The sequence below is a fragment of the Anabrus simplex genome, chromosome 4 (genome assembly GCF_040414725.1).
Source record: "Anabrus simplex isolate iqAnaSimp1 chromosome 4, ASM4041472v1, whole genome shotgun sequence".
Lineage (NCBI taxonomy): Eukaryota > Metazoa > Arthropoda > Insecta > Orthoptera > Tettigoniidae > Anabrus > Anabrus simplex.
Genome location: NC_090268.1, coordinates 61227800 through 61288747, shown reverse-complemented (window position 1 = coordinate 61288747; position 60948 = coordinate 61227800). Strand labels below are relative to the sequence as shown.

The window sequence follows — 60948 nt, the reverse complement described above, 5'->3', positions numbered from 1 at the left end:
GCTGCATGTCCTCGGGAGTTAGTTAAAGCTGTAGTTTCCCGTTGCCTTCAGCCGTGTAACAGTATCAACACAGCTAAGCTAAGTATTATTACAAGGCCATATCAGTCAATCATCTAGACTGCCACCCTTGCAACTTCCGAAAGGCTGCTACCCCCTTTCGATGAACCATTCCTTAGTCTGGTCTCTCAACAGATACCCATCCGATATAGTTGCACCTGCGGCTCGGCTATCTGCTTCATTCGGACATGCAAGCCTCCCCACCGCGGCAAGGTCACATGGTTCGCAGGTGTTATAATTATCTAATTACTTCATAGGCCTACTATGTATTTTTTTGTTGTGTGGTATTAAACATGTTCAGTAAATCCTATTCGTATAGGCCTAAATACTCATGAACTGTTCATATGTTGTTCTTTTGTTTAATATGGACCATGCCTTTGTAAAAAAATTCCCATTATTTTAGCTATACCTTGAGAATTTGCAATACATTTGAACTTAATAGAATTTTATATTATCCTAGGCTATTTGATTGCATAATTCTGAATCTTTAAGCTACTGAGATTTAAAAAATGTTCTGGGCTGTTGAGTGCATAGAGTAGATCAAGGGGAGATGCCTATCGGGGCAAGATGCTAATAGCTTCGTAGTTCTGTTGAGTACGACCAGATCGCAACAACAACTTGTCTCACGCTTGTTGGCCTGAGGTGGCCATTGGGTCTAATGTGTATAACGCTGTGTGAACTGTCTTCCCGCTCAGTTATCAAGAAATTCAAGGTAAGGACTTAAGGCGATGCCTTGTTAAAAACGCACAGTTGTTTCAGAATGCTTATCAGCATATATAATAAGTAGGATATGCAAATATTATTATGTGTTGGGCACGGTGAATACTTTGCAGTGTAGTTTGTTAAATTCACTTGCTCCAAAGCTGCTCTAATGTGCATGTTGCGGAAAGTGGCATCTCACCCCGACCCTCGGTAGAGATGCCACTTTTTCTTCGGGGTAAGATACCGAATTTGATTCTTTAGATATAACATTTTATTTTCACAGGAACATATATCAGGACATCAAACAGGGGTCAGTGGTCCAAAGAGAGCCTACAAATGGCCATGGAACAAGTCCGGATCAGAGGGATGAATTGTTTTAGAGCTTCCTATGAACATGGAATCCCATACAGAAAAGACGTAAAGTCTCAAGAGCACAGTTCCCAATCTTCCTCACGAAGGCGTGGAAAAAGGCTGCACTCCCATACACTGCTCAGTCTGGATTTGAAGCGTGTGGTTTGTACCCATGCAACCCGGAAAGAATTCCAGAGGAGGCCTTTCAACTATCCAATTTGGTTTCGACAAATGCTGACAGGAATGAAAGATTATTCAGATAGCAGAGGATGTGCTCATCCCTCAGAGAAAGACAACAACAGACTTAAAAATCTAGTGGAATCAGCAATTCCAAATGAAACAACACCAGGAACATCCTTTGAAGCAATTTCTCCTTTACCTATCTTGGATCCATTACCTAAGCGCAGAAAGAACTCAGCTTCAGTTCTCACAGAACAACATCGAACAGAAGATGCAAGAGCTCGACGAGAGAAAAGTAAGACCAAGAAATCCACTAGGAGTTAATCTGTTAGGCTAAGCAGGTCAGAGAATGACAGCGACTTTGTGCTGAGTGTGCCCTCAATTACTATGACAGAAATGGACCACAGGTAGACTGAATTTGGTGCATCTGTACAGATTCAGAAAACATGTGCAATAATTGTGCTAAAGAACTCTGATACAAGAGTCATACATACAGTTGATTTCATGTGGTTACAATATAATTTTGTGTGTTTATTTTTTTATAATCATAATAAATATGCTTTACGAATTGTATTTAGATGATTTGTCCCCTGAATGGCATAAAACTAGTAGTCAAAACTCATCCAGATGTAATTGCCATCTTAACCCGATGCTCAGGGTGAGATGGCTAAATACATGTCTTTATAAATAAATGTTTAAAACATAAAATGATTGGCATCACTATGCGGTCTATATACAGAAAACACTCAGCAAAATATATTTGTATTATGTCTAACTCGAACTCTCAATTTTCATGGAAAGTTTTGACCTCAAAACACTAAGTTGGGCATCCTCCTCCAATCTACTCTATCATTACTACTAGGATGCTTTTTTATTGCATCAAACTGCCATTGCTGATCTGGCCAATATGGTGAAGTGTGCAAAACTCTGCTTCAGCAAGCAAATACATTGCAGTACACAACAACATCTCCATCCTGCATTGTGGCCAACCACTGAAAGTGAAATCCTCATCAGTTATGAAAGAAAACCTATGACCCAGTTACCTCCTAGGCCCAGATACTGCAACTGACCTTAATAATTTTAAAATCATTATGGACATCATCGGTACTCCTCCTTCCTCTTCTAGATTGATGTAGATTTGACTACATTAAAACTGATACTGCAATATTTCTCTACCTTTTGCCATGTGCCTCAACAAATTTTTAGTATAAATGTTCTTATTTCAAACAAAGCAACAACCTTTCCTATAAGGATGGAGATTTTATTGAAGTTGTTTTAACATATGCAGTGAACTGGTCTGCAACTTTTAGCAAAATTCTTGCCAATGACATAGAAAAATTCAAGCACAGTGTGGTGTGGTATGGTATGATGACGATGATGATGAATATGGTGACTGTAATACCACTGAGGTCATTTCAGGGAGAGATATGATGGAGTTGAAAAATTGTAAGGTTATTTTCCATGATAATTTATTCCAACATTAACACTGGTTAGTCACTGCTGTGTGAAATTTCAAAATTAGAACCTGGAAGTTTCTTGCACATAATGACTTGTTTTTATTATCCAAATGTAGACATATTTACAAAATGTAAAAATTTTCAATATACATTGTTGCATATCACTCAAGAATACTTCATTGAATCACCATTACTTACATCCTCTATTTGTGTATTTCCATCTCTCTGATTTTCAGCTGAGAGCCTTTTAAATGGTGAGTACCTTCATGTAAAAATAGTGCAGGTTTGCAATGTTATGCTCTAAGATTTCATTTGGGATAATTGCAGGGTTTTTACCTTTTTTTGAGGAATACAATTCTTATATAAGTTTTCTTCTTTTTTGATATTTTATTTAAGAAACACATATTGACTCTTCCTATGCATGCTATTAAAACTACAATTCTTTCATTTACAAGAGTGCACCGCAGAGCTTCTCTTGAGCATATGCTGTTGCATACTTTCAGTGGTTTATATTGCTTGATCATGCTCATTTATGTTGGTTTTTTTTTTTTTTTTTTCACAAGCCCCTAAAGTATGTACAAATAGAATCTGTTAGCACTACAAAATGTTATTTCTCACATTTTCAGTTTTGATAGTGTAGGTCTAAATAGGAACAGCTCATAAGAACATGCGCTAATTTTATTTATAACACATTTTATGCTCAAAATATTCTTATGGACTACCATCAAGTGATATTACTTCATTTTTATAATTAACTAAATTCACAAGGCTTGTATTCCGTATACCAGTCACATGAGTCATTTTGAGAGTCCAGGCCCAATCTGTTGCAACTGTAGCTTTGTTAGGAAATTCCACATTCAATTGTGATTCTTCCTGTGTCCACTGAAATAAATTAAAAAACGTTATTTTTAGTATAGGGTGATAATTTGATACTATTTACTATTGAAAATAATACCACCATAAGACTTACCGTGAGAGGCCCTGTTACTCCGAGCATGGTTATCTTGGACTTCTCTGAGAGTACTGGAACTTCAAGAGATAATACTCCTGAAGATGGCCAGTCCAATACAATAGCATAAACAAAAGAGTCTGATGAATAATTTCCTTTCATTGTATACCTGCAACAGAAACAATTATCAGGTAACTTACTGTACATATTGAACATTTAGTCTGATGCAAACAAGCATAGAATTATATTTGTTATACTCGGGGACAAAACATGACCTCGCCTCACACCACTACTTCAGCCTGGTGTCTATTAGTGGCTTATAGGATTTACTTCATCTACTGCAGCCGGAGTTGCAAAATCGTCTACTGCACTCGACACGAAGAAAGCCTGTCACTGAAGAGAGTGTGGAAGAAATTGGTTTGGCAACCTCTCCACAGCAAACAAGGATGACTTAGAACCCATTAACTGAGCAGGGTTCAGGGTGTAATTGACAGCTGGCTTCTAGCTCGCTTCCAGGAAGTGAGGCCATCATGTTTTGTCCCCAAGTATAAAACTGAGCATGCAGTTAGGGTCACGCAGTTTGCATTCAGGAGATAGTGAGTTCGAACCCCACTGTCGGCAGTGCTGAAGATGGTTTTCCATGGTTTCCCATTTTCACACCAGGCTGTACCTTAACTAAGGCCACACTTGTTTCTTTCCCATTCCTATCACATCATCGCCATAAGACCTGCAATATATCTGCATAACTTTCCACACAGTCTTCTAGCCAATAGTCTAAGTAATATTTTGGCTGCATGGATATCAGGCTAATGGTCCTGTAATCTTTGCATTTCTTGGAATTCTTCTCCTTTGGAATTGGTATCATGATTGTTGAGAGAAAGTCTTCTGGCCGTTCACCTTTGTTGTACACTGACTTAACAAATGTCATGGGATAGTCACCTAATAGCATGTGGGGCCTCCTCTGGCCCTGCGAACTGCAGTGAGACACCGTGGAAGTGAGTCGACAAGTCCCTGGTAGTCCTCTGGACGCAGTTGTCACCAAATCGTTTGCAGAGCGGCCGCCAATGCTGGTCTGTTCGTGGATGCAGGATCCATGGCACGGAACCTGAGTTCCAGGACATCCCAGATATGCTCGATAGGGTTCATATCGGGGCTCCTGGGTGGCCATGGCAGTCGTTGAACCTCTACTGCATGTTCCTGGAACCATTCCCGGGTGACGTGGGAGTGATGTGGCGGCGCATTATCATCTTGAAACACCACAGAACCGTCTGGGCGCTGGAAGGCCAAAAATGGGTGGAGATGGTCTCCGAGCAACTCAACATACCGTGTACCATTCAAAGTCTCTTCGAGAACAACTAGGGGGCCCATTCCATACCAGGAAAATCCACCCCAGACCATAACAGAGACACCAGCGCCCTGGACCACACCTTCGAGGCAGACGGGATCCATCACTTCATATGGTCTGCACCATACACGGTGCCTCCCATCGGCATGGTGCAGCTGAAATCGTGATTCATCCGACCATATCACGTTACGCCATTGTTCCAGTGTCCATCTCTTGTGACTGGTGACAAATGTTCGTCGTTGTGCCTGATGATGTTGGGTTAACAGTGGCACCCGTGTGCGGCGCCGGCTCCCATACCCCATTGAACCCATGTTCCTACGGATTGTCCACTGGGAGACGTGTCTAGCATGGCCTGTGTTGAATTGAGCCATGATTTGTTGCACGGTTGCCCATCTGTCACTATTGACAATCCGTCTCAGATGTTGCCGGTCACGGTCATCGAGGGTGGCTGGACGGCCGGTCGTTCGTCTGTTGTGGACGGTGACACCCGCATTCAACCATTCACGATACACCCTGGACACGGTTGATCGTGTGAAGCCGAATTCCCGCACCACTTCCAAAATCGCACTTCCCATCCGTTGGGCAGCGACCATCATACCCCGTTCGAACGGTGTCAGCTCACGACGACGTTCCATGTTACACCCGTCACATGCACACCCACTGCTCACAAGGTCTCCTATACAACTGCCGCTGGCACAGGGGGCGTGTGGTGCGCAGACAACACACCTGCGCATCAGTGCTCCGCTATCCCATTACATTTGCTCAGTCAGTGTATATATCATTACTAGGGCTTGGAAGTTGAGGAAAAGTCCTTTATCCCTCAAGGGTCCGAAGACAAGGCCCACTGTAGGCCAGAAAATGGTGGGTTTTATTTCTCTTTTTTTTTTGTGTTGCCTTTTTTGGTGTTTCTTGGCTTATAGCTCCTCTTTAGTTGTTTTTAGGTCTTAACAGCTTTTTTTAAAATTTTTTATTGCAACTTCAGCTTCTTTTGACTAAATATGTACTGCCCATTCTCAATTTGAATCATCATTAGTTCATTCATCACCTCTTAAACATATTTTCTCTAGTAAGAGGTAATGCTTGAAAATACTAGGGGTATCAAATTATCTACAAGATAAGCGAAATACCGAAGGGGAAAATTTTGATGCGAGTTCCTTTAAGAGGAAGATCTCACTTGCTTCAAGTATAAACCCTTAACAATCGTTGATGATGTGGAGAGACGTTTCTCCATGTTTTGCAATGTGCTGTCTGAAAACCGATGATCCTTTACACCTAAGAACCTGGTAATAACTATTGTGATATTCTGCAAAGCCAACTGAAGTAAGGTTTATGAATTCCAATTTCTGTAACCCTAGTGTGGTTAAGCCAAATATGATTGCTGTTATACTAATTTCAATTTCTTTCTCCAGGATGTCCATTGCAAGTTTTCTGGATTAATTCTAGGTGGAAAAAGCATTTCATTATATATTCTGCAAGTACTTTTTTTTTTACAAACATGAAATTATTTTTTCTTAACACCTTAACATTGCAATTATTTACAAAATTGTGATTCTTCTTTTACCTATATTTAATTGTCAAAATGGACTATTTGTTGAAAAACAGTGACAGTGGTAACATTGAATGTAAATTTTGCAAACTTAACAATGAAATATAAGCTGCTAAAAAGTTCCTGTTTTAAAATCCCGAGCATACTCGTGATATTTTTATAAATATTCCACTCACCAAACTCCTTTTGTCATGGTGTCATTCTGTGCTGCCCAAGGCTTAGTTTGATAAATTGCTTCTCCATTTACCTCCAACCATTTACCTATATCTCTCAAGCGTTCTTCAAATATGATAGGGATCATTCCATCTTTTGTCGGACCAATGTTCATCAAGAAGTTTCCTGGTAGTACATGTAAGAAAGTAATTTATATTAGTTATGAGGGGTTATTGAATTGTATCAAGAATATCAAAGAGCAGAATTTCTCTACTTCATTAAATACAAATGAGATCATAACAAATACAAATGAGGTCATAACTTTCTACCTGAGTTAGGCCATATACTGAGAGATCTGATCACTCTGATCTGATCTGATAATTAGTGTTCAGGTAAAAAATTAACAGACAGTGTAAGGTTTTCATTAAAGAAGCATTAGATGATATTAATCTTCATTTGGAGAATTCCCCACTAAAATTCTTTGATCATTCTTCATAACAAACAGGCATTTCTTATGGCTCTGTGCAAAGAGCTACTATATTGTTAAAGTTTAAATCATACAAAATAACTGTGGCACAGGTTCTTCAACCAGGTGATCCAGTATGTAGGCACATATTTTGTGAATGGAGTCTGAATATTTAATATTTAATATTTTTTTTGGAGAAGGCCTGGTTTCTCCTTCATGATTATCCATTACTGGAGTACCACCAAACCTGACATTGTTAAAGTACCACCCCTCTTTGATGAAGAAATTGGGATATAGTGCACCATGAGCAGCAAAGAAATTATAGGGTGTATGTTTCTAAAATATATTTACAGGGTGATTCAGCTAAAGTTGTCCACCTCAAATATCTTCTGATCCATTAATGATATGGACATTATTTTGTTTTCAAATTCTTAAATTGTATTAAGGGGCTCGTAATATACTGTCCTGTTCTTCTCGATCATGTATGTAATTACGGAGAAACTGGTAGCACCTTTGTTTCTTAAATTAATTTCACCCAATAGAACAATGGAGAATCGAGCGACAAATTTTCAGTGATGTGCTTACTTTGAAAATCCGACAAGTACTGTTGGAGATATTACAGGGTTTCAAATATGCAGGCATTAGACAGAAAGCGATGCACCGCTCACTGTGAAGTCCAGTATATTGTCCTCCTGCATGACTCACATTCTGTTGATAAATACACATACAGAACGTATTCCATACATAGCATAGCATATTGTGATGGTATGTGCATTGTCAAAATGTTTGATGGTCAGCCACACATACACTGAAGTTATTACAATTTCACTGTGTTATCTGGTCTTTTTCTGCTTCAACGGCAATGACACAAAAGCTTTGTAACTCCAAAATGCTATAGGCCTACATCTCACTTTTTTTCCTCCAGCACCCCTCAAGATAATGGCGAGTCAAGCACAAACACTACGCGCCCGGTATCTAGGCGAGTGACGCATCTCTATCTGCCTACTGCCTGCATATTTGAAACCCCTATAATATCTCCAAATGTACTCATCAGATTTGCAAAATAAGCACATTGCTGAATTTGATGCTCAATTCTTGATTGTCCAATTGTGTAAAATTAGTATATTCCAATTTTTAAAAAAGAACAAAGTTTCTACCAGTTTCTCAGTAATTGTGTATGAGAGCAAGAAGAAAAGGACAGTATTTTATGAGCCCCTTCATACAATTTAAGGATTTGGAAGCAGAATATCTATATTTTTAATGGGTCGGAAGGTATTTGAGGTGGACAACTAAGCTGAATCACCCTGTATATAGAAGAGATAATTCAATCACATCTGTAAACTCAATTTTGCTCCCCTCCATTTTTATTTTTTAAAAAATTTTTAGAATTAACCTACAGGGTGTATGATATTGTAGTTTTTCAACAAGACTGCCACAGCTCATATAACAAATATCTAAATGAGAGAAACTGAAAGATTGTTTCAGAATGGCAGAGTTATTAGTATGGATTTGTGCCCGTTTTGGTCTCTGTGACCTAGAACCCTGCAATTTTTTATGTCTGGAGTAAATTTTAAAAAAATACTATATAGGCCTACAAGACAAACCGACGTATCCTGGAAAATTTTGAAAGAATATCTGCCTTAAAATTATTGTCTACATTACTCAATGTGAACTAATGGATAGTTTTTAAAAAAGTGCTGAAAATCTCTGCTCTATAAAGTTGTTAAATAGAATCTTTTGAAATAGTTAAGAAAACTGCTGTATGGTTGCATCAGTGCCACTCTACAGTACCCACAGATGGTAACCAACAGCACTCAGTTCATCGTTGGTTGGATCTACACTACCGCTCATTAATTTCAATACACCCTGGTATTTCAGATTTACAACACAAATCAAACGTTATTTCTCACAAAAGATAATTATATTAATGTACACATATTTAATACAATCACAATCATTATATTTTACTTTCATCAAAGTATCCTCCTTTGGATTTAATGACTGCCTCACAAACTCGAGGCTTGCGGTCAATCAGTTTTTGTAGGTATCGTGAATCTATATGAGTCCACACATCCTTAACAATATTCCAGAGATGTTCCTTGCTGGATATATTAACTTCCCTGATATGCCTGTCCACTTCATCCCAGACCATTTCAATGGGATTACAATCGGGACTTTGTGACGGCCATGTCATATCTTCCAGTACTTTCTGTTTTTCCTTTGATGCAATGTAGTTCCTACAGTATGCCGACCAATGTTTTGGGTCAGTATCCTGTTGTAAGGTGAACCCTTTCCCTATTAAGCGCAATCCACTTGGTATTGCATGATACTGAAGTATGCAGTGGTACTGCTTCTGATCCATACATCCTTCTATTTTCACAATGTTGCCAACTCTATCTCCAGCAAAACATCCCCAAAACATAATAGAACCTCCACCGTGTTTAACTGTAGGTAGAACACACTGCTGGGCTACCCTTTCCCCTACAATTCAGCAAACAAATATTCTCCTTCTGGTTCCAAAAATCTCGAACTTCAATTCATCGGTGAATAACACCTTCGTTCACTCTTCCGATGTCCAATTACGATGTTTCCTAGCCCATTCAAGTCTCTTCTGTTTATTTATGGGCCTTAGAAGGGGTTTTCTTGCTGTGACACAGCCTTTCAAGCCGGCTTCAATCAATCTCCTTTTTACCGTTGCAACAGATATTGTTGTCGTGTTCATTTCTACCAATTCTGCACAAATTTGGGGCGTTGTTTTGAATCTATTTCTTTTACTGGTAATTCTAATATATTTACCATCACTTTTAGTTGTTTTATGGGGTCGTCCTGGTCATGGTATGTCCTTATTGCTACCTGCTGTCTTCTGGTGGTGAAGGGTGTATTGCACTCCCCCTATAGACACACTACACTGTTTCGCAATTTGGCGAATAGATAAATCTGCTTGGCTAAGTGCTACAATTGCAGCACGTTTTTCTATGGATATCTTTTTTTTTTTTTGCTAGGGGCTTTACGTCGCACCGACACAGATAGGTCTTATGGCGATGATGGGATAGGAAAGGCCTAGGAGTTGGAAGGAAGCGGCCGTGGCCTTAATTAAGGTACAGCCCCAGCATTTGCCTGGTGTGAAAATGGGAAACCACGGAAAACCATTTTCAGGGCTGCCGATAGTGGGATTCGAACCTACTATCTCCCGGATGCAAGCTCACAGCTGCGCGCCTCTACGCGCACAGCCAACTTGCCCGGTCTATGGATATCTCCACTCGTGGAGCCATACTAGCGATGTGCACACTTCAACTGCCATGAAGGAACTGACATGCAGGAACCACATGTTATGTATCGTAGCAATGCTTGCCGTCCGCTGCAGATATCACATCACTACAGAGAACAACACAGGCGCATCAAATGCGGCGTCTGTTGGCAAATAGGTAAACAATCATATCCGATAGGTTCATAACGTTTATGTACACAACATTGTTTGTTGGATACTATTGTATCTCGATGACCATAAACAAAAATCATGACATGTGTACAACTGTTGTACTATTCCTTTGCTTCCTCAACCATAGCCACGGTATTAGACCTTATCTACAGAGAACCAGATGTTATATATTTGGTGTATTGAAATTAATGAGCGGTAGTGTATCTGTATATCATGTAAAGAGAGGTGATAATGCATTGTTCGTGGTCATAGCATAATAACCATATTTTACGGACAATAAGATGATACAGAGTACTGTATAAGATGCACCTTAAATTTCCAACAATTTTTTGAAAAATTACATATTACACATTTATTACAAAGCCTGACTGAAAACAAAAGGTTTTATTATTAGTTTATACAACCAAACTGACCTTTAAAATGCCAGAAAAATCATCATCTGAACTTTCTCCTTCTTCTCTTAGCCACCATCAATGTCTTCCTTCTTCTCCTCTTCTTCATATACAGGTGGTGCAAAGGTATCTTTATACTTGGCAAAATTCACTTATTTTTTATTTTAATTTATGTTTAATCATACATTTCTAAATTGATAATACTGTCAGAAAGAATAAAAGGAAACAAGAAGTGAGGTAAAATCATTTGATTTATTGAATTTCAAAGTATAAAGTTACTTTTGCGCCACCCTGCATATGATGGTCTTTGCTGCCATCGAGAGAGTTATTTATGCTCCAGTTCTTGAAAGATTTAACAATAATGTTATCACTCACTCTAGACCATGATTGTTTTACCCACTGACACGCTTGTTTGATTATAGGCCATTTTAAAGTATCCTTCAGCATGAATTTGTGCTGGATTTCATCCATCATCCACCTGCTCCAGTCCTCTCTCTTATACCCTATAAAGGTTTAGTTTATTGAGATATCACGAGACTGCAATTGCAAAGTAAGTCCTTAAGTCCTCTCAGAATAACAAAAAGCTCTGTTATTCCCTACCTCAATTTCTTTTTCAAGGAAACTTTTAAATGACTACTGTAAACTGGGGTGAATCCAATCATAAATTGGGAAAATTAAAATAATATTCCATTCTCTGCAGTTAGACTGCAATGTAAATTTGAAATTTTTACTATTTAACTTTGATGATATTAGATCCACAAATTAATATATATTTTGTTCATTTTTTCACATATTTTTGAAGCTCTCTGTCAGCTGTCCTGGGAATGGTTTTCTGTGGTTTCCCATTTTCACTTCCACGCAAATGAAAAGCCAGTTCCTATTCACAGGCTACAGCCGATTCCTTCCACCTCCTTCATTTCATCTTCATTAGCTCTTCATCTGAGGATGACATTGAGTCATTTAGTCACGTCGGCTCCTTTATTCCAGGAATTAGATGTCACGCATTTTGTTATTGCTCATGAGCCAAAATTGTACTGCTGACTGAACCTTGCCCCCTTACCATGGACAGATGCAGTGAACCTGATGAGTCCAATGTCTTGAGCTTTTTCCAGAGCTTAGGTTCTAAGATCATTGTCATGAACATTGTGCCTAAACCAGATCTGTTATCCAGAATTTTTCAGCCACATCATCAATTATGTGAAGTTTCAAGCACGACTCTTTCTCTCCTTTCTTTACCAGGTGAAGTAGATATCGTAGATGAGGTATGTTTTGCATGATTCAATAGTGTTTATGAACTGTGAAGATCAGTCATTTCATTTTCCCTAATCCTGAAACACAACGATCACCCTTGCTGTGTCTATTGGAATATCAGCCCACTTCTTCCTCATCTATGGAATTAGCAGAAAATTGGACTGACTTCCCTCTCTTCGTCAGGTTCTGCATGGGTCCTTGGATTCCCATCAATTTCATCTTCTGCATATTCACATCCTTCAATGTAGTCTATTGTATGTTCATTACAATTATTATGTCCATCTGTTATCATGAATTCTGATGCCTTTCTCTCATGTGCTGTAATTTTTGTGGATTTTCTTTTGTAAGTTTATTTATAATGACTAACAATATGTTCACAATATTTGCAGGATTCATAGTACATGAATCTGTTAGTGAAAGTTATCTGTCTTGCTATGTAATCAGTCACAGAACAGACAGAATGACTGTACAGCTGCCCTAGTTGATTTATCAGGATCAGAGAACATACTGGTTGTGAAACTCATGTATAACATCTACAGTATACGGTACAGATACAATTAGATGTCACTCCGGCAGCATGACAATGATCTCCTTGGAAGATGCCTATTACGACTAAAATGAACATGCAGTAATTATATTCTGAAATAACTCCCAATGAAATGTTTAAATGACTAAAGGGACTCCAGTAATTGTGATATGTGTTAGATGTGGTCCCTCATGAGTGGAATTTCAAATGTTTGTAACTGATGATGGCACTTATATTTTGCATAAGCCATAAGATTTGGTGTAATTTTAAAATCTACCTTTTATTAAAAACAGGAAGTTCAGAAATTTGAGAGAAAAGAAAATCTCACAATACGAGGCCTACCTGCCATTCCCTTCTGGTGTCACAAAGGTACAATGCTTATTAGTACCTACAGTAACAATTATGTAAATCATTTGGCATGAAAGCTGCCACTATCATTAGCACCTGAAATTTAAAAAATGTGAGTAGTGTCATTATACTACTAATGAGGACTTTAACCTTGGAAGATAAGTGGGAACATTAGCTATGAGGATATCAACAGTGAGTTGTTTGCAAGAACAGTACCATTGTTTTTTTTCTGTTTGCATTACAGTGTGGCACTTAGTAATTGAATAGGGCTTCACAATTTCAACACAAGAGTGGCTAAAAATTGTTTAATTTCTTTCCCACATATGGAAGGATTGTGCAATAGTTTTATGTCATTAGAGAGCAAATGATATGAAAGTTATCTCAGCATATGCAGATGATGTGATGATATGGGAAGAAAATGAACAAAAATTGGAAGAACAACTAAATACCTGGCAGAGGGCAATTGAAGAAACAGGCATGGAATTAAGTTTAACGAAAAGTGAGGTGATGAAAATCAGTAGAGAAAAGAGAAAAATGAAGGATGTTAGGTGTAACAGAAAAGTTCTTAAAGAAGTAGGTGCTTTTAAATACCTAGGAAGTAAGCTACCTGGGAAATGAAACATCAAGGAAGAAATTTTGGAGAGGATAGGTCATTGCTCAAAATTTTATTACTGTGTATCAGACATAATTAGAAATTGAATATTACTTACCAAAGCAAAAATCATTATATATGAATCATATTATTTGTCAATATTGACCTATGGATCTGAATCCTGGACTTGGACTAAAAAAGATCTGAGTAGATTACAAGCAACAGAGATGTGCTTTCTGTAAGGGATCTTGGGTAAAACGAGGAGGAATAAGGAAATAATATGAAATATGCTACATATCAACCCTCTAAAAGAAACTATGGAGAGAAATAGGCTGAAATGGTTTGGCCATGTCAAAAGCATGGGATAAGAAAGATTACCAAGAAGAGCTCTGGAATATACAGAATCTGAAAGAAGACCAATTGGAAGACCAGGTGGAGGATGACATAAATCGGAGACGACTATAATGGGAGACAGTGATGAATGATAGACTGTGGCAAAAAAGAGAAGATTGGAAAAGGGTCTGTGAATGACCTGCATAAGAAGAAACATTTCAGGAAGAAGAAGGAGAAGAAGAAGAAGAAGAAGAAGAAGAAGAAGAAGAAGAAGAAGAAGAAGAAGAAGAAGAGAGCAAATTAGGAATTTATTCAAGAATGGATATTCCCTACGGTGCTGATTTCCATGAGTAAGTCTTTTTTACTCTCATGTGACATAATAGTTTATATAACTTAATATTTATTTTTATGAACCTCTACTCGATGTGTTTGCCACTGCAAGAATGGGGTTCTGTTGTTATCAATGGCAATAATTCTGGTTAAAGTAGAGAATAAATAAACTGAAACATTTAAGTGTGTTTGTTGATGAATGAGATTAGTAGATTAAAATTTTGAAATTGAATGATATACAGTAAGAGTCGCATTAATCCGAACTAATTGGGACCTGTTCAGATAACGAAATTTTTGGATACGCGGAAAATATTTTTCTAATAATAATGTTATTGAATATTGAATTTTCACGACCGCATTGTAATCAAAACAGACTTTCAACCTATTAGGTCGTGTTACATACATTTAGTACATGTTGAAGAGATGTTAAGTACAGAACAAAAATGGCCAACCAGACACCAGTGGGATCCGAACCCACAACCTCCCGATTTCGTGTCGGTTGCTCTACCAATTGAGCTATGGTGGCCTAGGCTATCTTTGTTCTGTTGGAAAGGATCTAAGCTACAGGTCTGCCACTACTGCCATCACACTGTAGAGTGCGCTTAAATTGCCCGTTGAGAGCCAAGTCAATGAATATTGAATTTTCATGACCACATTGTAATCGAAACAGACTTTCAACCTATTAGGTTGTGTTACGTACATTTAGTACGTGTTGAAGAGATGTTAAGTACAGAACAAAAATGGCCAACCAGACACCAGTGGGATCTGAACCCACAACCTTCCGATTGTGCGTCGGTTGCTCTACCAATTGAGCTATGGTGGCCTAGGCTATCTTTGTTCTGTTGGAAAGGATCTAAGCTACAGGTCTGCCACTACTGCCATCACACTGTAGAGTGCGCTTAAATTGCCCGTTGAGAGCCAAGTCAATGAATATTGAATTTTCATGACCACATTGTAATCGAAACAGACTTTCAACCTATTAGGTTGTGTTACGTACATTTAGTACGTGTTGAAGAGATGTTAAGTACAGAACAAAAATGGCCAACCAGACACCAGTGGGATCTGAACCCACAACCTCCCGATTGTGCGTCAGTTGCTCTACCAATTGAGCTATGGTGGCCTAGGCTATCTTTGTTCTGTTGGAAAGGATCTAAGCTACAGGTCTGCCACTACTGCCATCACACTGTAGAGTGCGCTTAAATTGCCCGTTGAGAGCCAAGTCAATGAATATTGAATTTTCATGACCACATTGTAATCGAAACAGACTTTCAACCTATTAGGTTGTGTTACGTACATTTAGTACGTGTTGAAGAGATGTTAAGTACAGAACAAAAATGGCCAACCAGACACCAGTGGGATCTGAACCCACAACCTCCCGATTGTGCGTCGGTTGCTCTACCAATTGAGCTATGGTGGCCTAGGCTATCTTTGTTCTGTTGGAAAGGATCTAAGCTACAGGTCTGCCACTACTGCCATCACTCTGTAGAGTGCGCTTAAGTTGCCCGTTGAGGGCCAAGTCAATGAATATTGAATTTTCACGACCGCATTGTACGTGTGGCTATTTCTTTTTTTTTTTTTTTGCTAGGGGCTTTACGTCGCACCGACACAGATAGGTCTTATGGCGACGATGGGATAGGAAAGGCCTAGGAGTTGGAAGGAAGCGGCCGTGGCCTTAATTAAGGTACAGCCCCAGCATTTGCCTGGTGTGAAAATGGGAAACCACGGAAAACCATCTTCAGGGCTGCCGATAGTGGGATTCGAACCTACTATCTCCCGGATGCAAGCTCACAGCCGCGCGCCTCTACGCGTGGCTATTTCTAGCCGGGTGCAGCCCGTGTAAGACAGACCCTCCGATGAGGGTGGGCGGCATCTGCCATGTGTAGGTAATGGTGTGTTATTGTGGTGGAGGACAGTGTTATGTGTGATGATTTTACACATGCACTATATATTCTTTACCCGAAAACAAAAAAATATGGCATGATTTATGCATTTATTTTCCAGAAAAAACATTTTAAAGTGTAATGTATAAAATATTATTTTTCAATGTATTTTTCTCTAAAGGTACACTTTTCCTCAGAATGTGACCCAAAGAGAGCAATAAAACTTCATACATATTACTGTATTTATAGACATAGATTTACATACGAGGTGAGATATTATATTAATTTTACTAACAACTTGGTCATAAAAAATATGTAAGTTGAACCACCATATTTTGAATTTTTTAAGTAGTATTTAATTTCTTTATGATCAACATTTTACTTATTTTCAAGCACCTCTTATATAGCTACTATCCCTGTGGATACCCTCAACGCAGGGCCTTCTGACCCCAACTTAGCAGGTTTGACCCTGGCTCAGTCCGGTGGTATTTGAAGGGGTTTAAATACATCAGCCTCATGTCAGTAGATTTACTGGCACATAAAAGAACTCCTGCGGGACTAAATTCCGGCACCTCGTCATCTCCGAAAACCATAAAAGTAGTTAGTGGGACATAAAGCAAGTAACATTATTACTGATACCCTCAACAAATATTACTTCAATTGTAAAATCCAAGTGTTCTGTGTTTAATAGGATGGGAATAAGGTGGTATCATAAAAACATGTGATGTCGTGCTTAGTTCTATTCCCAACTCTACCATGTGTCCTTTGTCCTTAAAATCAAACACAGGTATTCCTTCAAGTGCTCCTGAAGAACATCTTTTCAGTAAATGCAAAGATTTACTCCCCCAAACCGGTCAAAGCTCAGCGATGGGAATTTTAAGAACCAGTTATTTTATTTGAAAGGTTACAAGACATTAACTAAATTAGAATGATGGGAAAAGATCATTTTGAAAGTTCCAAGCTATTGTGTTTCCTCTCACCTAGTGATGATAGCCACTTAATGTGACACTCCGGAGATAAAAATCGATATTTTGGTCATTTTGGTGAATTTTTTAATGACTGAAATTGAAAGGATTGAGTTTCATTTTTCTTGTCACAAAGTTATTCTGCTGAATTCAAACAATTTATCACTGTAATAATGTTTTGTTTGCCAATTGTAATTTTACATTTAAATACCATTTTTCTCCCATAATATTCTGCCAAATGTAACAAAATTTGTTTGGTATATGTATCTCAGCTATATTAAGAAACCTGCATATGGAATTTTTGATTCCAGAATTTTTTTCAAGTAGTAGGGATTTTTAAGTCCAAAATTTTAGAACGTAAAAATTACACAAATTTTAGTACAATATATTCCCTTATATAAATTATGTACAGAAAAATTGATATGTAGTGCTTTTAAAACAAGTATTATCTACCTAATTACAAATTTATATTAACATGTTACTTAAATTTCATGAAAAAATGGAATTAAATATTTCAAAAGAAAAATTTATTTTGGAAAAAATATTAATTGTATGTATAGAAAAAAAATATTCATGATATCTCTACTTTTATGTAGATGGCATTCCCATGAAGTTTTGTGAAAACCCATGCATTAGGCAAAAATATCCTTTTATCTATGGAGTGTCGCCCTAATGTTTGTTGGGAACTTGAGTACTGTTTCAGTTTCATGATAATAAGAAAATGAATGTGGTTCTCAAAACAAGTATGACAGATTAATTAATATTGATTAAATACATTTTTATTAGCATAGACAAGGTGGACACATAACATCACGAGTGATTTGTCATGTTGTGCCTATTAGATAAAAGTCAATATGGACCAAAACAAACCATAATGGTTAAAATAATAAATTTGAGGTAAAATTTGTTCATCACCATTATTATTGAAAAATTGAGAGATTTTTGAGTGGTGAGCTGGTACACAAGTATGAATTTCATTTATGATTTTGACAGCACAAATACCACTAGTCTGACATGGTTAGAAGTAGAGACAGCAATATCTAAGCTGAAAAACAACACATCAACTGGATCAGATGAATTAAGTGTTGAAATGATCAAAGCACTAGGAGAGGTAAGACAACAGTGAATGTACAGGGTACTAAATAGAATCTGGAAAGAGAATGTAATACCCAATGACTGGAAGCAAGGAGTCATCATCCCATTGTTGAAAAAAGGTGATAGAAGGAAATGTACCAACTACAGAGGTATAACTCTGCTGTCACATGGCCTCAAAATCTACGAATCCATCCTTGAGAGCAGGATTAGAAAATATGTTGAACCTACACTTGAGGAGGAACAACATGGATTTAGACCTCATAGATCAACTATAGACCTCATTTTTGCCACCAGAATGCTCTATGTGAAGTATTGGGAGAAAGGTAAAACACTTATAACTGTTTTCCTGGACATCGAGAAAGCATATGACCATGTACAACGCAGGCATATATGGGAATGTTTGAGACATAAGAAAGTGCATGATGACATCATAGCAAGAGTACAATGATTATATGATGAAACCAAGTGTTGTGTCCAGGTCCAGGATGGAAAGTCAGGTTGGTTCGAAACAAAGAGTGGAGTCCAGCAAGGAAGTTGTCTTTCACCACTTCTCTTCATAATCATAATGGATGAAGTTTTAAAAGAGGTTTAGAGAAAGGATCCAACAACTAATGCCCTGGTTTTTGCTGATGATGTAATGGTATGGGGTGAGACAGAAGCAGAAGTACAAACTAGACTAGATCTCTGGCATGAAGCTTTTACAACCTTAGGTCTCAAAAATCAGCAAAACGAAGAATTGGAGATGAGGAGATGGATATTGTAGATAACTTCCAGTATTTAGGTAGTTTTCTGTCATCAGACAATAGCATACATCAAGAGATTAGTAACAGAATACAGATAGCTTCCAAATTCTATCACGCTGTACGTCAAATACTTTGGGATGAAACATTTCCATTAGTTTCCAAGATCAGCTTGTATAAAATATATCTAGTACCTATATTGACGTATGGACTGGAAGCAGCAACACTTACTGGACCAACAAAGAGTCGTCTTCAGGCAACAGAAATGAAGTTCCTCCATTCTTGTTTACAAAAACAAAAATGGATAAAATAAGGAATGTGGATATCCGACAACAGCTTGGATTGGAAAGAAGCTTGCTGGAGACTCTAGAAGTGAAGAGATTGCAATGGTATGGTCACATGAAAAGAATGAACCCTCACAGGACTCCTCGAACATACTTTGACCACAATGTTCCTTGGGAAAGACAGATGATGAAGGACCTTGAAATTAGAGATGTGAACTGGTGTCACATATATGAGCAGCATCTGTGGATGGAGAGAACAAACTGGAGGAGGCTTGTACACAACCGCACCCGGCTTGCCGGAGCGAAGAAATTATGATGATGATGATATTCTTATGCTTAAATTATCAATACGGACAATGAAGCTGATAGATTATGGTGAGCTGGTGTTTGTAATAAATTCAGTCATTCATAATGCATAAACAAAAAGCAATGACCTTTGGATTGCCTTCTTTTTATTCTGTGTGGAGGTCTGAAGCATGATTTTCAACCAAGAGAATGTTGCATGAACATTTGCAATACAAGGTGCTGCATTAACAACTAAATCAGGGGGCAACTGCCACGTCACAGCTTTGGACAGATGTTGTGATGCCTGCCGCAGATAATAGCAAGTGTATCAGCATACGGAGAAGTGATCACACTTCCTCTTCTATACGCTATGGTCATACAAGTGCACTTACCTCCACAGCTGATAGTCATTGCCAACTTCTCCACTAGCTCGTCAGTCGTTAGATAATCAGAAAGCTTAGCATTTCGTCTGTAGCCCCAGGAAAGCTTATCAATTGTCATACAGCTTTCCCATTTATGTGGTTGAAGAACACCTGCAATATATTATTGAAGTGGCATGAATCGAGTCACATCACGTATAATTGGCATTCCCATTATGATATTCTTGTGATAGATTGAACAGTGAACAGTTTAAGAATACTGTAAAAATCTACAAAGGGTTAGGTTTACTCTATCATAAACAATTATCAAAGCAAGTCTAAAACAAATTAGCTACACTTTATAACTTCAGAGACTTAGTGATGCAGGCACTATGAGGGTCATAAAAGGATGTGTTGAAGTGGGAACATCTGCAAGAAAAATAGGTTGTGTAATATGGAATGTCATTTGTTCAATAAAACAATGCATATTTTTAATACTTATGAATCTGTACATTAGAACTTTGCATCCATTTTTATTCAATAGAAATGAAATTCAATGCATAAATGTTCATGAATATTCAATATGGTAAAACACTAGAAACTCAAGTCCATTTAAAAGCAAATTAATGCTAGAACAATAACTTGAGCTCTCTTGATTGCTGTCCAGATTTGTTTATTACATTGTCAATTAATTCAGAGTTCTCTCTCACTTTCTCCTTTATTTATAATATTCTCACTTAATTATAATTATAATATTGTAATTTTATAAAGTGAATTCATTCATGCAGGTATATAAGACCAACTTAAAAATTCACATTCTGGCACTACCTTTCAAACAGTTTGTGCTTAGTTTCATCTTCAATTTCTAGAAAGTTAAAGTAATAAACATTACTACCAATAAATTCCCATTTCAAAAATGTTATTTCAGTGTGCAGTTTTCTAAGTAAATGTTACATCACTATGAAATGGTTTCCACATAAAAAGTGAAGATCCTGTGGCCATGATCATGATGCCAACTGTCCCATAAAATTGCAAGATTGTTTATAGTTAGTTAACAATGAGCTAAGTTCAGTAAAACTCCTTCAAAATGACCAAGGGAGAAAAAGAACCTGCATTTGGTCATTCAGAGAGTTAGTTTTCTTAAAATATTAGCAATACTGGTGGTACACCCACTTATTTCTCAGTGGCCATTGTGTACCACTGGTGTTTCAACTTTCTTACCAATTTCTATATCTGCCTTCTCAGCAGATTAAGGGGGAATTCAGTTTCTGTTAGATAGCTCCAGAAGGAGTTCTTGTGTATGATGTGACTATCAGTCACACCTGAAGAGCAATAATGTAGGATGTTTAACATAAAATAATTCCCAAAATCATCAGTAATGGGGAGGAAACTTGATGAGTATACACATTCAATCATTACTGATCTGCATTTAGGGCAGTCACCCAGGTGGCAGATTCCCTATCTGTCGTTTACCTAGACTTTTCTTAAATGATAGCAAAGAAATTGGAAATATATTGAACATTTGCCCTGGTAAGCAATTCCAATCCCCAACTCCCCTTCCTATAAAGGAAAATTTGCCCCAATTTGTCCTCTTGAATTATAGTTTTATCTTCATATTGTGATCTACATTACTTTTAAACATGCCACTCAAACTTATTCGTCTACTAATGTCATTCTATGCCATCTCTCCACTGACAGCTTGGAACACACCACTTAGTGGAGCAGTTCATCTCCTTTCTTCCATGTCTTCCCAGCCCAAACTTTGCAACATTTTTGTAACACTACTCTTTTGTCGGAAATCACCCAGAACAAATCAAGCTGCTATTCCTTGGATTTTTTTTCCAGTTCTTGAATCATGTAATCCTGGTGAGGATCCCATACATTGGAACCATACTCTAGTTGGGGTCTTACCAGAGACTTATATGCCCTCTCCTTTACATCATTACTACAACCCCTAAATACCCTCGTAACCATGTGCAGAGATCTGTACCTTTATTTACAATCCCATTTATGTGATTACCCCAATGAAGATCTTTCCTTATATTAACACCTAGAAACTTTCACCCCATCAATGCAGTAATTAAAACTGACAGGACTTTTCCTATTTGTGAAACTCACATCCTGGCTTTTAACCCCCTACTTATCATCATACCATTGCCTGCTGTCCATCTCACAACAATGTCAAAGTCTTTTTGCAGTTGCTCACAATCTTGTAACTTATTTATTACTCTATACAGAATAGCATTATCAGCAAAAGCCTTATCTCTGGTTCTACTTCTTTACCCATATCATTTATATATAATAAACATGAAGGTCCAATAATACTGCCTTCTACTCTATTCTTACAAACTGCAATGATGATTACCAGACCTATTAATGTTCCTAAGGGAAACTGGACTAAACTGGACTATCTTTCGAGGTAGTATTGGTGGGGGGCAAATATTAATTTATAGATAAATTAGGGATTACCAGGCGAGTTGGCCATGCGGTTAGGGGCGTGCAGCTGTGAGCTTGCATCCGGGAGATAGTGGTTTCGAATCCCACTGTCGGCAGCCCTGAAGATGGTTTTCTGTTGTTTCCCATTTTCACACCAGGTAAATGCTGGGGCTGTACCTTAATTAAGGCCACAGCCGCTCCCTTCCCATTCCTAGGTCTTTCCTATCCCATCGTCGCCATAAAACCTATCTGTGTCGGTGCAACGTAAAGCAAATAGCAAAAAAAATTAGGGATTGGAATAATTTATCAAGGGAAATGTTTAATAAATTTCCAAGTTCTTTGAAATCCTCTAAGAAAGGACTAGGTGAACAAATGATAGGGAGTCTGCCACCTGGGTGACAGCCCTAAATGAAGATCAATGATAATTGACTGATTGATGGAAAATGTTTTCCACTGACAGACTAAAAATTTAAATACATTTTTTTTTTTTTTTTTTTTTTTTTTTTGCTAGGGGGCTTTACGTCACACCGATACAAAATTCTAACCTGAGACAAGGTTACTTGGATAAACTCTTAACAGTCTATTCTTTTAAAAGACTCCATCAATTCACCCCATGTTAGCAAAATGGCAGAGTAATAAATGGACACAGTAGCAGCAATTGGGAATTAGATGTGGGGGGGGGGGAGGGGGTTAAAAATGTACAGACAACAAAAAGTATCTGGGTTTGTGGGATATAGCAGTCACAGAGGGGAAGTTATATACAATAAAACTGAAAAAAGTTTTTTGATGCTCCTGAGCAAGCGGGTGAATCATATCTCAGTGTCCATGACCTTGGCAAAAATACAGTATATACCCCTGTTACCCTTCCTCACAGCACATGTAAAGTCTCCACTACTAGCTGTGGCCCTATACAAATCGGTTAGCTGGGACAAACAACATTTTGTGCATAATTCTGTTAAAAATATCATTAATAATTAAAGAAAATAAAGGAAAAAATTAGCAGATAAGACAACAGGGCTTGTACAAATTATTTTTTTAATAATTTCTAGTTTCAGCTGGCTAAAATGGAATAAAAATGTAATGTTTTCTCCACAAGGGGGGGGGGGGGGGGGGCGAGGAAGGAGGGGCTGCCCTAATCACCGCTACTGAATGGACAATAACATGAATAATAAGTGACTGTATGTAACTCTACTAGAGAGAAACCTGCTTCTATATACAATAACGAGAAAAGAAAACACTGACGACTTTGCTCCATAGACTTTTTCTTTCTTTCTAACCTATTTTAGTGAGAGTATGGGTTTAGAATGATCAGTATTACCTGGATTAAAGCGATCTTTACAGGTGTAGAAGTCACCATGTTTACAAGGAATGCCTGGTCCCCAGCGATCATTTACTACAACTGTATCTTTAACAGGGCTCTGATTGTACAGCCAGGCTAGAAACTCTTTAGAAGCCCAGTAAGTGTCACTTCCTTCCCAATCACCATCAGACCATATGACTTCTGGAAGATAGTTGTTAACCTGAAAGTATATTAGATGTGATTTTTTAAATTTCTTTTGAAATACACTAAGTGATTCTTTCAGAGTTTATAAATAAACCAAAATAAACAAGAAGAATACTCATACATTTTTAGACTTGTTCACTCCACATTATCCTAGCATTGAAAGCTGGATTAGAATAAGATCTTGTAGTTCACACTTCAGTAATCTGTGCATAATAATTCTATTACAATACCTTATCTTTGTACGGAGTGTAAAAATATGATTGCCCTTCGGACACAGGAACGTTATAGAGAAAGTCTTATAAATATATTGAAGTAGGAGCCACTCCTCTATCTTCCAGTTTTTGTAATAGTAACATACATGAAGACATAAATAATGCAATTGATGCTACAAGTTCTAATTTATGCTATTTTCAACTGTTAACTCCTTGCGCTTGTAAGTTGGATATATTCTGACATCTCAATCTTCAGTTATGTTCATATGTCAGAACTCTTCCAACATGTTTATTCTAAGAATAGCATGCATTAATGGCAGCATCTAAGCTTTCAGCAATTCTTGGGCTATATCACGTCTATAGAGTAGGTAGATCATGGTTTTTCAAATAAATTTTTCCTATCAAAATAAGGAACCACTGATGAGAAAGCCACACTTCCATCTAGCAGCCCACTCAGAAGATTACAATGGACTGTAGTGACTAGGGGAGACCACAGCTGGCGGGTTACAGATTTCGTTCAAATTTTTGGAGATTAATCTACTTAAAAAATAAACAGATACCTGTCTGAGGGTTTGTGTCATTGGCCCTCATTTACTGTCGACAATTTTTTAGTGAGTATGTGTAACATCGTTGGTCTAGCGGTCAGGGTCTCTGATTGTCATGTGTCTGTATCAGTTTCGAGGCATGCCTGCATCTATTTTTACTTTAACTCTGTCTTTTATCCATTTTTACTTTGCCCATAAGAACTAGGAAATATGCAGATTAAATATTAGCTGTATCATCTTGCCACTGATTCTTGTTTTCTCATTATTGCCCAAAAAATGTATGGAATATGGAGGAAACTTACAATTTTTTTTTTTTTTTTTTGCTAGTTGCTTTACGTCGCACCGACTCAGATAGGTCTTATGGCGACGATGGGAAAAGAAATGGCTAGGAGTGGGAAGGAATCGGCCGTGGCCTTACTTAAGGTACAGCCCCAGCATTTGCCTGGTGTGAAAATGGGAAACCACGGAAAACCATCTTCAGGGCTGCCGATAGTGAGGTTCGAACCTACTATCTCCCGAATACTGGACACTTGTACTGGACACTGGCCGCAATTAAGTGACTGCAGCTATCGAGCTCGGTAACTTACAAATTAACCTACAACAATAGTAAATGTGTTTGATATGACATATCTTTTATTTAATCTATCCATTTTATTAGTCTGCATGAACAAAAAAAAAAAAAAAAAAAGAAGGAAAAATAAGGGAAAAGTATAAATTGAAGTACAGGCATGTTTGGACTCGAGACGCTTGTGAGAAAGTCAGGAATGCTGACCGCTAGACCATTGCCACAGGCACTCATGTGTAAATTATCAACAGCTATGATGGCTGTTAAATTTTAAGGACCATTTTCTCATAAAAAAATGACCAATAGTACACACCTTCAGATAAATATCTCTTTCTTTTTCTTTTTGATGTAAATCAACTACCCAAGTTTGAACAAAATCAATGACCCATTGTAAGAAAAGATAAAGGAAGATGAAAGAGAAGAGCTATTTAGCCTTAACTTTTTCCGGTCTAACTGCGAGCATAGCTCGCAGCGGCCGAAATTACGTTCAGGACACGCTGCGGGTATAGCCCGTAGTAAGGTTTGACAATTCGCTAAAAATCGAGAACGAGCTATGCACGCATTCTGGTGGTTACATCGTGTTTCCTAATGTATTAGTTACGAGAGCATTTAAGCAGATGGCAGTATTATATGTCTAAGTCAGAGAATTTACGATATATTTGAACAGCATGCATCAGTAGATGTTGTCACTCAGTGAGCTCTAAGAAATAGCTTCTGGCGGCAAACATGTGCTTGACGAAAGTGATATTTTCGATATTTTATGATATATTATTTTATGCGCAAATGAACATATTATTCACATATGAATTCGAAACAACTTCTTGCATTTCATTGTGATTGGAGTTCGTTTAACGGCCTAGCTCATGTTCCCGCGTATTTCATATTTGCGTGAATACGTAAGATTGTCTAGATATTCGTAAAGTTGTCTGTTTAGAAGACTGTATTTTCTCTTTCTCAGAAGTCTTTTGTGGTAAATGGACCAATATTTTTACATTTGAGTAACTTTTAACAAAATTTATCAATTAAAATAAAATTTCGTAAGAGCACCCATTTTCATTATTGTAATTATTCCTATAATTATTATTATTGAAAAATTATTATTTTTATATCGTATTTATTATCGTTGTTGTTTTGTAATTGCAATGCACATTTTATATTAGCGAAATAGGGTAAATATTACTGTATTTCAGAAAAATGTACTTGCTTCGCTATCCGTCAAACCTTTCCTCCATCCACAAAACATGGTATAATATATAAACAATTTTAAAATCTCAAGTGATAGTTGACATGATACAAAGAGCGCTTTTGAAAATTAGATGCTCAAACAAGCACAAAGAAAAAAGAATCATGTCAATATCTCCTACAGCTACAGAGATATAATATTTTAAAAATCCTTAAAAATGCCCAATCCAGAACGTTTGTTAGGGATATTAAGGCCCAGACTGGAATGGGTTAAGAATAGATAGCAATACACCCATAATTTCCCAGTAAAGGATATACAAATAAAGTTATGGAACCAGACAATTCTGTAATAATACATAATGTAATGGTTATAGCATCTGTCATGCCAATTTGCGATGGGCTGATGATGTCACTGTTTTGGCCCACCCGCTTACTCTTCGACCGCACCAATCCAGATTGTTCTGGAATGACTGGCACAGATATATAAGACAGCAGTTGTTTTTGCTATTTGCTTTACATTGCACTGACGCAGATAGGTCTTATGGTGACGATAAGGCAGAAGTGATTTGCCGAAGAAGGAGTTGGTGCAGTTCAATCATGAGCTCAGTCAGTGAGTGACTTGTCAGTGCTGTGAAGTGTGTGAACTGCCATGACTGCCGGACCAGCTTGCTACAACGTGGACTGACAGCGAAGGAGAGTCCGTGCACCTGTGCAGCGTGGGACCTTTGTGTGAATGTAAAACTGTGTAGGGGCACGCGAACTGTGTAGTGTGCAGCCACTTTTGAAATACAGTGTACACTGCCCTAGGGTGCAAGTGTGTGTGATGTGTCCCTTTGTGACATAACTGTTTAGCTTGTAAGAATAATCTGTAGTGTTAGAACAAGTGAGAAACTAAGAAAGAGAGAGAGCATGAACTGTGTAAGTGTATGTTATGAGCGAAAGTTATGTGCTCAGTAGTCTTGTGTAGTGTAGTTTATCTTACTATCCTGCCAACTCGTCACTGAATTGGTGGCTCTGTTTCTAGAGAACAGAACTCAGAGAATTAGAGTACGTGAAGCTTTATCTGTCCCTGTAATAATTAAGAGGGGAATTACTCAAGGCAGTATTATTGGACCTTTATGTTTTCTTATATGTATCAATGATATGTGTAAAGAAGTGGAATCAGAGATAAGGCTTTTTGCAGGTGATGTTATTCTGTACAGAGTAATAAATAAGTTACAAGATTGTGAGCAACTGCAAAATGACATTGATAATGTTGTGAGATGGACAGTAGGCAATGGTATGCTGATAAACGGGGATAAAAGTCAGGTTGTGAGTTTCACAAATACGAAAAGCCCTCTCAGTTTTAATTACTGCGTTGATGGGGTGAAAGTTCCTTTTGGGGATCAATGTAAATACCTAGGTATTAATATAAGGAAAGATCTCCATTGGGGTAATCACATAAATATGATTGTAAATAAAGGGTACAGATCTCTGCACATGGTTATGAGGGTATTTAGGGGTTGTAGTAAGGATGCAAAGGAGAGAGCATATCTGTCTCTGGTGAAACCCCAACTAGAGTATGGTTCCAGTGTATGGGACCCTCACCAGGATTACTTGATTCAGGAATTGGAAAAAATCCAAGGAAATCCGACTGACCGACCGACCGATCTTACTGTATCAATAGACGTGACCTTGGGCTGTATTCTTTCTCCAACGTTTTTCCTACTTGTGTTGGATAGTGTGCTCAGGAGAGTGTATCGAGGTCGGAAAAGGGGGATCCAGTGGGGCTTGCAAGATAGGTTAGAAGATCTTGTTTTTGCAGATGACATCTGCCTACTGGCTCAAAGGTTCAGAGATATGGAAGAGAAGATTAAGCGGTTGAAGGAGGCGGCAGAGGATGCTGTACTTAAAATAAATATTAATAAGACCGAGGAGATGAGGGTCTATTCCAAGATTGATGATAAATTGTCTATAGATGATAAAGAGGTAGAACAAGTAGACTCCTTCATATAGCTTGGGAGTATGGTTACTACGACTGGAGGAGCAGAAGAAGACATTAAGAGTCGTATCAGGAAAGCGACTCTTTACAGCGATGAAACGTGGAAAGTTACCCAGAAGACGACTAAACAACTGCAAGTCTTTGTGAATTGCTGTCTAAGACGTATCATCAACAGAAGATGGCCGGATGTTATTTCAAATGAAGATCTATGGGAAGAAACTAACCAGCAGCCAATTTAAATGCAGGTAAGGGAGAGAAAATGGTGTTGGATAGGACATACTTTAAGGAAGCCCGCTGGAGCCTTTGAAAAGACAGCGCTCGACTAGAGCCCGCAAGGCGCTAGAAAGCGCGGACATCCGAAGAAGCCCTGGAAAAAGACGATCAAAGAGGAATGTCTAACAGTGGGAAAAACTTGGAATGAAGTGAAGAGGTTAGCCAACAATAGGAACAGATGGAAGTGTTTCACGGAAGTCCTATGCTCCAGGAGGATCAACAGGAAATAAGTCAAAGTAAGTCAACTTTCTCATCACTTTCACTGTCTTCTTCCTCCATATCTGAATCTTCTGGGTGAATTTCAACTTCACCATCACTTTTTGTATCTTCTTCATCATAAAATTCTCTTCCATATCTTTGTTCTTCTCTTCAAACAGAAGTTTTTGGATTTATTCAATATATTGTGAGTCGAGAGGATTTCCATGATCACGTATACCTCACCTAAAATATGAAAATACCTACAAAATAACTCATTCAGGCATGATGTATCAATTTGATATTTGTATATAAAAGAATGCTCAAACCACTCCAAAAGAAAATAGACACATTCTAAAGCATTGTTTTATTACTCACTGTATCACATAGATAACCAAATAAATTAATAGTTGCAATTTATGAGAACGGGTGCAGTGTATCAAATTGATCAGTCAGTAGATATCTTGACAACAGAGCAGTCAATCACATTCTGCATCCCATGACAATGGAAAGGGGTGAGAAACATGAAGCCTTTAGTGAAAAGGAACTGTTGCTCCCAATTACTGACAAACAATCGACAGAAAATTTTGACCTGTATTAATCTGATCAGCTGCACCTGGCAAAAGGTTAATAGAGGATGGTTTCCCAGTTGTACTTCCTCTTAAAACAGTCATCACCACCAACTCTTGTTCTTGTATGACCCCAATGGTACTAGGTTTGTGAGGCCTATGGAATCTTTTATTTCCATGCCCTTCGTAGTCCTTCCCATTCTTTTGCTGATCCTTTCCTCTGAAGTGTCGGACTTCATCCATTTTCCTTCCAACTATAATTAATAGGCGATGATTGTCCCGTGATACTTCCTCTTAAAATAATCATCACCACCTTCACCTGGCCAGGAATCAAACCTGGAGCCCTCTGAAATGAATGCTATGATGTTGATCATTCAGCCAAGGTGCTGGTTGTTTGCATGTTTGCATGAATATGAATGTTCATACTCTGCAGTAGAGTGGGTGGCCTACCTGGTCCACTTCAGGAGCTTTAGTTGTGTGGCATGAAACGGCTGCCCATAACATCATAAGGTTGAGAAGTTGCAGAATATTGAAGGGGCTACAGATGAACGTAGAACTCAATTAGCTACATTACCCAGGGGAACATAATGAGTGAGTGAGAGAGAGAGAGAGAGAGAGAGACAGAGTGCGTGTAACAGAGAAGGGCTATCATTTGTCAGGATGAAACAAGCGATGATATTCATATACATTGTGATTTACCATTTACTTTCCTTTCCATATGAATGTGCCTGCCAGGTGTGGCAACCCAACATACTGCAGATGCAAAGTACAGTAGAACCTCGATAATTCAAAATCGGTTAATTTAAAATCCCATCTAATTCGAAGAAACTCTCGTTCCCGGAAACATGAGATATGGTTTTGCATGTTACTTAAATTGTTTAATTCAAAATATGGATAATTTGTAATTCGAAGTACAATGTTGGCCCCATCACCGAAATTCAGACTTTTAATTCAAAACTGCCTTTACATTTTAAAACAATAGTATGTTACAGAGTAATTTAAATTCAAAATGTATTTGCGTCATGATAGAACACGTCTTCCAGAAGGTGCAGGGGTAGCTTTCTGCACTTTCACACACTTCGGTGTGTCAACAGTGTGCTTCATAATTGCTAAGTTCAAGTGAAATTGGAATTCTTTTGTATTCAACATTTTTAAGGAACGCTGTAATATCATGCAGCAGGCAGTGTGCGGAGAAACAGAATCTGCGAACACTGGCGATGCCGACAGTTGACGAAAAAGCGTGGCTCATATAATCAATTCGTAGGCACCGAACAATAATGTCATTGCTGATGAAATTGCCTTGCTTTCTTTTAATGCCAAGCCCAAATGGACTTATGGTTTTAAAGGAGAAAGTGCCAGCTGGAAAATTGTACAAGGGTGGGGGTCATTGTAATGTGTTGTAATGCACATGGAAGCGAGAGAATTCCTCCCATCGTCATAGTACAGTTCAATAAGCCACTAGGTTTTAAGGGCGTCGGGCACTTTCCGAGCAAGTACAAGGCATCTAAAAATGCAAACAGTAGAGTAATCCAAAAAATAATGCATTTGCACAGGGGAACCAGCATAATTTATCCTCGTCTTTGAATCATGTGATTTTTTTTCTTTTGTTGCGTGAGGTTATGTTTGTCAGTGATTTATCCAAGTGCATTCTTTGAACATTGTAAATGCACCTTATTGGATACATTTCGGAAATAGTTTTTCCATGGCATTTGAAAGGTTTAAACTGTGAATCAAGGTGATTGCATGTATTAATGGGTCTTAGAATATTTTGTGGCGTGGCAAGTGTTTACATTTCTGAAGTACGAGAGAAGTGCCATGGCGGGAAATTGTACAAGGATAGAGTGACTGTATTGTGTTGTCATGCAGAAGGAAGTGAGAGACTTTCTCCCCTCATCATAGGAAAGTTCGATTAGCCACGATGTTTTAAGGGCATCGGATACTTTCTGGGCAAGTACAGGACACCTAAACGTTGCCTACGCTATAATAGAAGGCCTGGACAAGCCGACCCATTTCTGCGCGAACAAAGTAGTTCAGGCAATGGCTGCTTGTATCGCGTTTATGTTCTGTTGTTCTAATGTTCTGTCTATATCCTTATATTGAAGATTCACACAATAACGCGAAATAATACATTTTATTATCATTATGCCTGGTGTGAATCAGATATAAATATAGAAAACAACTTAGAACACACTACACTTCATATATTTCTTCAATTTGGCACTTGATTATCACACAAGAATAAAGAATAGGGAAATAGGCCTAAATAGAAGTACTCACACAATTTTTCCCTATTTCTATAATTTAAACACTTTTCTGCTCAGAGGCTTGCTGTTGAATTTGTTTAATAAATCACAGTCTTCAGTCACTTTCTTTGCATTAGTGTCAAGAACAGGCCTGAAAAATTTTGTAAGTATAACGTATGTGATGTGTGCTTGATCACAGTTGCGGCACTGAAACGTCTCTTTAAACTTTGGAGCGGTAAGGAATTTCAGCTTTCAGACAAGGTTACATTTTCCGAGATATCCTAACGACCGCGTTGTAAATATTAATAGATTTTTAAGAAGACGAATTTGCGCTGGCACTTTGTCGGGGAGCAGAATTCCGCTCACTGTACTTACACTGTAATCTGATTCGACTAAGTGCAAGCTACATATTCTGGAGTTATCATTAGGAACCCAAAGAGACCCTTTTCTGCTGCCCTGTCGAGAAATAGCAAGCCTCCATTTGTCCCCTAAACTCGGATCTTTAGGAAAAAGATGAAAATTTATATTTGTGTATATTTCTTCGCTGTGTCAGATGTGCAGTTAGGCACGCAACAATAAACCACCTTAACCTACAGAATAGAAAGAGAAACTTGACGGTAATTGGACCCAGGGGCTCTGAAATTTGGATCGTGGGTTGGCGATCACGGGGCCCTTAGCTGAGTCCTTGCATTTCTTCCACTTACTTGTACCAGGCTCCTCACTTTCATCTATCCTATTCGACCTTCCTTAGTCAACTCTGGTTCTTTGCCGACCCCGACGCTATTAAGTTTCCGAGGGCTAGGGAGTCTTTCATTTTCACGCCCTTTGTGGCCCTTGTCTTCCTCTGGCCGATACTTCATTTTTGAAGTGTCTGGTCCCTTCCAGTTTCTCTTTCTGATTAGTGTTATATAGAGGATAGTTGCCTAGTTGGACTTCCTCTTAAAACAATAATCACCACCACCACCTTCATGGTAATTTGGAAGCACATAACTAAACAAATGTTATGTGCATCTCAGCAACCATCCATATATTGCAAATCATGAGACCAAATAAATTAAAAAACGACAAAACTCTTTATATTTCATGTTAGGTAAGGCCTTTCCTTATAAAACAAAGTTTAATATGTTATTTCTTCTCATAAAACATGTTGCAGTAACACACGTAATCATAAAATTCACGCCAAACAACAGAACATAAACGCGAACCTAGCAGTGGGAAAGAGAAAAACGATTACCCCGCTTTTAATCCAAGAAATTGTCTCTCTGTCCAGGCCTTCTAGTATCTAGTAGGCTTTGATCTAAAATGCATACAGTACAGTAATTCAATGAATAAAGCACTTGCACATGGGAGCCTGCATAGATTTCTCCTCGTCTTTGAATTGTGCTTCTTTTTTTTTTCTTTCTTTCTTTCTTTCTTTCTTTCTTTCTTTCTTTCTTTCTTTCTTTCTTTCCTTGCGAGAGGTTTTGTCAGTGAGTTATCCAAGTGCATTATTTGAATACTCTAAATGCACCTTCTTGGATGCATTTTGGAATAGTTTTTTTTCTTTCTTTCATGGCATTTGAAAGGTTTAAACTGTGAATCCAGGTTAACTGCATGCAGTAACGGGCCTTAGAATATTTTGTAATGCAGCAAGGGTTGGCACTTCTGAATTACGAATTGGCGGTTAATTCAAAATCACGTAATTCGAAGTCCGAATTTTTAGTCCCAACAACTTTGAATTAACGAGGTTTTACTGAATTTATTTACAAATATCAATTTCAAACCACACCTAGAGGTGGGCATTAAGATGTGATTCAGAATTTGACAACTCTTCTTTAGTACTATGCTGACTATCTCGTCTCGTACAGAAGTTGGAATGTGATATTTTTTTCAAAATTCCTTTAAAAAAAAAAAGGTATAGCACCTCATACTCCTATCAGTAGACCTATTACATCAATGCATTGGACCTTATATTTGTCTTTGAAATAATTAACAGTAGTTTCATAGAGAGCTTTTTTTTTTTAACCACCTACTCAGCTTGTTGAAGACCAACCTCAAATTGGAGAGAAGGGTCAATAATTATGCCATGCCTAGAGGTGTTAGAATATGCAATAATATCAACTCTTCTAGTAGACCCGTCTGAGGAAATGCATGGGATTTCTTTGTGTACTTGCCACCTTTTCTGTAGCAAAGCATTAGAATCTTAGACCTTATCATGTGATAGCGGAATTATGTAGCACCTCGTACAATTGTAATCAGTTACTAATGTTATATTCTATTTCATACTTACTCCCATTATCTAATGTGTCATGGGCTGAGGTCATGTTAAATAGGAATGCAGTAGGTACTCACCAGTTCATGAAGCTCAGGTATTGTTTTCTGATTTACAAAATACTGTGTCTCAAATTTGTTTTGCTTGTCCAGTTTGTATAATGGGTGATACCACTCATATAGAGAATGGTAGAGACCAAACTTTAAGTCAGTCTTGTTACGAACAGCAGCAGCTAGGTCTCCTGGATGAAAAGATACAGATTAACTCAGTAGCAATTGAAATATCAGCACTATCTCTAATATGAAATATAATTCACAGTTAAGGTTGTTTCAAAGAAAGAACTATTACCTAAAAGATCTCGATTTGGTCCAAGGTCCTTAGAATTCCAGCCGAAGGAAAATTTAGATGGCCATAATGTGTAGCCTTCATGGTGTTTACTAGTTAAAACAACATACCTAAAAGTTTAAATGAAATACATTGAAATACCAGTAACAATGAAGTTACAATTAAGTTTATGTTTCTTGTCCAGTTTGTATCAGGAGTTGAAGAGGCTGGCCAAGGACAGGCAAGATTGGAGGAAAAGAGCGACAACCATTGCAAATTGATCTTAGGATGGTTCATGATAGCAGTGGTAGTAACACTTTACCTGGCTCCAGATGCCTTAAATAGCTCTGCCCAGTCTTCAGGTTTATAAAACTCAGCAGTAAATTCACGTCCAAAATCCTGATAGGTAAAGTTTGGAGGGTAGTTTTTTTTCATGTAGTCTACATAGCTTGCTGAGTGTCCTGAAAAATGTTCAAGAAATTATTAGCAGATGTAAAAAAAAATCTGAAAAAGGAAGGGCAATATTTAAATTTCAGGCAGTGTTCAATAGAAAGGACTGCAATGATATTAAAAGGTATGAAACAAAACCATTGGTTATAACAATGAAGGAGTAAGCCACTCGTTACTCTATTCAGTAGTGCAGGCCACAAGAAAGTCTTCAGATTAAAGCAATAAGTTGAGTAATGTTTTAAAAACTGGCCACAAACTCTTGCACATTTTGGGACACCAGTGATGCAGGCATTCTCAGTTGGCTGAATACTCAAACAATCCATACCACACTGATCAACCATGTAAGTATCAGGGGAACTTACAATACTATTATAATTTTTTTCAGTGATAACATTATTAACACCAAATTATTCCTGACAGTCCATTTCTAGAATTGTTTTCCTTACAAATAAGATATTTTTCTTTAGAGTTTATTAATAATAATGGTAATAATAACATTAATTATTGTGGACTTTTATGACTGTTTATGTTTGAAATGTTCTGAACTGTTCTACCAGTTTCAGTTAATGCCATTGTGTTCTATGTGCATTGTGTAAAATACCATAATCAGCCAGTTACTGTATAGTATCTAGTCCGAGAAATATACTTGTTACCATTAGCGTACTCAGTGACTGAATATATTGTTAAAAAAAGTATTCAGCTTGAATTTTTCTTGTAGTGTTCCTTTTGCTTCCTCCTCCATGTTAATCTGGCAGATTATGGGCCCAGGTACATGGGTGTAAACACAAGATTTTTTTTTTTTTGCTAGGGGCTTTACGTCGCACCGACACAGATAGGTCTTATGGCGACGATGGGATAGGAAAGGCCTAGGAGTTGGAAGGAAGCGGCCATGGCCTTAATTAAGGTACTATTTGCCTGGTGTGAAAATGGGAAACCACAGAAAACCATCTTCAGGGCTGCCGATAGTGGGATTCGAACCTACTATCTCCCGGATGCAAGCTCACAGCCGCGCGCCTCTACGCGCACGGCCAACTCACCCGGTACAAGATATTTTATGAATCTCAGTAAATGTGGTCACATTGGTTAAAAAGCAATGGTGAACATGACAACAGAGTTGAAAATCAAGCATCTCAACAGAAGCAACTTTGACATGTAAAGCTTGCAAATGTAGGCTATATTGATTATGAACGATCAATGGGAATACATCAATCGAACATTAATGAAACAAGAACTTGGCTTCAGACCAAGGCAACACCGCTGATTTGAACACATGACAGAAATACGATCAGAAGGTGTATCACCAGGTGAATTGAAACTAGTCAAAAACTGAGACACTGCATGTGGAACATGGAATAAGTTGACAAATACATATGCGCTGAGAGGCCTGGCAAGCAAAACGATGCTCCCAAAGAGGTTAACTTTACACAAAATGAAGAAAAGCAGTGACATGGAGTTAGTGGTCTTTTAGAAAAGGCAATTTGTACTATATATGCAAGATCAAAAAATATATATATATATATATCTGTATCATGTCATCCAAGCTGTGCAAGGTTATACTGGAGCTGTTACAACTGGGACATGAAATGTGATTGATATTTTGCAATCTGTATGGAAGCAAAATGTAATTAGGAGTGCAACTTGTGGATCCTGCTGTCAGATTGAAATATGATGTACACCTTAAGGGGAAAATATCCAGGACTCATTTTCCAAATAATTTGAAGTATAAAACAGAAATATTGGAACTGATGTACACAGACGTATGTGGTCCAACAAGGACTAACTCTCTGGGAGGTGGAAAATACTACGTTAAGTCCATCGATAACCACTCAAAATGGTGCAAGATGAAATTCCTGAAGTCTAAAGCAGATCTCTACAGGGCAGCAGTGGAATACATCTCTCTTAAGAACTTTATTTTATTTAAAGTATCCACCTAATCAATACACATCACTTCACAAGTGAAAACACAAGCAATTTCAATGTCCATGCATAATATGGTACATGTTTCGTCTTTCTGGAAGACTTCTTCAGATGTAGAGTCTTCTTAAAAATAATAACTTAAAAGTAAAATCACATTGAATATCACTCTTGAATACATTGAATACTATTGAACACATCAGCTTGTCTTCTGAGGATTCTCTAAAAAATATCTGTGTGACATTTTGTTTTGGTTATATTCTACACAAAATTTCTTAAGAATATTTTAAAATGCACAAATAAAAGAACAACTAGAGGCCAATCATTCTCTGTAAAAACTTTGTTAAAAACAGTTAGCAGCTGATTGTAGCTTGATTAGAGTTTTAGTGTACTAAAACTGTGTGTTTCTTGAGCTATAGCTCAGGAGGTGGAAGAGAAAAGGAACCTCACTGAGAGTTGGTTTTGTCAAACTGTCTAAGCGTCGGAAGCTTTCAAACAGAAATCTGGTCAATAACAAAGTCCTATTTGTACTCCTTCCTTCTTTTCATAAACCTTCCTTTGAATATCTTATATTTGCTAATGACTACTCATATTCACAAAATGGAACAAAAAATGAATTTAGAAAGCAAACATTTTTATATACTTCTCAAAATGCTGTTACCATTGGGAGAGCCAATGACACAAGTGCTTTATAGTTGCTTTGCACTGCTAACAGCAGTTATGTTAACTAGTGTTATTTCTATTACTACTATTGAAAGAAGTAAAATCCATCTGCAGGATATTGCCCAAAAATTAAGAATTCTGCAACTATTAAACATTTCTTAAAATTCAATGAAAGCTAAGAAAATATATTTTAACTCCTTTCTTTCTTTGTTACATGAATATGTATTATAGCAGGGGGTTATCCAAAAATTTGTATAACATGACAAAATGTGTGATGGAAGCGACGTCACATTAGTCGTTACCGTGGGCCTCGTCGCCAAAGATGCTGCAGCTACAATTTATCAATATTTGAGTTTTATTTAAGTAAGGGTTATTCTGCCCGAAGGCAGGTTCGAACCTCCGCAGAGGTGTTCCTGAGCCGGAGTTTATGTGCGGTAGGGTGACCAGTTCCTTTCCACTCCTCCATTCCCTTACCCCCCCACCGACAGCGCGTGGCAACTCATCCAACTCCTGACCATGCCCAATGTTGCTTAACTTCGGAGATCTCACGGGATCCGGTGTTTCAACACGGCCGTTGGCGAGTTTTATTTAGAAAGACATATTTATGATCCTTTGCTTTTTGCAAAGAGAAAAGTTTCTTTCTTACTATTGTCTTCTTAGATTCATCAGTAGGCTGAAACTTTGTTGTTTTCCTCATATAAGGACAGCTATCCATACTGGTTTTTCTCTCTCTACACAGAAGATGACACTTACAGAAAAAGCCAAGACACTACAAGGCAAACTGTTTTTACTAATACTGTAAAGCAAAATCAGCTCTTTACTGGCTATGAAGGCCCTTGGAGGGATGGAAGGTAAAGGCTTCCACTATCCGTAACCTCGGCACTTGGTGAGGTAGAGTGGTTAGCTCTATGCCCGGCTGCCTTTGCTCCCTGGAATTAACCTGGTACTCAGGCTGAATGAACCTCTGGAAGTGGAAATCTTGTTTCTTAAATTTTTCGACTTCCTGATGGGGAATCAAACCCATGTTGTTCCGATGGAACCTTTACTGCCTCGGCTAGTTAGTACCGGTATCACGTGTTATGTGAATACAATTAGCACCAAACAGAATACTACAGGCATAAATATCTTTTAAATTATGAAGAAAATGGCAATTATATATTAATATTAAAATAGTTATCACAATTTATTAACAGGTCTGTAACAGTGCCAATCAGGGTTGTTTGGGTTTAATATGGACTTGGTGTGTTTATTTTAACGTGTTTTGACAGCTGTCAAATCCAAATGAAACCTTACATTTTAGAAAAGATTTAGAATAAATTTCTATCATTCCTGTAAGTGTATTCTATTTTAATCTTAGTTCCTTTTTTTTTTTTTATAAGCCATCACTCAAAAGTCATAGTTTTTAATTTGGTACTTAAAAACTACAATTCATTTCAAATTTGTTACCTCTCCAGTATGCCCAGAACCATTCTGAACCAAAACTCGGTACGGAAAACAATCCCCAGTGAATAAAGATTCCTATTTTTGCTTCATCATACCATGCTGGCAAAGGTCTAGAGTCAAGACTTTCCCATGTAGGCTCATACTGAGCCACAGAGATTCCTGTTAGGTAAAGGATCCCAACAATTGTCCAGATCTTGAGATTAGCCATTATGATCACTGGAATTTAGTTTCTGGAACAACAATTTATATGTTATTCAAGACAGTGCTTGTAATGATAAGATTAAGATGCCCCATTCAGAAGGTTATCAGCTAAGTAAATATCATGATAAACAATGAAAGAATTCTTAACTATGTTATACAAACAATAAACAGTATGGAAAGTCCACTCACTTACTAAAGAGCATTGGATATTTTTAATACATCATCTGATTAACAAACATCAGGAAGAAAAGAAAAATCTGCTATAATGAATTCAGTGAAAAAGTTCCTAAGTGTTTGTATTCAGCTGAATGTGATAAAACATGAACTTTCTACTTTAATGACTCATATAGTGAATTGTTTCCCTCTGAGGTCAAAGAAACTATTATACAGAATATAATTAGATGTGTAGATGTGAAATTTCAAGTTTATAGTTTTAATCACTCAATTTTACAAGAGACTAATTTAACCATAGTGAAGAAAACTTTTGCTTGTGCATGAAAGACTGTAGTTTGTATACATTACATTAAAAACTGATAGCCTCCAAAATTCTTTCAAAGTAGATTCCACCAACAACAAGTCAACCCCCATTTCCCTGGGTTCTACACAGTGCTTGTCTCAAGACATAGTTCCACCATTGCCATTCTCTCTTCATTACCACTCATACTCACTTGTTTTCAGCATTTCAACATACAGTCCTGCTTGACAGCTTAATTAAATTCTTTTAAGTTTGCTTATCCATCCACAAGGTAGAAACCAAGTTAAACACAGCATATGACAGCAGATTAATTAGTTAAGGAAAGGAAGTTCCAAATCTAGCATTTTATTAGTTTTCATTTTTGCTCTATAATAACATTATTATTATTATTATTTTAAAATGTCTGACTCCTTGGCTGAATAGTGAGTGATTTTAGCTGCCTATGCTTGGTTCCTCTTGCTTGGGGGCTGGGGTTTTGTGTTTGTCTTAATACATATCTTCATTTACATACAACACATCACATAACGAACCACCATAGAAACACAGTACAGTGAATATATCTCCACATAGGGTTGGCATCAGGAAAGTCATCTGACCATAAGATTGGGCTTAATCATAGCCGACTACAGGTACAAGACGGAGTCATGTAAGTTTGGCAACGTCCAGTGGAGGCTAAGGTATAAGTGCGGGATCTATCCATGTATGTTGATATCTAGTGAACTTCGTCTTGTGTTTCGTTTCTTTTTCACGGATAGGTTCGAGTATATATAACAAGATAAGTGATAGAATAAGCATATGTAGAGCCTATTACAGTCTTGATTGAGCAAGCAGAGAGAACAGATGTGCTGAATGAGTGCTGGGGAATGGGGTACACCTTGCAACAATATAGGGCTGCGATAGGAAGTTGGCAGAGCAGATGGAAGAGTAAAGAGGTAAAGGATAAGAAGATGAAGGATACGAAAGAGCGGATAATGGCAGTGCTGCTTGTCGCAGTGGTGGTGGCAGTGTTGCTAATGACAGGGGGAGTGGAGATGAATCCAGGATCAGGTCCACGCCCTGTGGGCGCTCTTGGATGGGAAGAAATCGAGGTAATAAAGGAGCTGCTGAAGGAGGCTTGTCAGGCGGAGCAAGTAAGGGAGCTGATAACGAACCAGGTTGAGGACATTAAGCAGTGCATCGAGAAGGAGATGAAAGAACTAAAGGGGAAGATGGAAAGCAACAAAGAAGAGGTTGAAATACTGTGGAAAAAGATTAAAAACCTGGAAGAGGAGCTGGTAAAAATGAAAATGGAAAGAACTAATGGTGATCAGAAAAGAAGAAGGAAAAAAATCTTTATTTACGGAATACAAGAAGGTGCTACAGAAAATAAAGTGGTCTTAGCGTATAAGGTGGTGGATGTGGTGCAAAATAAAATGAAGATCAACTTTAGCAAGGTGGACATTGATGATGTGTACAGAGTGGGGAGAAGGAAGGGCAATAGGCCCATTAAAGTGTCGCTATTATCCACCCTGATGGCAGATACTGTGTTAAGGAATGCAGGAAATTTAAAAAGGGAGGAAGTGTGGTTGAAGAGTGATATTGGTAGCAAAGCAAGTAAAGAACTGAGAATTTTGAGGAAACATTTATGGGCAGCTAGAAAACAAGGCCTGAGAGCACATATTAGAGACAAGCAGTTGGTAGTTGGAAACAGCAGGTGGCCATGTGTGTGGGTAGTGAACAAGCTTCAGGAAATGGATAACACACATCAGCAGGTTGGCGAACAATCAGCGGGTGAAGGTAAAAGGAATGTCGAAGCAAGTGCTGAGTGTGTTGAAGTAGTAGTGAATAACCGTGACAAAGTGACCAAAGTCCATTGTCCAGAGAAGGAAGGGGCAACGGGAAGAACACTGGGGGAGGAGGGGTTGGTGCTGACACACGCAAGCGGAGTAGTGGAATGAGAAGAAAGAAGGCACCGAGAAGGACTGGGTAGGGGAAGAAGCCTAAGTTTAAAAGACTTATGGGGTAAGAAGAATAAAAGGCAGGACCATAAGGCTAGTAAAGAGAGTGCCAAAATGATTACAAAAGGAGGAAGTGGGAGCAAATAGAGAAGGAGTGAGGGTAACGAGAAGTAGAGCGACCAACAAAACAGAATGAAATAAATATAAGGGAGGGAGGGAAGAGGATGGAGAGGGAAATAAATTGCTATGTTGGAAAATAGGATTTGTGAATACTGAAGGGGTGCTAAGTAAACTGGGTAATGGAGGGATGGTGATATAAGTAGTGGAGAGTTTTGATATTGTGGCCCTTTTGGAGACATAATTAGAAGAAGGGAAGAGTCTGGCATGGAAGAGGTTTGTGGCAAGGAACATAACGAAGAGAAAAATGGGGAGGAGGGGAAGAAATCCAGGTGGAATAGCATTGCTAATAAAGCAAGAAATATGCGATATGGTTGAAGTGTTAGAAAATCAGTTGGAAGAGGTGATTTGGGTTAGGTTTAAGCTAGGTGGGGGAGAGCCTAAAGAGGTATGCCTGGCCTTTTTATATAACCGCCCTAATGGCTCAGTATATACAAATGATAGTTTCTTCAAGGAGCTGATAGAGGAAATTAGTGGGATCAGTGAGAAGTATGAAGAAGTGGGGATGATATTGATGGATGACTGAAATGCTAGAATAGCAAACTTAAGTCCAATATACAATAAAGAGGGGAAAGAAATAAGGAGGGGTAAAAGAAGGAGTAAAGATATAGGAATAAATGGTTATGGGCAGAAACTGCTGGAATTATGCTCGGCAGGTAATCTATACATTCTGAATGGATGGTGGACTGGGGATAGCGAAGGGAAGTTGACGTACATTACAAAGCAAGGGAGAGTGTTATTGACTTGGTAATCAGCTCGGAGGATATGTTGGCAAGAATAAATAATATTGAGGTTGTCGATTGGACTGAGTCTCATCATGCCCCAATATTTATAAACTTGAGGAGAATGGAGCATGGGGATAGGGTGGGAAAAGGAATGAGGGACAGAGAAAAGGGTAAGAAACTCATTAATTATAAATGGACAGAGGAGACTAAAGTGAGACTGGATAAGTATTTACAGAATGAGTTTCAAGTTATTAAAGCAGGTTGTGAAGTAGCATTGAGATGTAATAATGTGGATAGGGCTATAGAGCTAGCAGAATACCCCAATAAGAGGGTAGCAGAGGTTACAAGATATAGAGGGAAAAGAGTAGAAGAGGCCAAGGGTTGGTACAATAGTGAGTGCAAGGAATTGAGGAGAGTAGTTATGAGGGTGCTGAAAGACTTTAGGAAACATGGAGGGAGAGAAGAGGGGGAAAGGTTTTGTAGACTGAGGAGGGAATACAAGGAAAAGTTAATAGAAGGGAAAAGTTATGGAAGAAGGAACAAGTTGAGGCAATCAATAGGGAGTGCAAGAAGAAGGAAGGAGAAAAGGTATGGGAGAGAATCAATAAAATTAATAGGGGAGAGAAGAGTTACAGTAAACATAAAATTGAACATGAAACATGGATGGAATATTTTCAAAAACTGTTAGAAGGGAAGGATAGGTGGAAGGGAGAGAGAGGAGATTGGGAGGGAGATAACAGTAGGGAGTTATGAGCTGGATAAAGAAATATCAGGGTAAGAGGTATTGGAAGTGTTATGCAAAACAAAAAATAGGACAGCAGGGGGTGGGAGCGGAATAACAAATGTATTTTGGAAAGAAGCGACAAAAAATAGTACGATGAGAGAGAGTATAGTGAAGTTATTTAATAAGGTGTTCGAAGGTACCAAATTCCCGAAGAAGTGGCAAAAAGGTATTATATGCACTATTTGCAAAAAGAAAGAAGTAAGGAGCAACCCTAGTAACTACAGGGTCATAACTTTATTACACACATTGAATAAGGTGTACATGGACATATTAGTGAATAGGTTGATAAAATGGGCAGAAGAGTTTTCTATACTATCGATCTATCAGAGTGGGTTCAGAAAAGGATGTAGAATGATGGACAATGTGATGATAGTGAAAACAATAATTGATAAATATGTGAAGAAAGAAGTAAGGTGTATATAGCAGTGGTCAATTTTGAAAAGGCTTTTGACACAGTGAGTAGGAAAGTGTTGCTTGAGGGATTGGGTAGGGTGGGAATTTCCAAAAAGATGAGACGCACGATTGAGACTATATATGAGGAAGTGTATTGTAGCATTAGAATAGAGGAAGGGGTTGTAAGTGGTTTCATCGAATCAAATATAGGCTTAAAACAGGGTTGCAAATTATCTCCAATTCTTTTTTGATTTTTATCAATGACATATTAGACGGGCACGGGAAGGAGTGGGCGTGTCCTGTATTAGGAGAACTAGAAATTCCAGGTTTGATATTTGCAGATGATGTATTATTGATGACGCTGATGGAAGGGGCTTACAGAACAGTTTAAACAAGATTTCGGAGTGCACTGGAAAATGGTCGCTGAGTGTAAATAATAGGAAGAAGGTGATGGTATGTAGGAAAAGAAGGAAACAGAAGACAAAGAAGTATTGGGTGATAAATGGTGAGGTAATAGAGGAGACAGATAAGCTAGAGTATTTGGGGGTTTGTATAAGCAGGAATGGAAATGGGTGGACCAAATTAAACAAGCTAAGTGGATAGGGTTAGCAGCGCTCTCAGGAATAAGAATACTGGAAAATAGATTCTCAGGGATTGATTTTAATATACAGAGAATGGTATTTAAAACAGTGGTATTAAGTACGATATTATACGGAATAGAAGTATGGGGGATTGAGAAGGATCATATTATATTAAATCAGATAGTTAGCAGATTTGGCAAAATTGTAATGGGCCTCCCAAATTGTACGGCTTATGCAGCGGCTAGAGTTATATGTAATGAATATATAGAGGTTGATATCATGAAGAGAGTGTTGGGCTACTGGAGAAGAGTGAAAATGGGTGGGGGTGGCTTACTCCTACAGACGGCGTACCAGCACCAAATGAAGAGTACGTTTGGAGATTACTGAATGGATAAGGTGAAAAGTATTATTGAGAGGCTGGATTTAGGAAACTATTGGGGGAAGCAATGGGAAAGGAGGAATGAAGTATGCTGGAGGAATACATTAAAAAGGAGCAAAGATATTTAAACACAGGAGCTGGAGGCTGAATATAGGAGAAGAACGACCCTAAACATGTTTAATAGAATCAAACAAGTAGTAAATATAAGAATATGAAATGTGAACAGATTAGAGAGAAGAGGATTAATTTGGTGGATGATGGGTATTTATATGAATAAGGGTTGGTCAAGAATGAAGGACATTGTGATATGTTTACTGTGCGGTGATACAAGAGAAGAGTTTCATTTGTTAATAGAATGTAAAGGAACCTGTGTGGAGAGAGAAAAATTCATGAGTGAGGGACAATTGGAAGCCATGAAACAGCCAGGTAACAAACAGGAGATTGTTAACTGGATAGCGAAAGAATGGAAAGAACCCGGGAATATAAGCAAGTTTTTAGAGGTAGTTAGAAAACTCTCTATAAATCGATCATCAATCAATCAATCAATCAATCAATCAATCAATCAATCAATCAATCACTACTGATCTGCATTTAGGGCAGTCACCCAGGAGGCAGATTTCCTATCTGTTGTTTTCCTAGCCTTTTCTTAAATGATTGCAAAGAAACTGGAAATTTATTGAACATCTCCCTTGGTAAGTTATTCCAATCCCTAACTCCCCTTCCTATAAACAAATATTTGCCCCCAATTTGTCCTCTTGAATTCCAACTTTATCTTCATATTGTGATCTTCCCTACTTTTAAAGACACCACTCAAACTTATTCGTCTACTGATGTCCTCCCACGCCATCTCTCCACTGACAGCTCGGAACATACCGCTTACATGGTATAATTCTCATATTTTGGTCCATATTGAATTGTACTATAAAGTCAAAGAAATATTAATGTTTATTTATTCCACCTATTCAATACATAAAAAGTGATTTTAATTAAGAATTAAAATCTGTGAATAAAATTATAGGGACATGTTTCACCCTTTATTTAAGGGCATCTTCAGCCTTAATCTCAATCTGAAAGATAAAAAAAATCAGGAGCCTGATTGTTCTTAATTGTGGTTGATTTAAAAAAAAAAATTACAAATGAATGTGAGGATGATGTAGGACATTTGCTTCAAAAGATGAGCGACATGGTTGACAGGTAGTTAAGATATTCTTAAAAATAAAGTCTTAATAAAGTCTTACAAACAAATAGTCGTAATTTATACACTTTCTTGAATGTCCTTGTCTAAAAATGTGGTAACAATTTGCATATTGGTAGTTCTATAAGAATGCAAATTGCTACGTTGAATCTTGTAAAGCGGCGCCCTGTGTTGGTTGAGGGCGTTAGAGAAAAGTTTGGATCCTAAAACAGTTCAAGCGTCAGAATAATGATGAAGAATGTTGCTGATTACTCCAAGTGGAGTTTAAATACATTTTAAAGTTAGTAATGAAATGTTTCTGCCACTCACTCAAATTATGCTGTAGGGGCAGTTCTATAAGAACGCAAATTGGTACGTTGAATCTTGTAAAGCGGCGCCCTGTGTTGGTTGAGGGCGTTAGAGAAAAGTTTGGATCCTAAACAGTTCAAATGCCAGAATACCGCTTAGTCGAGCAGCTCGTCTTCTTTCTCCCAAGTCTTCCCAGCCCAAACTGAGCAACATTTTTGTAACGCTACTCTTTTGTCGGAAATTGCCCAGAACAAATTGAGCTGCTTTTCTTTGGGTTTTTTCCAGTTCCTCTATCAAGTAATCCTGGTGAGGGTCCCATGCACTGGAACCATACTCTGGTTGGGGTCTCACCAGAGACAAATATGCTGTCTCCTTTACATCCTTACTACAACCCCTAAATACCCTCATAACCATGTGCAGAGATCTGTACCCTTTATTTACAATCATATTTATGTGATTACTCCAATGAAGATCTTTCCGTATATTAATCACTAGGTACTTACAATGATCCCCAAAGGGAACTTTCACCCCATCAACGCAGTAATTAAAACTGAAAGGACTTTTCCTATTTGTGAAACTCACAAACTGACTTTTATGCCCGTTTATCATCATACCAGTGCCTACTGTCCATCTCACAACATTATCGAGGTCATTTTGCAGTTGCTCAGTATCTTGTAACTTATTTATCACTCTGTACAGAATAACATCATTCTGCGAAAAGCCTTATCTCCGATTCCACTTCTAAAGAGGTAAAGGAAGCAGAATTTAGTAGATAGTAGTGTGGTATATATAAATATTGTTTCTCCTGTCATATTTATTGTTGTTATAATAGGAGTAGCAGGGAGATATATGTAGATAAGCAGCAGAGAATCAAGATCTCCTTGCATTGTTGCTTAGCAGAGCAGGAGGAGGAAGTGGATGTATCAGAGTGGTATCCTAGGTTGGGACTCAGCTGCCTGACTCTGCTGATGATGGGACAGGCAGCTGGCTGTTGGCACACACACGCTGACTCAGACCCATTGTAAGTAGTCTATTTATAGGTCATCTATTGTTTTTGGTTTGTGTGTGCTGTTTTTGCCATCTGGTTTTGTTTAATAGTGTTGATTATTATTTATATCCTTATAGTGTTTTGTAGTCCAGATCCATGGCTAAATTGTTAGTGTGTTGGCGTTTGGTCACAGGGGTCCCGGGTTCAATTCCCTGCAGGGTTGGGAATTTTAACCATCATTTGTTAATTTTACTGGCACGGGGGCTGAGTGTATGTGTCATCTTCATCATCATTTCATCCTCATTATGACGCGCAGGTCGCCTACAGGCGTCAAATCAAAAGACCTGCGCCTGGCGAGAAGAACATGTCCTCGGACACTCCTGGCACTAAAAGCCATACGCAGTTTCATTTAATGTTTTGTATTTTCCCAGTTCAGTCTTGTCTTGAATTGTATTTGTTTTTATTGGCTTTTGTTTTCTTTTTTTGTTTTTCTCAGTAAAGATTAATTAGGTTGAAAAACTGTAAAATCTGGAGAAAATACATCTATCTATCTAGTTCTAGAGCCTATTATTGAAATAATGTGAAGGCTAAGCAGGGCTGAGAGCTTGGACAGTAGAGCTGGCTTTCTAAGCCCAGCTCAGTCCGGTGGTATTTGAAAGTGCTCAAATACGACAGCCTTGTGTTGGTAGAGTTACTGGCACATTAAAGAACTCCTCTGGTACAAAATTCCGACATCTCGGCGTCTCCCCAAAACCGTAAAAGTAGTTACTGGGACGTTAAATCAATAACGTTATTATTTGTGAATGTGCGAACTGAATTTGGCTTATTGATAAAATGTTTCGTGTACTTGCAGATGCCCAGAAAATGTTGTTTTTCCATATATCGTAACACCTATAGCATTAAAAAAAAGTTTTGTTATCTCGTTTAGATTTCCTTCAGACAAGAATTTTTAAAAAATGGATTTGCCATTTTAAATGGGATAATTGGGAACCTGGGAAGGATTCAGTGATATGCATAAAATGTGTCACACATGCAAGTTTTTGACCACGGGATAATATTTGTGATCAACATAACTATACTACCACCTAAACCTAATGAGCTTCTCCCTGATGCATGTCCAATTATTTTTCCAAATTTGGCAAAATAATTGTCATTGAAAGGTGTTACAAGAAAAGATCCTGAATGTAGGAGCCTGGAAATGTAGAGTAGGGTAAACAAGAAGATGGATGATATGCCAAAGGTAACCCATTTACTCAAAATTCACCAAGATATGAATGTCACAGCACCTATGTTAAGTTATCAGGTGCTGGTAAAAGAAATGACATGTTTAGCAGGTGGTAAAATATCAAAGTGGTCTCAACTAAATGGATATTTATTAAAATATATAGGAACCACTTCTTGTAGTGTTAGTGTTAAATGTCTACAAATAAATCTATTAAAATGCTTCACAATCTCATAGAGTATTGTGAGGTTGGGAGTGAAAACACACTCTTCGTCTTGCCTCACATTTTTAAAGGAACAATTCAAACTTTGCACTAAAAGGGCCAGGCTGAGTGGCTCAGACGGTTGAGGCGCTGGCCTACTGACCCCAACTAGGCAGGTTCGATCCTGGCTCAGTCCGGTAATATTTGAAGGTGCTCAAATATGTCAGCCTCATGTTGGTACATTTATTGGCATGTAAAATAACTCCCGAGGGAGTAAATTCCGGCACCTTGGCATCTCCAAAAACCTTAAAAGTAGTTAGTGGGACGTAAAGCAAATAACATTATTATTATTATTTGCACTAAAAGGAAGAAGAGTTAGGCCCTGCTCAAAAAGTTTCATTTGGAACTGTGAAAGCAAATTATTTACTGTCAAGAAAGTTTCAAAGTGATGACTTAGAAAGAAGGTTTAGTTAGTAATTATAGCTTATTGGTTGTAACTACAATGTTACTGTACTTCAAGTCCTAGAAAGTGAGATGAAAATTAGGATTAAGGGTGTTCTAGGGTTGCAGTGGTGGTGGTGATGGTATGGAAAAGTGAGGTTTGGCTGTAGCCAATTAGAAATGTCTGATTCCATGAAGACATTTTATTGGCTGATTACTGAAGTAATAAAAAAATTAGACTCACTTTTATCATGTGAATTGTTTTAGTGGGCATTTTGAAATGTCAGGGGTAATATGCTGTACATTTCTGAGTATACAATAAGGACAATATCCAGAAGGATAAGCTGTGACACTTGTTTAAGTTTCCTGCAGAGTAATAAAATAGGTGATCCCTATTTTGAAGAACTTCAGACGTGGATTAGTGGTGCCATCACATTGTGTTGTGTGTGTCTGCAGAACAGAGGTATACGAAGACCACCTGGTTTGTGAAAAGATTGTGAAAATTATAAAGAATTTCTATTCTCTCTATCCTGAGCTGCTTTAGGAAGAGATGACAATCAACAGTTCTGGTTTGAACGCCGTCATTGTGGGCGTGGCAATAATAGTGCGATAGATTGTTTACTGTCTACATTTTCCAATGTCGTATTAAGTGCTGAAAGCACATGAAGAACAAGAGTTATGTCAGCAATGAGGATAAAAACACTAAGCGGAGTAAGCTGTCAATGCTCCACAATAATTGAGCTTGTGAGTACTGTTCTTAAAGTGTTTTGTTTTTATTCATGTAAAATGTGTATTTCTAACTTCAGTGAATGCATTTACTGATGTGTGTGTTTCTTAGTACCATTTTACGAAGAGTGTGCATTTATCATAATCATCGTGTTGGTCTAAATGTAGTGAATATGGGTGAACTCATTCAAAATTGGACACGACCCCTTTTCTCTTGGCCTCCGCTTGACAAATAGATACAGCGTTGCCAAGCATACCTTCCGGCTTTAACTGTAGATAGCTCTGGGCTTAATCCACAGACAGTGCTGATGCCACATAATTCGAAAAGGCTGAAAAATGAACTGGTTCATAAAGAAAGGGCATCAGTCCATTTCAGCTAATTGTTGGGAAATCAAGAAAAACTATCTGGACATTTTACTATCATAATAGAAATGTAAAGGAGCCTCCGTGGTTCAGACGGCAGCATGTCGGCCTCTCCCCGCTGGATACTGTGGTTCAAATCCCGGTCACTCCATGTGAGATTTGTGTTGGACAAAGCGGAGGTGGGACAGGTTTTTCTCCGGGTACTCCGGTTTTCCCTGTCATCTTTCATTCCAGCAACACTCTCCATTCTCATTTCATAGCATCTATCAGTACACTAATAAATCACTTTAGGAGTGGCGACCCCATCGTACTAGTAGCCTACATATGATTCATTCATTACATCCCTGACGCAGTCAATGACTGGAAAACAAGTTGTAGGTTTTCATTTTCAATAGAAATGTAAAAAGTGTTACCATCAAGTAGAGAATGGATATTAGGATTCCTCTGAACATATTTCATATATTTACCATCAGTACTTGAATTATACAGATATTTTAAATCTTGTACACTGATGACCTTTCTTTACAAAATAGGTTTACAACTTTTACTATCATAAAAGAAATGTCAAAATTGTTACCATCAAATAGAGAATGCATATTGATTTTTAAAATCTTGTGGACTGATGACCTTTCTTTATAAAAGAGGCTTACAACTGAGTAGCTTTATCTAACCACTCAAAGTTTCCATAAAGCCTTTTTTTGTTCACAGAAAAATGTTAGAATATTATAATATAACAAAGTTCTTTATCTCAGGATGAAGAACAGTTACTGAAATGAGATGAAATCTTCTGTGTCCTCCTTTAATAATCTTTTGCATTGTCATCTCCTCCTCTCACAGTAGGCCAAGAAGTGAGCTCCGTGAAGTACTCCTGATACTCATCAGGTATATACTCAACCAGTTTCTTCAGATCATCAATTTTCCTCTTCTTAATAGGTATCTTACCTGCTGGGTGTGCAGCGTTCATTGGCAAAAATGATCGCACTCGACTGGAGCTACCTAGTCTGAAAGTGTTTATGCTCAAGCCGTCAACGAATGATAAAACATATAGTTTTATAGGTTCTGTATAATAAAAAAGAAAATAAAATACTTCAGTATAAAATAACGATGCAATTACACAGTCCAATGACCTCAAAACAATGCATAAAAACAAGAGAGTAGCGTGCTGTTAATTGACGAACACCTAGTGCCTCTATGGGTATTTCATAAAAGTAGGGCTTCAATCCGGACCAATGCGCTTCCTTTATAAAACACTAACTTTCCAATCACAATATCACAGTGAAGGAGAGGCTGGACTGGTCTCCTTTCTTTATAAAACGATGTGATGACCATTCAAGATGAGAAATTCAATGTTAACTCAATTTTGAAAAAAAAAAAAGTGATTGATGCCCTTTCTTTATGAACCAATTCAAATAATAATAACAATAACAATAATAATAATAATAACAATAATAATAATAATCCAAACCAAACCCTGAGGCACTACAGCCCTTGAAGGGCCTTGGCCTAGCAAGTGACCGCTGCTCAGCCTGAAGGCCTGCAGATTATGAGGTGTAGTGTGGACAGCACGACGAACCCTCTCGGCCGTTATTCTTGACTTTCTAGACTGGGGCCACTATCTCAGCATCAGATAGCTCCTCAATTCTAATCACGTAGGCTGAGTGGACCTCGAAGCAGCCCCCAGACCCAGGTAAAAATCCCTGACCTGGCTAGAAATCGAACCCGGGGCCTCCGGGTAAGAGGCAGGCACGCTACCCCTACACCACTGGGCTGGCACAATAATAATAATGATGATAATGATAATGATGATGATGATAATAATAATAATAATAATAATAATAATAATAATAATAATAATAATAAACTTGAGGTACTAGAAAGGAGAATTATGAGAAAAATCTTAGGCCCTGTGAAAACAATAGAAGTATGGAAATTAAGATCTAAGGATGGAATATACAGGAACATAGAAAACATAACAGAAACCATTAGAAAAAAGAGATTGAAATTTTTGGACATATTTACAGAATGGATGATTCCAGATTAACAAAAAGGATTTTGAAATAACTTGGGGACAAAAAGGCAACAACTAGCTGGATTCAAGAAGTAAAGAAAGATTTAGAAAGAAATAATATAAGAGAAGAAGAAATTATGGACAGAGAGATTTTTAGAAAGAGGGTAGCATGTATGGAAGGATTCCAAGGAAGATTGAACAAGAAGCCTAGTGCAAAGTGGTCTGAGTACAGAAAAAAACAGCATAGTGAAAGGGTGAAAGAATATTGGAAGGATCAGAAGAGAAAACAACAGAGTATGGAGAACTGAATTGAAATTGGCACGTGGTCCTTAGCAGGCCTCATCAGAAAAAAAAAAAGAAAAAAAAATAATAACAAATTTAGAATAAGAATGAAGTCTAGAAAAATGTAGAGAACATTTCAGAGACCATTAAAAAGAGGAGGTTATAATTTCTTCTTTTTTTTAAGTTGCTTTACGTCGCACCAACACAGATAGGCCTTATGGTGATGATGGGACAGGAAAGGGCTAGGAGTGGGAAGGAAACGGCCGTGGCCTTAATTAAGGTACAGCCCCAGCATTTGCCCGGTGTGAAAATGGGAAACCACGGAAAACCATCTTCAGGGCTGCCGACAGTGGGGTTCGAACCTACTATCTTCCGAATAGGTTATAATTTCTTGGACATTGGTACAGAATGGACAAAACCAGACTAACCAAAAAGTTATTAGACTACCTGTGGAACAAGAAGACAACAACGGTACGGATGAAGGTAGTTCGTAGAGATCTAGAGAAGTCCGATATTCAGGAAGTTCAGATGTTAGACAGAAAAACATTTCGGACCATGATTCAGAATTTTAAAGGGTTTCAAATCAAAATAATTGCAAAAATGAAAGAAGGGAAGAGCCTGGACGTATGAACAGAAGAAACAGCATAGTGCCCATATGAAGGATTACTGGAGGAAGAGAGAACTTCAGACAAAAAAAAAAAAAAAAAAAAAAAAAAAAAAAAAAAAAAAAAAAAAAAAAAAAATTAAAAAATGAAATTGTAGCATGATCCTAAGTGGTCAATTTAAAATAAATAAATAGATAAATAAATAAATGAATAAATAAATAAATAAATAAATAAATAATCATCAGCATATGATCTCAGTTCCTGAATTTCAGACCTTCTCAAGTGGTGCCATCGAAGCAGCCTGTGTACCAATTTCAACATTCCAACTGTGCTGCTGTATAACAACAAAAGCAGAATTCTACCAGACAATTCCTATGTATTAATTCTAACAATGTTATTGGTTTTACATTCCACTGACTACTTCCCTGGTTTTTTGGAGATGCCAAGGTGCCAGAATTTTGTCCCACAGAAAGGAGGTTTCTTTACATGGCAGTAAAACTACCAACATGAGGCTGACATATCTGAGCCCTTTCAAATACCTCTAGACTGATTGTGAGCCAGGATCAAAACCTGCCCACTTGGGCTCAGAAGGCCAGTGTTTCTACCATCTGAGCTATTCAGCCTGGCGATTTCTGGGGCTTAATTAATTTAATTTTATCAAGTGACACTTAGTGCATCACCAGAGATCTCTGAAACAGCAATGACACTGAATGTCAAGATTTTTGACCACCCTTCTAAAATTTATTACATCAGCTGGGATCAAACCAATAAACTTTGGATCACTCTACCACTGATCTGGTTACTTCAGCAATGAGAACAGAATGTTCACAAATAAATGCTTTAGAGAGGTATAGACAGTAGTATTGACCTTCCACTCAGCATTAAGAGATCATTTTGACTTTTCATCTAACTAATCTCAAGACTCTATTCGTCACTAAGAGTTGAACTGTCCTAGATGTTATACTGTAATACATTTCCAAGCCTTAGTAGTCGCTCCTTTTTAGCACATAAAATATATGAATCATAAACTTTGATATTGATCACTGGGAGATCTTAGTACTTAACTTTTCATCCTGTAGGTGATCTGAAGATAATCGCTGATAAACAGCAATGTCAAGAGGAAGTGTAGAAAGGAAAAAAAACTGCTGAGGAGAAATGGAATGATCTGGCAGTCCCTTCTGAGAATGCCTGCCATCACTGAGGAAAATTGTGTTTCTCCCTCATTGGGCTGTACAGTCACTTCTAGACTCACAGATAAAGGGGCACTTTGTTAACATTGATGCTTTCACAGCCCGTACTTGTATACACAATAATTATGGTCTTTTGGCTTATGCCATGTCAAGAAAACAAGGTGAAACTCTTTACGTTTCACAGAGAACTTTGCTCCGGGTCTACAGAAAAAAATCTTGAATGTCCATGAGGAAGACTTCAACAATAATGAGCGTTATAATTTAATTTCTCTGCAAAACGTAAAGAGTTTCACCTTGTTTCCTTGAAACACCTTAAGCCCAAAAGTCCATACTTATCATGTCTAAAGGGGCACTTTGTTTACAAGACCAACCTACTCACTTCCGAGTGTTTGCTACCATATAGTATAACACATGCAGTTCTGTTAGTAGATATCAAACGTTCAATATTTTGCTTTGTGCTGTAAATCATTCTTTGCCTGACACAAGCTGCTTGATACAACAAAATCTATGCATGGTTCCTTTTGTAACTGGAAGATGTTTCCAAATGCATATCTTAGATTTTCTGTGTTGTCTCCTGTTCACGAGAAAAAAAATAGATGCCATGACTTATGACTCGACCTACGTATAAAGAAAGATCTGCATTCGGGTAATCACATAAATGGGATTGTAAATAAAGGGTACAGATCTCTGCACCTGGTTATGAGGGTATTTGGGGGTTGTAATAAGGATGTAAACAAGAGGCCATATAAGTCACTGGTAAGACCACAATTAATTAAAGAATGGTTCCAGTGTACAGAATCTTCACCAAGATTACTTGATCGGTGAACTGGAAAAAAATAATAATAAAGATAAACAGCACGATTTATTCTGGGCGATTTCCTACAAAACAGTAGTGTTACGAAAATGTTTGTGAACTTCGGGCTGGGAAAACTTGCGAGAACAGAGACGAGCTGTTTGACTAAGCAGTGCGTTCTGACCTATCAGTAGAGAGATGGCATGGAATGACTTTAGTAGACAAATAAGTTTCAGTGGTGTTTTCAAAAGTAGGAAAGATCACAATATGAAGATAAAGTGGGAATTCAAGAAGAAAAATTGAGGCAAATATTTGTTTGTACAAAGGGGAGTTAGGGATTGGAATAATTTACTGAGTGAGATTTTCAATAAATTTTCAACTTCTTTGAAATTATATAAGAAACAACAAGGTAAACAATTGATAGGGAATCTGCCACCTGGGCAACTGCCTTAAATGCAGATCTGTGGTGACTGATTGACAGATTGAATGTACCAGTACAGTGAGAGAAAGAATTATTAGTTTTACATCCCACTAACTACTCTTATAGTTTTCGGAGATGCTGGAATGCTAAAACATTTTGTCATATAGAAGTTCTTTCACATACTGTTAATAATAATATTATTAGCTTTACGTCCCATTAACTACCTTTTCAGTTTTCAGAGATGCCGAGGTGCTGGAATTTTGTCTCGCAGGAGTTCTTTTATGTGCCAGTAAATCTACTGACATGAGGCTGAAGTTTTAGAGCACCTTCAAATACTACCAGACTGAGCCAAGACCGAACCTGCCAAGTTGGGTTCAGAAGGCCAGCGTCTTGACCGTCTGAGCCACTCAGCCCGGCTACATGCTGTTAATTCTGTCAACACGAGCACTTTTAAATACCACCAGGCCAAGCTGCAATCGAACTCATCAACTTAGGACACAGAAAACGAGCATTGTATCATCTGAACCACTCTGTCTGGCACAAGAGAAAGAAAGATATCTGCATCTGTAACTTATGAACAGTTGATTACAGAAAAAACTTGGTATGGCAAACTACCAAAATTCCAATATATTACAAATACCCATCACTCTTACAAAGTACTGCTCTATGTTAAATTGTTTGTAATTGATAATTATGCAGTTTTTACTGCGTTTACTAATCAACTGTCAAAATGACGTGTAGGAACTTGGTGGAAATATACAGTACAGTAAAAAAAAAAAAACTAGTGCTGGCTGAGTGGCTCAGACGGTTGAGGCGCTGGTTTTCTGACCCCAACTTGGCAGGTTCGATCCTGGCTCAGTCTGGTGATATTTGAAGGTGCTCAAATATGTCAGCCTCATGTTGGTACATTTACTGTCATGTAAATGAACTCCTGCTGGTAAAAATTCTGGCACCTCGGCATCTCCAAAAACCGTAAAAGTAGTTAGTGGGACGTAAAGCAAGCAACACTATTACTGTTTATTAAAAACTAGAGACCAATCATTATATGCTCCATTGAGTGAAGAGTGATATGTAAGATCCCAGACACATTTGTTTGAGAGCAAGTAGTCTGTAACACTTGACAATGGGGATTTGTTAGATTACCAGGGAATTTCATAAATATTAACATTGTAGAAGGTATTTTGCAGAAAGCAACTTCAAGTAAAGGCTCAGCTTGTCTGGTCTTCCTGGATTTAAGTAAAGCTTTTGACTCAGTGGCCCATAACACCGATCAACAAAAAATGACTTTCTGCAGATATGTTTGTATCCAGCATGCTTTCTAAGACAACTGAAACATGTTGATTCAAAATATGCAAACCATATGTCTCTATCAACCATTTACATATGTTAAACATAGTATCAAGGAAAACAACTCACAGACAGAAGTTTCACTAGAGCACTGATTGCTACATGGAGTACTAATAAACATGGCTTTAGCTAAGATTAGTGCAAGTGTACCACTTGGCATATGTTGAATTTGTTTGTTACACAGCCGCACATGTAGCAAAACAGATCTGGTGAATTTATACAACCTCTGGATGCCATAATGTCCACTTTTACTGACAATAAAAAAGAAGCAAATGAGAATGTTCGGTTTTGTATGAAAAATAAAGCTGTTCATGAGAAATAAAATTTTGTCAACATCTTCAAAACCTGATGTGATAGAGCAAAACGGTTTTCGGATTTGAAAAAACTGCACTAGAAGCAGTAACATCATATCAGGTATCTACCTCTTGTAAATCAGTGTTATCTAATATTCATCCTAAACAGCTGTGCCTTATCTGCAGTATATAAACAATTCTAAGAAACTATTAACAGACAAGAGAATGGATATATGTTCACGAAAGCCGGTCAGAACCAATTTTAATCAATTATGGAGTTATGCAGGGAGATCCGTTGTCATCATTTCTATTTAATCTGGTCATACCATATTCCACGTGAGTTGACAGAAGGAAATATTGCAAAAATACATAGTTTTTACCTTAATATCAATACGAATGGTCCGTTATTGGACATTATAAATTTTCCATCTAACTCATTATGGTTGCCAGCGTTTCGCCCCTGTGTGCTAAGTTGGGCTCATCAGTTGGTACTTAGCACACCCACCAAGACACATGGTTAGTGCATACCATGGAGGCCACTACGTAGGCTACTTGGAGCCACCGGCAGTACCAATGCACTATGAGAGACTTTCTCTCATTACCAAAAATTGATGCCTGTTTGGCCATCAGATGATACAGAATCCCTATAGGAATCAACATCTATATTATAGTTTTTACCTGTCGGAAGACACAGATCTCATCACCATTCTTGGGTTTGCTGATAACCTTGTGATAGTTGGTTGAAATAACTATTGGTCTTTTTCAAGAAATAGGCTTACAATTGAATACTAAAAAATTCAATGCAATCATTATCAAGCAAGATACCTTACAATCTGATACACTTAACACAGCAATTGGACAGGAAGACTGAATAAAATACTTGGGTGTGAATTTTAATCAATGTCTTATTTTTATTGATGAGGAGGTGGTAGATAATATCTAGACAAGCTGTGCTCCTCACATCTTCTTCAAATAAAATCAAAAGCTCACTGTTATCAACCAATTCATTGGGCCAACATTAATTTATTCTTTCCAAACATGTCCCGTACAAAGTATCCCAAACATTTTCCTCATTAAGGCAGATAAATGTATTGGGAGTGCAGTGAAGGTAATCCTACAGCTGCCAGGTGATGCAACCTAACAGCATGATATATTCCACCAGATAAATACAAAAGGGTTTGCTGTTACAACAGCTACATGGGAACATTTCTGCAACAATTAAACATACATAATACATTTCAAAGTACAAACAATCCAAATGTTAACATTGTTAGAGATTTTCAGTTTACCTACAAGAACCAGACAGATCTGATAATCAGAGAGACGGATGAATTTGAAGAGTCGAGTTAAACACATAAAAGGGAAGGAGTGGCAGTATTTACAGAAGTTCCATCAGACAATTCATGAATAATAAACAAAGAAAATTTAACAACATCTGAATGGCAGGATTTGATTAAAATGATGGCTATACTGACACCAGTAAGATCACTGCCTGGTTGATCTTCCAGCACAAACCACCGCAGGCACTACATTGGTTCATGTGCTGAGAAATTGTACCCAGGGTGAGATGCTACATATAAAGCAACATAATATCGTTGGAATACTAATTGCCATAAAATGTTAGAAGTCCACTAAGAAGTTCACTGTCTGGAAAAAAATGGTAGCAATAGATATATTGACATTGACACCACCAATAAAGAAAAAAAATACAGCAGAAATCATTGATTCAGCCATTCACTATGAGCAATTGCTAAGTCAGCCCCAAGAAGTGGACAACAAGAAGAAAACCATCTATGAACCAGCTATACAACACATTCTTCAATCATAAGGTCTTAAGTGCATAACTGTGATTGGTTTATTTCTAGAAGCTCATGGGACTATACCAAAATTCTTTAAAAACTGGTGTGTGAAAAACGAAAAGTTCATTAGAAAGACATGCTCGATATGAACACTTATAAATTCCTTGGTTATTACATGTTTGCAATGTGACCTATTATCCTGGAAGTTTGCATGGCAATTGGACGAGTTGGCCATGTGGTTAGAGTTGCGCAGCTGTGAGCTTGCATCTGGGAGATAGTGGATTTGAATCCCACTGTCGGCAGCCCTGAAGATGGTTTTCCGTGGTTTTCCATTTTTACACCAGGCAAATACTGGGGCTGTACCTTAATTAAGGCCATAGCTACTTCCTTCCCACTCCTAGGCCTTCCCTATCCCATTGTCGCCATAAGACTTATTTGTGTCAGTGCGACGTTAAGCAAATAGCAACAAAAAAATAAAGTTTGCATGGCTAGTGTCATATAAAGTAAAACCTGTGTAAGTTGAAAAAAATATTACCAGTGTACACAGCAGTGAAGTATTGAAAATGAAAATGGCCTACAAGAACATTCAAAATTTGCATTCAGCCTATAATACCTATTGTATGTATGGAATTATTTACAATAGGCTTACTGGTATTTATTTTGAAAAGAATCTTTCATATATTTTTGTTTTATCACCATCTTAGATTTTAAGTATCCTCATTTCAATTTTTGTATGAAATTCAAACAGTTCACTAACCAACAGCAGTATAATACACTGATATAATGATTTCAAATAGACAAACGTGAAAACAGAAATGGACAAGAGGAAACTCCACATCTTCAAACACTATCGTCTACATGTCCACATCCCTTTCTTCATCAATACCAGTTCTTCTATACAGTGGAACCTCGATTCTCCGTTTTTGGAGGGACCACGGAAAGAAATGTACAACACGGGAAAACGGAAAATCCGGGAACGAATGAACCATCAACAATTTGGCTAAACATCACAAAAATGAAATATGTATACTTATAACCTTACAAACACAACCTAAACCAAACCAAACTACCGCCTCAATGGGCCTTCCGCCTACCAAGCGACAGCCCTCGGTCCGAAAGCCTGCAGATTACGAGGTGACGCACGGTCAGTGTGACGAATCCTCTCAGCCGTTATTCCTGGCTCTCTAGACTGGGGTCGCCATATCACCATTAAATAGCTCCTCAATTAAAAGTAATTGTAGAATGACTGAACCTGGAACCAACCCTCATATTCAGGTAAAGATGCCTGACCTGGCCAGTAACTGAACCCAGGCCCTCTGGGTGAGAGGCAGGCAAGTTAGACAGCAGGGCTGGCTTCAAACGTTAATTACCAGTAGCGGTATGCAACTTAAAAATCTCGAAACTTTACATTCAGTTTTACCGCGGAAACTTCGTCAGTTTCCTCTGAAAATTTCGTCATATTCCTTTGAAAACTTCCTTCAGTTCAGCAACTTTGATCAGCCTAACTCTTCAAAAAATCAAACACAAGTAGTTTTTCATTCTCTAATCTAATAAAATAAAGCACATTAGATACAAAAGCATCGAATATGATGGCAAAATCCCTTCTTTTTAAATTTTCCATTGTAATTTGGTCACCGGTATACTATTCCTAGTCAGTTTATAGAAATCATGTACCGTGTAAATTAGGCCTACCGGCACATCGACTTTTAAAGGTTATGTTGAAATCGAGAATATGGTTTCGAAAGTATCGATCCTCAAGTTCTCGAATGCATTCTATTTAGTTCTGCCCGTCACTAATCACAATCAAATTGGAAAGAGAAAAAATATCATTAACACTTCCGAAATTGTACGAGTGCAAAATAATGCAAAAAATGCAACGTGTGCAAAAAAAAAAAAACCTGCGGCTTTTATAACATTTTAATACAAAAACGTGAAATTCCCACTCTTATATTAGGACAAAAACAGTAATAGGCAATCCCAAAACCTCCCATGGCTTTATGTATGTAAGGTGCAACATCTGTTTCGGTCTCGATAACATGATCGTATACGATAATATTAAAATACTAAATTTGTGTTACTTAAGGAGTAGTTTCGATTCCTGCCTGAAAGCCCAGTAACTATACAGTGCCCTGAGGGAAATTCCGTAAACCTGCTCATAGGTACACTCGAAAAAAGTAAAAAAAATAAACATCTAACCCTGGACATAATGTAGATGTTTTGCAAGTATGAACATTTGACGAAACATGTTCCGTTTTCAAATAGAGCTGTCGAAATAAGCTCTGTCTCCTTCCAATTGTCGTGGGCACTGTCTACTTTATGATTTCCAAAGATTCTCTAAACAATACTGCCCAAATGCGA

At 37.8% G+C, this 60948-nt stretch overlaps 1 protein-coding gene and 1 non-coding gene across 2 annotated transcripts; both read right to left on the bottom strand.

Moving 5' to 3' along the window:
* Positions 1-3114: 3114 nt before the first annotated feature.
* LOC136871618 (alpha-L-fucosidase) lies at positions 3115-39593 on the bottom strand. Its single transcript, XM_067145082.2, has 10 exons — positions 39499-39593; positions 38779-39005; positions 34628-34766; positions 34330-34436; positions 34062-34222; positions 23780-23981; positions 20059-20199; positions 6764-6926; positions 3718-3865; positions 3115-3629 (listed from the first exon to the last, which is right to left on the bottom strand). Exons 2-10 carry the CDS (start codon positions 38981-38983, stop codon positions 3459-3461), a joined length of 1437 nt encoding a protein of 478 aa, XP_067001183.2. The 5' UTR covers positions 38984-39005; positions 39499-39593; the 3' UTR covers positions 3115-3458.
* On the bottom strand, positions 15762-15835 carry TRNAV-CAC (transfer RNA valine (anticodon CAC)). Its single transcript has one exon. It is a non-coding gene; the product is annotated as a tRNA-Val (tRNA).
* Positions 39594-60948: the final 21355 nt, after the last annotated feature.

Coding starts and splice junctions, on each gene's coding strand:
- LOC136871618 (XM_067145082.2), bottom strand. CDS start 38,983: ATGGCTAATCTCAAGATCTGGACAATTGTTGGGATCCTTTACCTAACA. Junction 34,223..34,329: donor ACCAAATCGAGATCTTTTAG/GTAATAGTTCTT, acceptor CTTTTCATCCAG/GAGACCTAGCTGCTGCTGTT. Junction 3,630..3,717: donor GAGTAACAGGGCCTCTCACG/GTAAGTCTTATG, acceptor AATTTATTTCAG/TGGACACAGGAAGAATCACA.